The sequence below is a fragment of the Anabrus simplex genome, chromosome 2 (genome assembly GCF_040414725.1).
Source record: "Anabrus simplex isolate iqAnaSimp1 chromosome 2, ASM4041472v1, whole genome shotgun sequence".
Taxonomy (NCBI): domain Eukaryota; kingdom Metazoa; phylum Arthropoda; class Insecta; order Orthoptera; family Tettigoniidae; genus Anabrus; species Anabrus simplex.
In genome coordinates, this window is record NC_090266.1 from 204,714,996 (window position 1) to 204,787,084 (window position 72,089).

At 41.4% G+C, this 72,089-nt stretch overlaps 1 pseudogene; it reads left to right on the forward strand.

Annotated features, from left to right (window-relative positions):
- The first annotated feature begins 15,063 nt into the window (after positions 1-15,063).
- On the forward strand, positions 15,064-45,904 carry LOC136863487 (uncharacterized; annotated as a pseudogene).
- The last annotated feature ends 26,185 nt before the right edge of the window (positions 45,905-72,089 follow it).

Here is a 72,089-nt window from a genome sequence, read left to right on the forward strand (position 1 = left end):
TCTTGCTGCGGTCCCGTCTTTGAAACAATGAATCGTGAACTGAGAGGCATATAACCCTTAATAACGTCTTTATCAAACAGCTGATCCTCCTTTGAGCATTAAGTTATATGTCTACATATACTGCAGCCGTCCCTACACATAATGGCTCCGGCATGATATCTACAGGGCGTTAACGGGTTGGAATAAAACAAATAGGCGCTTAACTAGACTTAGCTTAAAGGCATACAGGGTAGGAGACGGATCATACCTAATTACAATGAGAACACATTCGGGTTAAAGTTTAGATTAATACAAGTGGTTTATTAGGCCTTAATGATGATGATGGTAATGACGCATTTATATACAAATGAATTACATGGATTATTATCAATTGTTGTGGTTTGTTATCGACTTTTAGTCGTATGTGATGGATCCGAGTATTATCTATCGCAGAGCGATCCATTATGACGAGATTCGAACGGAAAACACTTATCATAGACACTGAGGCTATGTGATATCATTGACCAATAGGATTAACATGCATGCAACGAGTCTGAGCAATCCCTATACTAAACACACAACTATTCCCCAACGAAGTACCAAGAAGGAACTCATAAAATTGTGGAACAAACGCCCGGGTTTGAACCGACCCTCACTTGTATACAATTCACCACCCCGATGGTCAGCACCATCGGCAACTCAATTATAATCACAACAAGATACAAAAACACTTAGAGAACACAAATTATATACAGTAAACACATGAGACATCCAGCCTTCGGTTGAGCATTGGGGTACCAATGCCGCTGTCGGGAACTGAACTGACACCCCTTTGGATGGAAGTGGGACTCTGAAAACCCTAAGCTACATTATCCTCAACTGAGTAATGACAGTAAACTAACAAGTACTGGTACCAATCGCCGTGTCATTTATTAGCGACTACATCATTCTGGCGTGTTGAATATTTCCATTATTAGGCGACTCTTCCGGGCCACGTTCTCTTTAACTCAAGGCTCCCCCTTATACGAGCGGACGAGCATACAAACAAAACAACACTTCTCCTCACTAGGTCAACTGCCCCACCCCCTGCACGGCGGGTGGTCAATGGCCTCGGCCTTCACAGGCATAACGCCCTTTCTTAACAAAACACCCCATCTCGGGGATCGTTCACTAATAAACTGAGCTTCATTGTTCATTAAGCAAAATTACATCGGCTCTCAATACTTCACTTCAATTCAACACACACATTCGTTTACAATATCATGATCCCGCGACGCGACACCGGTTTCTATGATACCAATACTTGCATGATTACCATAACTACAATTTATTATTATTATTATTGTTATTATTATTATTATTATTATTATTATTATTATTATCGGGTTCATCATTACACTATCTCCCTACACGACTTACCTGGAAATTAGACCATACTGCGTGATCATAATTAACTTCCTCGTAATAACGGTGTAATTAATCCATATCTAAATTGTGATTTCTGATAAAATCGTCACACGGTAATACAATTATGAATTAAATATTCCTCAATTTGCACTTAAATTGTGATAAGCCTGCCAATAAAAATTGTACAATTCCTATCTAAATATATGTCAGTGGAGGCCTGTGGTGTCAGTTCCGAAGTCATATCTCGTAGTTCTGGGTGCTCACGAAATAAAATTACACTATTTGCCAGCCATGCATTATCAACGCTGGACTAACTACAGCCTAACTTGAATTACTCTGAATTACTAAAATTTGGTTTCCTGGCGCATCAATAATTACAAGTTTCCCCAAATAAAATGATTAAGTCAATCTACTACTGCATGCAAACTTATCGTATTACACCTTTATTTACAATTGATTGCTCAGACGTGTTACTAATTAAATAAAGTAAATAGAAGCTACGTGTATCATGGTAGCACATCTACATTACTGAAGTTACAATCTCTAACATTATAGCGTCAGGTAATGATAACTGTTCCCCGCCCAATCTGATCACGTCATATTAAATATGATTAATACTCATCTCCATCACTTGATGACCCGTTGTCAGCTCAGGAAGGCCATTGCTGGTTTAGTGCTGACCCATAGGCACCAAAGCAGTTACTGGAGGCACCATTCTTCTTTCCAACCGGGAGTCCATTATTCTAGGTTGACGAAACCGCTGGCAGTATTCCTGAGGCACACAATACGTCACTATTTATTCCAAGATTTGTTTAGTTACATTCAGTGTGAACGTTCAGCCGCGATATCGGCCCTCACTCCGCAATCCGCGGTCCAGCACCGGATTCCGCGTACCTTTGTTACTACTCGACACAGTAGCGCCGTAGTAATAATAATAATATTATTACAAATTATATTAAATGTTCGCGACACGTCCCTGATCTTTAAAGTTTAGACACTAGCATCGCGTCTATCCAATCTCTGCAATATTTACGCACAGTACGCGATTTCACTTGTAAATTAAATTTAAATTCACTCAAACAAAAGATCGCTGGAAGCTCGACTGCACATAGCTTCGCCGTCTGTAAGCCACAAATCCCGACTGACTCTTGTCCCTTCCTGCAGTAGTTTTTACTAGGGAGCGATACCCCTTCCACTAATTTGCGTAGCGCCTATTCCCGGCGTACTCGAGGTAAAATAGTACGGGTGACCGGCGACCAATATCTAGTTGGTGCGATTGAGACATAACCACTCCATTATCCTTCGGTGAATCACTTTAAATTAATTAAAATATGTTCTGCTTCCCCTACCACACGGGGTGAAGTCCCTCCGTCGAGGACGTGTCATGAGACTAACCAGATGGCCTCAGTACTTTCCCACGCAGAAACAACACAGTATTCTTTCTTCGGCTGAAAGTTATCACGGAAGAGGACATTAAACACTCTAAATAAATGTCCCAGTAACATTTATCCCTTTTAAATCGGGAGATGAGCCCCTAATTCGAGTTTTATTAATTTTCTACCTCGTAGGTAATTAAGTTGGCCAGTCCGATGCCAAGATGGCTCCTATATTCCGTTTCGAAAAAGTTAGTTTCCCCTCATTCTGTGAGCCTTGAGGAGGGATGTCTTCTCTCGAGTGATGTCACAGGAAATCCCCATTCGTAACCCCTCCCGGGTCTGAGTTGGCTTGGCTTCATCTGCAGGGCCCCCGCTACACAAAGGATAATACTGCGCAATAAGTCGCAGACAAAGAAATCTTGTAGAATAATTTTAAAATACACAATTTATCTATCTCAATGGTATGAATATTAATTAGTTTCGGTATGACCTCTATTAATGATATGAATATTAATCATTTTCAGCGTTCTTTCCCTTTAATAGCATTGCGTGCGTAATTACGGAGATCGATATCAACCTAAGGTCCTTGGATCATGCCCCTGTCGGGTTCAATACTTACGTGTTTCTGGATATAGTGATCTTTTTTCCGGAGCAGTCTAACATAATGTCTCCTGTGCTTAAAGGTTACTCGATCGAATGCCGATATAATCGATTGACACGAAGTGCGTCTGAACGCGAAAGAACAGTGTCCGTATACTTCCTGGCTCAGCAAAGAGCCTACGTTCAGGAAAGTCTCGGCAAACGTATGTGGGATTTTTGACATGAAGAGTCGCCTATCATTGGTTCGGATTCTACGTAAAAGGAGAACGTTCCTTGACTGTGATCAAGGCATAAGCAGTCACGCAAATCTACAAAAGGGACTGCCTAGACAAGCTGGTAAAGGCGTGCTTATGTCCCCCGGAAGAAAGTGGGTTCGTTTCCCTGTCAGCATGCTGTAAAATTTAGAGACGATATTTCCACTTTTGAAGAGGAGTGGCCTTAAGGTTCACTCCATCTGCAAGGAAAATGAGTGCCGGTTTAATTCCTTGGGTCAGAAGTGGCCGGACATAGAACTAACCACTCTGTCCCACTTGGTGACGATAATACGGATAGTGGAAGCCCTTACCTTCCACTCCCTCAAGAGTACGTGGCCTGCATGATTATGGCTTTGCTTTTTTATGTAAAACTACGAGTTCGCTTTGCTTAGTTAATCTTGCATAAATTATTAATTTATTTGAAAGAAATAAAGTATAAATATAATCCATAAGGAACTGTAAGTGGTGGTTGCGATTATTGTTTTAAGAGTAATGTGATCACTAGCCACTTTAGATGTTATTCCTTTCAATGCATGTCATCAAAATCAAGAAATATGAGGCAAACTAGATGCATTAACACTTTGTCACTTTGCAGTTGTGACGGTAAGTCGCAGCTTTGAGCTTGTATCCGGGTGGTAGTCCTGAAGGTGGTTTTCCGTGGTTTCCCATTTTCACACCAGGCTGTACCTTAATTAAGGTCACGGCCGATTCCTTCCCACTCCTAGCCCTTTCCTATCCTATCGTCGCCATAAGACGTATCCGTGGCAGTGCGACGAAAAAAAATTATATCAAAAATGATCTTGTGGTATTGAGGTTGTATTTTAATTTTTAACTGTTTAACTTGCAGCTAACACGGATTGTTCACGGCGAGGTTGGAGGTGGGCCAGAGAAAAAAGTCGAAAGATTTGGCTACGTGGTACGAGTCATGCAGCTGTAAACATGCATTCGGAAGCCTGAAGGGGGTTTTCAATGGTGTCCCATTCGCATCATGCAAATGGTGTGGCTCTAACTTAATTAAGGCGCCGCCATTAACCTTCTCTTATTCTTATAAGGCCTACTCGTTCTACCTAATTCCAGCAGCTTCGAAAATCTTGTACGTATTAGTGTGGCACTAGACTGATGAGACTGGTGCAAAAAATACGGATTTAAACCTAATGTAAAATTGTTGGAACCAACGAAAACCTTCCCAGAAAATTATCTTATTTACTGAACATTTCTTTCTTTCCAACAGCACTTAGCAGGTTCGAACTGGCTTAGTCCGGTGTTATTTGAAGGTGCTCAAATACGTCAGCCTCGTGTCGGTAGATTTACTGGCACGTAAAATAACTCCTATGGGACGAAATTCCGCCACCGCGGCGTCTCAGAAAACCGTGAAAGTAGTTAGTGGGACGTAAATCCGATAAAATTATTATTATTTCCAACGGTACTTATTTATTTTGCTCCTGTATTTATGTTTGACTAACTGCTTTTGACGGTTTTCGGAGACCCCGAGGTGCCGGAATGTTGTAGCGCAGTAGTTCTTTTACGTGCCGTTATATCTGCCGACAAGAAGCTGGCGTATTCAATCGCATTCAAATATCACCAGGACTGAACCAGGATCGAACCTGCCAAATTGACGTCAGAAGGACAGAGCTTTACCGTCTGACTACTCAGCCCAACTTTCCCACAAATGAACTCGCTTAGGCTGATCTGAATGATATAAACGGAGTTCACATAAAATCTCGTAGTGATGAACGAGCAGACAGGAGAGATGGCCAGGTCAGCTGCACGATAGTAGCTTGCTTGTTGACCCTGGTTACGAACCTGCATTCAGTGTCGTACACAATACCCCGCCTCACAATGCTTGCCCATAAACATGAGAGATAATGCCAAGCTCTGAGGAATATGCTGGGTTAGAGGCCCGTGAATATAGTACATTCTCTATGTAGGAACTCTCTTCTGAGGAAAATATGGCCAGTAAAGAAGTGCCCTTTAGAAGGTGCTGTATCAGGAAAATCTTTAAGACCAACGGGAACGTAACACCATTTCTAAAGCAAAATGGAAGCTTGTGGCAAGATTAAATTTGTGTGCGCAAAAATCTAAAAAACAGATCCACCATTATACCTCCCTGATGGAGCATCTAATTTGAAAGGTATTTATCTGGAATTTATGGAACAATAGCGAACACTGCAAATCGTCGTTGCCGGGACAAAACCTCCTATGTGAAAATATTTTTGGAGATATACTGACCCGCAGCACATACATTATGAAGAGCGAGAATGTCTTGACAACATTCGCACAATATTGCACCTTACATGGCAGAACCTTACGGGCCAAAGTTCTAAGCTTAAATATTTCACATAGGAGGTTTTGACCCGGCAACGACGAAATACAACTGCGATGTGCTCTGAAGTTTCGTGCTGATAGCCACACACCAAATAGGTTCAAAGATATAATCTTGCGTCTTTATTTGCTAAACAACTGTTCTGAAGAATTGATTAAGAGCCCGATCCATTGGGAACCCCTGGTTGAGGGGCTATCAGTATGATGATATATACGCCTACTGTATGTAACGAGTGTCAGACTAGAGAAACTGTAGTTTTTCCAGAGATTGCAGGTACTGTGCGCACTGCTATTTGGATTAAAATATCCCTGCAGGATACTTGACTATCAGCTCAGAAAAAATTTATTTCACTCTGAAACATAAATAATTACAGCCCCCTCGCCTAAACCACGGCAATCACCAGTGGCATAGGACCTATGAATAGACGCTCGAAATATCACGTCGCTAGATGTTTATCGTAAGTTCATCTTTAATTAAGAGCTACGGCTATGGAGCCAAGCTCTGCATTCGGCAGACGAGTGGGTTCGAAATCCACTCTTGTCTGTCCTGAGAATGGTTATCTGTGGTTTCTCATTTTCACTTTTAGGCAAATGCCGGGACAGTTCCTATTCACAGGCTACAGCTGATTCCTTCCACTATCTTACCTAATTTCATCCAGCATCATTCAATTCATCTTCATTAGATCCATAATTGCGGTCGGCGTCATAAAGGGCATCCGGCCGTAAAAATATGACATACCGGTACCGTAATTCCATCACCTCAATCTCTTATCAGGAAACGGAATAAGGGGTTACTACTATTATTATTATTATTATTATTATTATTATTATTATTATTATTATCATTATTATTATTATTGTGATGATTATTATCATTCTCTATATGATCTATACTTTTAAAACTCTCAAGATCGATGTAAATATAATAAGCCTGTTCCAAGATGCCCAAGTGTGGATGTTTCTCTCAGGACGTCCTAACTTCATAATTGCAAATTGTGAGTCAAAGGTTATAAGTTTCTACATCGACTGTAATACCGTGTGGTACAGCTGCCCTTATTTCTTCCCCGAACATACTCAACGAACTAGAAATTAAATGTCCCTTAGTGTCATTTTTGCGCAATATCTTACAGCAATTTCATGTGCAGTTAGCCCGATATAGACTTCCCCGGAAAATGCTAAAACGGTACAATGGGCAGTAAGTGAGGCTCATCTCAAAAACACTGTGCCATTCTACGTAGAGCGCAGTCCAATATTCTAATCATCTTTACGAAATGTTACTTTACTGTATATACACTGACTGACAGAGCAAATGCAACACCAAGAAGGAGTGGTCAGAACTTTATGCCAATTGCAGGGTAGACTGACGTCACTGAGGTATGCTCATAATGTGAAATGCGCCGCTGTGCTGCGAACGTAGCGAACGATAAATGGGACACGGCGTTGGCGAATGGCCCACTTCGTACCGTGATTTCTCAGCCGACAGTCATTGTAGAACGTGTTGTCGTGTGCCACAGGACACGTGTATAGCTAAGAATGCCAGGCCGCCGTCAACGGAGGCATTTCCAGCAGACAGACGACTTTACGAGGGGTATGGTGATCGGGCTGAGAAGGGCAGGTTGGTCGCTTCGTCAAATCGCAGCCGATACCCATAGGGATGTGTCCACGGTGCAGCGCCTGTGGCGAAGATGGTTGGCGCAGGGACATGTGGCACGTGCGAGGGGTCCAGGCGCAGCCCGAGTGACGTCAGCACGCGAGGATCGGCGCATCCGCCGCCAAGCGGTGGCAGCCCCGCACGCCACGTCAACCGCCATTCTTCAGCATGTGCAAGACACCCTGGCTGTTCCAATATCGACCAGAACAATTTCCCGTCGATTGGTTGAAGGAGGCCTGCACTCCCGGCGTCCGCTCAGAAGACTACCATTGACTCCACAGCATAGACGTGCACGCCTGGCATGGTGCCGGGCTAGAGCGACTTGGATGAGGGAATGGTGGAACGTCGTGTTCTCCGATGAGTCACGCTTCTGTTCTGTCAGTGATAGTTACCGCAGACGAGTGTGGCGTCGGCGTGGAGAAAGGTCAAATCCGGCAGTAACTGTGGAGTGCCCTACCGCTAGACAACGCGGCATCATGGTTTGGGGCGCTATTGCGTATGATTCCACGTCACCTCTAGTGCGTATTCAAGGCACGTTAAATGCCCACCACTACGTGCAGCATGTGCTGCGGCCGGTGGCACTCCCGTACCTTCAGGGGCTGCCCAATGCTCTGTTTCAGCAGGATAATGCCCGCCCACACACTGCTCGCATCTCCCAACAGGCTCTACGAGGTGTACAGATGCTTCCGTGGCCAGCGTACTCTCCGGATCTCTCACCAATCGAACACGTGTGGGATCTCATTGGACGCCGTTTGCAAACTCTGCCCCAGCCTCGTACGGACGACCAACTGTGGCAAATGGTTGACAGAGAATGGAAAACCATCCCTCAGGACACCATCCGCACTCTTATTGACTCTGTACCTCGACGTGTTTCTGCGTGCATCGCCGCTCGCGGTGGTCCTACATCCTACTGAGTCGATGCCGTGCGCATTGTGTAACCTGCATATCGGTTTGAAATAAACATCAATTATTCGTTCGTGCCGTCTCTGTTTTTTCCCCAACTTTCATCCCTTTCGAACCACTCCTTCTTGGTGTTGCATTTGCTCTGTCAGTCAGTGTATTAACGAGATTGTTATGTGAATATGGTAAGCCTACTACTTTATGGGGAAGCAAGGCAGAATTCACGGGAAGCCAGACGCTCGTATCAGAACGATTTTCTGGACGAAGGCTACCAACTGCAGACACATTTCGAAATGTTGAAAGATGGTTGGGTGCAACTGGATCCTTTCATACATTACCCACCGTTCTGGATGCTCCAGTGACATCTGGTAATAACGAAGAAGCTGTCCAAAATGTAATTATGTACAACCCGCATACAAGGTCATGGGCCATTGGAAATGATCTGAACATCAGTTATGTGTCTGTATTGCGCGTATTGCACCGCCATAAATTCCACCCTTAACATCAAGAACTAAACCAGGAACTTCACGGAGATGACTTTTAAAAATGCATAGAATTTTCGCAATGGATATTGCAAAGATTTGAAGCTTATGCGGAATTCTTAACGGGCATTCACTCTAGTAATGGATCCAGCTTTCACAACAACGGAACTGTTAAACGTCACAACTTCCATTACCGGAGCCTTTAAAATCCTCATTGGATAAGGGGAGCTCGATTTATTCGATGCAAACCCTACAGGACGACGCTATCTACAGTTTCTTCGTGAATACCTTCCGCTTTTATTGGAGGATGTGTCCCTTATGATACGGTTAAGGATGTGGTTCAAGGAGGAAGGAGCTCCTCACATTAGTCCTTGGCAGTACTTGCATAGTGCACCTGTCCAGAGCTTCAGTGAATAATAATAATAATAATAATAATAATAATAATAATAATAATAATAATAATAATAATAATAATAATAATAATAATAATCATAATAATAATAATAATAATAATTCGTAAGTGTATTAGCTGAATGGAAAGTACATGATGAGATCTTCGAAGAACAGCCCTAGAATCGAAGTCTCATCACCCCTACTTCACAGTAACCGCGACTAGATTTTAGAGCAAACGGGCCGATGGTGCTTCCTTATAATGGGTACTAAACGAAAGATTTATAAGTAGGGGTTTCAAATATAAGAGGAATACAACGTCACTACTAAATTAGAGGAATGATATTTTTGAGGTTTTACAAATATCAATTTTATTAAACTGAGAGAATAACACATCACAAATACTTATATATAATGTGCCACAAAATTTAACATTAATTAGAAATATAGGGACTTAAATCGGTGAAATTAATGTTCATCTGTCCTTTCAGAATTTGTATTCTGCACCAAATAATCCCATAATATTTGAGAGGCATTTCCCTCATCATTACTTCAACTATTCACACACATTGTTAGAAACACTCATGAATTGCTTGGTGAATTCATTATACACAATAAAAGGCACAGTTATAATTACATGTTATGTAATCATCATGACTTCATATTTAGGAGTTGAAGTCCGCTGTAACTTGATCTTCTGTGATCATGTCATTATATGATCACGTGATTTAAGGCAATGATCAAACTATGACAAGCATATCCCATAATATCTGAAAGTCGTATTATAACTCCTACTAACTAACCCCATTATTATTTACAATCATGTAAATAATCGCATAGGCGTATTTCGCCGGGATTTCGACTAATACCATGGAATAGAATAATATAATACAAAAACAACGCTGACCATATGGACAACATATTGACGATAATACCATAATCTCACATGTAATAATACACTTATCTGAAAATAAACACACATAATATCACTTTTAATATATTCACAAATATATGGAAGAAGTGGTCCTTCCATCACCAAAATGACGGTGATAATATTCGTCGCCCTCAGATGGGATCGAACCCGTGGTCTTCTTGCAGCTGGACGCATGTTTTTAAATCCCTAAATCGAATCAAATAAATGAAATAAAAGTTGGGAGGAATTCTTCCGTTTCCTAATATGTTAATTCAATTACAACAATGACAATTAACTATTCTGTGTGTGAGTGTTCGTCGTATATTACCAGAAACGAACAATCAGTCAACATCCCAAAATTTGTGAAGCCTGCGGTCTGGTCATTCTCCTCAGAACCCTACCGTAATTCTTCGAAGTATATTCAGCTGGCACTTTCACTCAACGTAACGGTAATCTGCACTGTCTCCCTTTCAACTCAGTTAAGGAAGGATATCTCTCTTCCCTCAGCTGCCTCGATATTAAAATTCGGGCTAATGCATCCCCTTAAAGTACAAATCTAACATATTTTGTTGGTTTTATTCAACCTCATTTTGTCGTCATTAGTGTGGCATAACTCCTCACACTTTAACCTAAATTATCTCTGACACATCTCCATTTTGCTTCAAACTATCACTTGGCAGCGTATTATCCGACCATCGTTCTCACTTTGACATTCCAAACACACACATATTTGCATAAGAATTTATTCTTCGGAACATTTTAAAAATGTACATATTATATCCACGATCTAAAAATCATACTTGCATCCGGTATTGTATCTTTAATTTCTAAAATACTCTGTCTTATGCATGAAGTATAAAGTAGTGTACGTACTTTCTGAGGATAGGCAACGTCTCATCTCATGATAATTATAGAGATTATTTAAATGAATACTACTCCCTTTAATTATAATACTTCACAGAGAAAAAAATTATCAATACTAAAATCTTATAATTAACATGCATTAATCTTTCCAAGGGGTTAAACAAAATGCTGGTTTTTATACCAGTGAACAAATTCCTACTACATTAAACTAAGAAACCATAATCCCTTTGAAACAGCCTGCGATCATCATTTACATTTTACCTAATTAACATGTAAATTTTACTTATTTACAGGTGGACAATGACTTTCAACATAAATTTTTTTTGAAATGTACTTATCTACTGTGATCATTCTTCTCCGAGATGGGCACATCCACGTAGACTTAAACTATCATCTCGACGTATTCGATGTTGTGGAGTCTTGAGTTCGTCTCCATGATGAAATCCTCTATGTCGTAGATTTTGACCAGGGGTTGGATGGTCTTGAAATCTCCTCATTCACTATGACGAAGACTAGGTACACAACTCGTAGATTCTCCTCAAGATCGACGATCACCAGTTCATATATGCAATAAGGAAAAATATGATTATAGTTGCGTTAATTAGATGATACGCACCACAATCAGGTATGGTTAGAATTACTCATATACTTAAGTAAGCCAACCCGGTAATTATGGTGTTCCACAGTTTCATTACCCTGATCCTATAATTTGCATATACAGTTGTTAACACTTAAATGTTATTGAAAAAGCGCGTACGCACACTAGCACTGTGACTTGATGTTAAGGATCTGAATTTTGCCTAGTTTACAATACCTCAAAAATGTAAGACAACTCACTCATCACGTTTACATATTCGGCAGATGATACCCGTTTATTATTATTATTATTATTATTATTATTATTATTATTATTATTATTATTATTTTTATTATTATTATTATTATTATTATAGGTGAACCATTATTTTCTTAATAAATTCTCCTTTCATCTCTATAGTCGTAATGTTGACTGCGTGTTCACGACACTTCAGTGTATTCGACCAATTGTACTTCAATTGCGCCACACGCACAGTTCTTTACACATACATAAATGTAGCTGAGATACCACGCAGCTCACTGTAGGTAGATTATTCCTGGTACACTAACTTTGATGATTACCCTACAACATAGTACGGAATATCGTAAATATACAAACACTTCACAGTCTGTGGCATATGAGTAATTAATGTACTCAAAGTTACAATTTTCACGGTGTTTCACCACTTAGGCCTACATGTTACAAGCGAAACACTGCACCACAAATAAATATGTTGCACAACTTCACTTGACCGTGCGAACAACGATACGTCTGGATGGTCCGAGAACACAGTAGATAATAGCTAGATAGTCGTTAATCCAACTTCTTTTTTGCTGAAGAGGGTTAAAGTCGTGGGTGGGAGGTAACCACGCCTACTTCTCGGATATCGTTCCGGTAATAACCGTTTGTCGGAATTGATTCGCATATCATAAGATAGCTCTGACCGCCTATATCCTACTGATCGAATCTTATTCCTGTAGGATGGTAGGTTTAATCATAATCATCAAAGCGTCACCTAGCACTTTCCCAATGGTTGACACTACGCTTCGACAAAATCCAACATAGGCTCGCGCTGGCCAGACTCATAACGACTTCTCGTAATTCGCCGCACCCATACACATAGCTTAATTAATGATACATTAACTTATTGGAATATGTTTTGCTGTCATAATTACCTAAAAAATTATCTGATTATGACGAGCTCTTACTTATAAATATTCGGTCCGTATGTCAGGAGTCACGTGATTTATATTATTATTCTCACCGTTGAAATTTTGAAACCAGTGAAGGTTTTTGGCTGGCATCACTGAATACACCAACAAATATTTAGAGAATTACGTTTCCCTGGGTTAAGCCGACTTAATTAGGTACAGCCCACTGGCTGTCACGTGATATTTGCCTCTTCTAACTCACTCCCACAAGAGAAAGAAAATTTCCAATTGCTGGCTAGTGTATGACTCACTTTCGTCATTACGCGCAAAGAGTCTTTCGTCCCTTAAAACAGTGGCGAGTGGTTCGTGTCCCGTATAGTGTTAGAATCTGCTAGTTATGCGACTAATCATCACGGAATTACACGGAAAACGGCATATTATTATTACAGGGTGTCCCGATATGTTATCTACAGTATCGCGAACGGTCACAATAGGACCTATCCTGGACGATGGATTGGACGAGGGGGACCTGCCACATGGCTGGCTTACTCCTCTAGATTTTTCCACTGGGGTTATTTATAGGAAAAAGTCTATGAAAAGGAGCCAGAGAGCCAGAATCCTTTACGGCGGCTGATCATCGATACCTGCAGGCAGGATCCACCACATATGTTGCAGCAAGCAAAAATGTCTCTCCCTCACCGTGTTCAGACTACCATTAACGAAGGAGGTGGTCATCTTTTGCTTCATTAATCGAACAGCCATACACAAGCCCATTGCACCTCTGTCGCTAACGGCTTACTTTGCTGCACAGAGCTCTTTTAATAGATACTTAAAAACAAGTGTAACAGTGCACCTGCAATATTAGAATTGATCATGATTTAGATTTGTCTTCAACCACGTGACTCACTCGAACATTAACAAATAAATAAAGATATACTTCCTATATCAGACTCGAACCTCCAACTAACTAAAGCTAATTTCCTTCTCTAACTTTCAGAACGCTCGGCTGTAATGACTAGTAATTAATCTTACAGCTCTTAGGCCTATGTCAATAGTACTTCTAGTCATTAAGCCATCATATTCTCAGTACATGACGTTCCTGTGATACCGAATTTTCACGATTCTTTACCATCATTCGGTATTTTATAATTTCGTTGACACGAATATACGAACTATACATAGCGTAGTAAGACCAAATATTGCTGTGAGTATCCAAGGTCAATATTTTTAAGTTAGACTATAATCTGCGGGTTGCATAAGACTGAGTGATTAGGGGCAGCTGTACTGCCCTATATAATAATTCACGTATAGCTAAGTCTTCAGCTGTAAAAATAGGCGCTTCATTGGGTAGATAAGGAACCATATTATTTAATGATGATGATGATGACGATGCTTGTGCGGTTTGCATAAAACTGAGTGAATAGGTGCAGCTGTACTGCCCTGTATAATAATTCGGTAATTCAGCTGTAAAAATAGGCGCTTCATTTGGTAGATAAGGAACCATATTATTTGATGATGATGATGATGATGATGATGACGATGCTTGTTATTTAAAGGGGCCTAGCATCTAAAGTCATCGGCCCCAAATGGTACCAGATGGACGACATGAGATGATAATTAAAATTTTAAAATGTATCCACTGACTAGAGTTTAAAAGACACGGTGATGAAAAATGGTTATGAGATTAAAACAATTAGTGGATCTAACTCGCAATGCCTTATTTTCTAATAAAATTATAGAAAAATACAGGCGACAATCGAATAAGGCATTGCCTGGAAGTACAGATATACAAATCGTCGTTGCCGGGTCAAAACCTCCTATGTGATAATATTTTGGAGATATACTGACCCGCAGCACATATATTAAGAAAGCGAGAATGCCTTCACGATATTCACACAATATTGCACCTTAGATGACAGAACCTTACTGAAGTATTTCACATAGGATGTTTTGTCCCGGCAGCGACTGTTATATATATATATAATTCAAGTTAGAAGTTAAGAACACATTAAAATACGAAAACACGCACTATGATACTGTCAATGGGATAAAAGCCCAGTTAACAGAAATACACTAAGACAAAGGACAATATTACACACGAAAGAAAGACCACTATCCCTCATAAAACGATGACGAGGTCTGCTGTCTGATCATCATCGCGCAGGATGAGGGAGATGGTACTCGAGAGTTTTAGACCATGGCGCAGGTGGCCCAGGTCAACGCACTCCGTAACGATGTGCACCACGGTAAGATGATCGCTGTAAGTACACACCGGAGGGGTTTCTCCTTTCAGTAAATAGGAGTGCGTTATTATAACGTGTCCGATCCGAAGACGACATAATACCACTGCTTCCCTCCGAGAAGCCCGAAGGGAAGTCCTCCATATTGTGTAGAGATGAGAAGAATGCAAGAATGAGGAATGTTGCCTGCAAGCACGAACTTTCTGTTCTGCCCAGACAGATCGCCCTTATCTGCTCTTATCTGCTACACGAAAACATTGACTCACACTTTGTAGTTTGCTGGATTACAACTGACAAGAGCGAAAAGCTGCCGGTAGAAGATAATATAATGTCGCCTGGGTAGTAGTGGAGTTGCTATGGTAACCATTGCGTCACTGGCTCTGCTGGTGAAAACCCCTTCGCCCCGTACCTCACCGGGTATGTGCATTCTTCTGATCTCCCAACAATACCTTCGTTGTACCTTTTATCGCTCTCAGCTTATTTGTAAGTGGAGTGGCCTACCGCTCCATCTTCCAATGGGACATAACCAAATGTCTCAGCTGAGAACGTAGATCACTTGCTGGAACCTTGTAAGACAACGGGGGCAACCTTATCCGCTAACTCGTTTCCCTCTACACCCATGTGGCTTCGGAGCCACATAAACGTGATTGTGGTGCCGGCAACCGAACCACCGGCCAGCAGGTCCTGGGTCAACTGCACCAGCGGGTACCGAGGAAGACAGGTATCAATAGACTGTAGCGAGCTCAAAGAGTCAGTACACAGCAGAAAGTGTCGGCGCTCATCGGACAGTGCGTACCACAGAGCTTCACAAATAGCGTAGAGCTCTGCTGTATACACACGACATGTTTCCGGGAGAGAGAAAAGAAGCCTATCATTATCGGTACCTAACGAACGCACAGCCCACTTTCTTTCTGCCCTCGAACCATCCGAGTAAACGACGACTGAACCTGGATACCGGCCAACAACGGACAGGAAGAGCCTCCGATAAGTCGAAGGGTCCGTGTTTTCCTTCGGGCCAGTGTACCATATTATTTAGCTTGTGGTACATTGGTATGCAAGACGAACGAAGTTCTAAAATTTTACTCCATAAGTGTATTTGTAAGTGCAATCTGGCCATGTGGAGTCGACATGTCTCATCACATTTTGATACATTTTGATTTACCTTAGTTCCTTGCGGAAGGTAGTTATATTTCGCTTTTTGTCGCACCGACCCAAATAGGTCGTATGGCGACGATGGTATAGGAGGAGTGAGAAGGAAGCGACGTTGGCCTTAATCAGGGAACAGCTCCAACATTTGCTGAGTGTAGAAAGTGGGAAACCACGAGTAACCATCTTCAGGGCTACTGACAGTTGGTTTCAAACCCATTATCTCCCGAATGTAAGCTGATAATTACGTGACCCAAATCGTGCAGCCACTTGCCCGGTGCGGAAGGGAGTTAGGAAGAAGAAATGTAGGTGCCTTATACACTGAGCATTTAAATGTAAACTGATAGGTACGATGAGTGGTGCTTTCAAAGTCAGATCTCGAAACCATTCGAGCGGAAACACTGGTTTTCCTGACGTGCTATGCCAATTACCGTACAATGCTCTCCATATGCATTCCTATAAGACAGACACGCCGAGCGAGTTGGCCCTGCATTCGGGAGATAGTGGATTCGAACCTGTCGGCAGCCCTCAAGATGGTTTTCTGTGGTTTCCCATTTTCAAACCATGAACATGCTTGGCTGTAACTTAATTAAGGCCACGGCCATTTTCTTCCCATTCCTAGCCCTTTCTAACCATATCCTCGCCACTGGACCCATCTGTGCTGGTGCGACGTAAAGCCAAATGTAAAAAGAAAAGGGGAAGAAGAAGAGAGACAGACGAACATATAGTGAAAAAATATGGGCCAATCTGAATTGTAGGTGCAGGATGTTCTCTTCTCCTCCAGATGAAGATGGCATTTGATTATTCTGAATGGGAAAGTGAGAGTCCATACAGCATAGGCCGTCTTCAAGTTGTTCAGAAGCAATGTCTAATACCTGTAGTACAGACGTTGACAGGGTACTGGAGTACACTGATTTCAGGGAGTTTAATGACATCGTCACTCCCTTCACAAGAAAAATAAACCACTGATGGAATACCGGCCGTAACGTGTCGGGTTATTGAAGTAAGACTCACTGTGGTGTGTATTCCTGGTAAAACTGGAGGTCCTGCAGCTTTGATAATAACATGTAAGACTGCAGAGCTTGCTTGCTTTCTTTGCCAAAACCCTTTCGATTTAATCAACGACAGTTAAAGATTTATCTCGATAAGATTCCCTAATTTGGAGATAATTGCAAATATAGGTTAAAACGTCGCTGTTCGCGCAAAAGGTCATATCTCGCAATGCGCTTCTTATCTATTATTTTCCTTAAGACTGGTCACGCCTCCCAGCCACACATGCATATGCAGTCCACCAGAACAGTGTTCGTTGTGTTCATTTTTCTGTGGTAACGTGTGAAGGAAAACGAACCTTAACTGCATTACACTGTAGGAATGCGTGAATACTTCATGAATATATCGTCGCTGCACCGGCAAAACACCGTATACCACAATGCCCTTCTGCTTAAGACTGGTCACGCCTCCCTGCCACATAACAGATATGCAGTCCATCAGAACAATTGTCGTTGTATTCGTTTTCCTATGCTGACGGGTAAACGAAAATGAACTTTAAACGCATTATACTGTAGTAGTGCGTAAATACGTCATGCAAACATATAATCCTCCAGCGCGAAAATGAACACAACGAAAACTGTTCTGATGGACTGCACATCCATGTGTGGCTGGGAGGCGTAACAAATCCTACTGAAAATAATGGATAGGAAGAGAATTGTGACATACGAGGTATTGTTTCTTCACTACCGACATATTTAATAGACCATTTTAAGATTATTATATTCTACTGGCATAAACGAACCAAATCAAACAAACGTGAGGTGCAGCAGCCCATTGAGAGTCTTGGATTTTCAAGATGGCTGCTCCCTAGCCAGGTGGCCTGTGGATATGGTCCGAGTGACGAACCCCTCAGTCGTATCCCTTGGGTTTCGCGACCGGATCCACTTGTCTCTCATATTCGAAAATTCCTCTGTTGACTCACGAGGTTGAATAAACGCTATTTCAGCACTTAGTTCAAAATTAGAGTGCTTACATTTTCTAGGAATCGAACCCGGATCCTGCACGTTAGAGGCAGGCACACTACCCCCACGTTTACAGACTAAAATCAGAAACATATGCGTGTACCAGGTAACTTTTTCTTTCTTTCGATATATTTTGAGAGGTAAAATAATTTTGACCTCTTTTCCTCGGCTGGGAAAGTTATTCGACGTAACAGAAAAATCGCAATAGAAAATTCTTCTTCAATCTTGTTGATTTACCCAATCGCAAAATTGACAACACTTACATGTCAAATGACCACTGAATAGCACGAAATAATTTGCCACGAAGATCAATTATTATCTGCTCATCCCTGGCATTTTTCTCAATTTATTGTAGTCGACACTTCATGTAAATACAGCCTAGTTTTACGGCTGACACCTACTCTGGGAAGATATGTGCTCGCTATTGAGTGCTTCTGCGGTAGTTGTGCGGTAGTGGGTAATTTGCTGTGTTGTATGAAGATGAAGAGGTGTGTACTTTTTTTTTTTTTTTTTTTGCTAGTTGCTTTACGTCGCACCGACACGGATAGGTCTTATGGCGACGATGGGACAGGGAAGAGCTAGGAGTTAGAAGGAAGCAGCCGTGACCTTAATTAAGGTACAGCCCCAGCATTTCCCTGGTGTGAAAATGGGAAACCACGGAAAACCATCTTCAGGGCTGCCGACAGTGGGGTTCGAACCTACTATCTCCCGAATACTGGATACTGGCCACACTTAAGCGACTGCAGCTATCGAGCTCGATAGAGGTGTGTATCAAGATGAATAAAAACACCCAATCCTCGAGACAGAGGAATAAACCTTACACAGTTAAAAACCTGGCCTGGCCGGGAATAGAACCCGGAGCCCTTATACTGAAGGCCACTACGTTGTATCGTTGTGCCAAGGAGCGAGATATGGAATAATTATTTCGGCATTACGAACTAAGCTTATGAATGGCAACTGCGATATGGAATTCGCTTGTGTAGTGTTTTATGTACCCTAAAAGAAATCATACATGTGTTATTCAACTTAAAATTCTTCCACGTAATCACCAAGGTACGTAGCCCGCCTGTTGGCCATTATCGTTAAGGCGTTGAAGTCCAAACGGTCTGACACTGTGGTTATCCGGTTCGAGTCCCGTTGGTCGAAAAACATTTCACTATCAGAATGTTGGTCGGCAGGGTAGAGGAGGTGGTAGTATATAATTTCTAATCACTAGATTGCTTGCCGAAAGCGTGGATTAGGTTCCAAACCTCTCCGCAGTGTTCACATCGAGTGAGGGCATTTGACACTGTTGATAGTGATTCGTCCGTCGGATGGAGACGTTAAGACTTGAGCAGTCCCCTTGCTGCTGTTCGACAAGAGTAGGCTATGTGCCGGCACCGGGTTGCACCCTCCCCCTTCCTACTACCATAGTCTATATACAGCCATTCATTTCATCTCATTAACTATTTTAGTGAGGTTGACAGCAGAAAGGTCATCGGGTCATAAAAACCCGCCACGACAGATTCACCTCACCTCATACCTGACCCCGTAGGGAAACGGGGTAAGGGTTGGATGAACAAACAAACAAACAAACAAACAAACAAACAAACAAAAATAATCACCAAGGTACGCAGTATAAACAAGTTGGCCCTAATATATATCTAGTATCATAATGCAGTAGGAAAATGTTTCCTCACGCGTTGCAAATCCTAAATCTATTTTATCTGTTTATCTCATGCCACGTGTGTCACATTTCACTTTTGTGACCTACACCTAGATTGTTCCCTCCAATGGCTGATTCTAGTAAAAATATCAATTTTAAAACAAAAGTCATAACATACGGCAGTATCATGCGCAGCTAACGAATCACATCAAATATGCTGTCTACTTCCGTATAAATAACTAGTGATAAGCTGCCATTTGTGGCCATATATACATTGATCACATGGAAATAGCCGTTTCAAATCACTGCTCATACGTCACGCAATACCATTTGAATCTGAGATATTATCGATAAAAGGTTGTTTTTTTCGAATATCCTGATTTAAAACAAATGACTACGGAATTTCAAAATAGTTTGTTGTTTTAAAGCATTCATTGATTGAATTCTGAATGAATGAAGGTATATTTGTATGACCTGTGCATTCCACTCGCCTTAGCTGTTGTTTGGACCAGTTGGCTAAGTGCTCAAGCAAGGTCTATGGGATTGACTTCTAGCATTTCTCAATTATTGTATAGTAGTTTATAAATGTTATGCACTTGCAAGGTATGGGGCTGCCCTACCGAGGCGGAACAGCCATTCTCGGTTCACCCGGAAGGTCGTGTGTTCGATTTCCCGTCAGGAAGTAAAAACAAATTAAGAAACAAGATTTCCACTTCTGCAGCGACGCATGGCCCTGAGGTTCAGTCAGCCTGCACCAAAAATTAGTACCAGGCTAATTCATTGGTGCAAAGGAGATTGGAGTTATGGCTAACCACTCTAGCCCACTTAGTGCTGAACCTACGGAAAATTACGGCCGCTAAATCCCTCGCCTTCTCCACAAAAATCTCCTGTCCGTAGAGAGACCCACCTCTTACTTCAGGGGAGAAATGAAAGCAATTTAATGGTAGTGGTGTTTGCAAATTCAAATGCAGAGAACATTTCAAGTCCTACATTGGATAATCCGGTCGATATTTCAAAACAGTGTGCACAATACACATCGGAACACTTAAAGTGTAACAGAGGGTGTATATTTACCAATATTTCAAGAATATGTAGCAAGATGGGTGGCAACTCTGAACTTCACTGGAAGTGTACATGACGCTAATAGTCAGGTGTCTACAAAAGAACAAGAAGAACCAGCGTAGCAACCCTCCACCAACACAGTCAGCGAGCTCCTCACAATAGATCTTTACAAAGCTTGGCCAAATACCACAGCTCCTACATCTTCTTCAACTAACCACTGAAAAGTAATCTATTTTGGAAGAAACGCCTCGCATGTTCACAGTTCCATAAAATCTCGATGTTGTCAATTTCTTCAGAAGACAGGAAACATTTCAGTATATTTCGCTCGTTATTTCCAGCATTACATGTTTTTAACTCAATACTTCCTGGCCTTGTCCTGAGCAACACACCAGGTTTCTGAACATCACTATCGGCAGGGACAGAGGGCGAGGGAGGGAGATAGATGCCCCACTTTGGAATGCATTACGGCCTCATAAATTTTTAGTACTCTTTGTGTCTGTCAATTTGCAGTAACAGGGAGACAGAAAATATAATTAATTAACTAACTCGTAATATTATGGACAACAGAATAGTGTAAAATAATAAATAAGAATCTTTGTGTTTGGAATTAGCCTATGTTGAGTTTCTCCCCGTTAATAAAATTCCTGGTGACGTCCCTGTACGTAAACATATTACAATATATAAAACCGGCATACAAATTATAGGCTACGTATTTATTATTACTATGAATTAATAGAGCCGTCCCCGCGGCCTAGGATTAGCGCAACTGGCTCTTACCTGGAGGCCCTGCGTTCGATTCCCGACCAGGTCAGGAATTATTATCTGGATCTGAGGGCTGGTTCGAGGTTCACTCAACCCACGTGATTTCAATTTAGTGGCTATCCGACGGTGATATAGCACCTCGATCTAGAGAGCCAAGAATATCAGCCGAAAGAATATGTTGAGCTGACCACCTGACATTCCGGGCCTAGCAATCGCCGCTTAGTAGGCCAAGGTCCATCAGTGCTATTGTGCCATGGGATTTGGTTTGGCTTATGAATGAATTCAACACAGACAGTGTACTAGCCTTTTATAATTTCTCTATGGTCTCATCAAGAAAAATGCTGGGACTGTATCTTAATTAAGGCCACGATCACTTTATTCCCATTCCTAGCACTTTCTTATCACATCGTCGCCATAAGACCTATCTGTGTCGTTGCAACGTAAAGCATATTGTTATAAAACTTTATGTATGCAATGTTTTCGCGTTTGATTCTTGGTATATTTCAGAACAAAATGTAGCTTCCACCCAAGTTCCAGTCTCATTTACCGGTGTGCCAGTATGGAAACTCCTGAGGTTGACATTCAGAGCATAACCGGTGTGTCTGATGATTAATAAAGGTACTAAGCACAAGTCTTGTCGTGCTGCAACAGCACTTTCTGGTCCAGCAATGAAAGCAACGACAAACTACGTCACTCTTTGGAAATGAATAGTCTTACTGGGATTAGGACAATATATGGAAGATGGGTTAAAGGATGGAGGAAGTATAAGCATACAAGGTGATGGAATGTACTGGGATGAAAACCAATAATTTAGATAACAAAATTTAATTTAACAAAAGACAAATCTATAGCGAAGTTGAATTTAAAGTGTAATGACGTTGAAAAACATTAGACAAATTACAGATAAATAAAAGTAAAGGGGAGGTGAAGTTATACAATACAAAGGACCATTTAACTGAAAGGAAAAAGTTTTGAACAACAACAAATCATTTAAAATTCAAAATCTGTAAGCTGAAACTGTAGAAACTGTTTAGAAAAGCGAAAAATCGCTGTTCTCAGAATTTAATTGAAGTAAGTCTGGAATGTCCCTAATGCAGATCACACAAGTTCACTGAAAATAAATTTGAAGCTGAGTCCACCCACCAAGGCTTAGAAGAAATACTCGAGAGTTGAGGTTAATAAGTTCCCACTGAAATTTAGAAGAAATAGGTTTGAGTAAATTGTTATCACAGATGACAGTACTTAATTCACTGAAGTTTTATAATATTGAAAATGATGTTTAAAATTCCAGTACTGAAGGAGCTTTGAAAGTCCGGGTCTGGTTGATGTAGTCCGGATCCCAAGAGCGTTGAACTCGAGCTGCTGACTAGAAGATAAACAAGGTTTTAGGTGCTCCCGGTGGACTAAGAGAGCGAAAGGCAGCTTATGCCACTATCATTGTGGCTGGTGTGCTGGTCGTATGCATCAAATATGTCCATGAGGCAATTATTGACGGCTTGGTAACAAGCTGCTTGAGAGTGATCAGGCGTCCAAGTGATGTAGTGTGTTGACTAGCTTGCAGACTGCTGTAGAGTTAGGAGGAGACTTTTTTTAACTTTTGGGTGGGAGGGGCCCATATCCCATACCCTCTGCGTGGCGATAAACATAAGCCAGATCTCCCACACCATACTGTTAATTGTAAGAGAAAGAGACAGCAGAGAGTGTTGGGAAGTAGTGATACCAGGGAATTATCATGCCAGTCCCCATGTCAAACGTGTTACCAGGCAGATTAGGTATCGGGTTGTGTGGTTTGGTACTAGACTTTGGTAATAAGGGCCGGGAAAAAATCCCATAGGCAGAATAGAAGGATGCCTATAGGCACTGGCGTGCACTGAACCCCACCTACCCCAGCGCTGCTGGGGTAAAGAACTTCGCATTAACATCTTCTAATTATTCCTTAGAACGCTTTTTATAGTGTTTAAAAAATTGCGAAGATCTAAGCCAAGCCAAGTACAGCTGTCTCGACAACCCGCTCGCACTACCGCAGTTCAACTTCTCCAGCGAGTTGGGTTTCCTTACTGGCGCAAAAGAGAGCTAAACCAGCGAAATTTAAGGTCGCTTGGGTGACGCATGCAATTGAAGCTTCCTTGTCCTGGGAAATAGGCGGAGCTCTAGGCCTTTCCCGACAGCAATCTACGGCGACAGGCCAGCTAGCTTAGGTAAGGTAATGTCAGTTTTAATACTTGACACTCGAAGTCTTCAGCGCCACACACTAGAGACTGCAATAAAAATATCAACATCTTAACAGTATAGCCAATTACTCATCGTCTTGCTAATAAAGATATAGCCAGTTTATGAAATAAATTGTAATATAGAATATATTATATTTTTGGTTTCCGGCATGTATACAGTTTTTTCAAGATATTCATTGATGGGACGTGTGGAGTATGTGTTCCGATAGCCGCAGAAAAATATTTAGGTTGCCCAGCATCAACACAGAGTTAAGCGCGAAGAAAAAGGATTTTGTATTTGGTTGTCTGTGATATTGGTATATAGTGAATTTTTGTAGGGTTCCTCTTGGATTATAGGTGAAGGTTTCGCGAGATCTGTGGCATTCCTAACGAATATAACGTGTGTTATACGTAGTTACAAATATTTTTCCTCGTTTGCCCTTGATTCACGTACACTCAATACGCAAGTGAAACTATAAAACTTCAGTGACAGTAAAACACCTATTTAATTTTGCTGATTAGTTCAGATTAGGCTTTTTAAGTAAAAAACTTATCGTTAGTCCCAGTATATTTTTGTGAAAACCATGACTGTACCATCACAAAGCGTCACCGGATGAAACAGTAAGTACATTGTTCAAAATCTGTTATAGATTAAATTATGATGGTGTCGTCACTGCCGTGAATATCAATTTGGAAGTATATGCGAGCATGTGGTTGAAAATATTCTTGAAATATTTTTTCTCGGGTGCCGGCCCCGTGGTGTAGGGGTAGCGTGCTTGCCTCTTACCCGGTGGCCCCGGGTTCGATTCCCGGCCAGGTCAGGGATTTTTACCTGGGCCTGAGGGCTGGTTCGAGGTCCACTCAGCCTACGTGATTAGAATTGAGGAGCAATCTGACGGTGAGACAGCGACCCCGGTCTAGAAAGCCAAGAATAACGGCCAAGGGGATTCGTCGTGCTGACCACACGACACCTCGCAATCTGCAGGTCTTCGGGCTGGGCAGCGGTCGCTCGGTAGGCCAAGGCCCTGTAGTGCCATGGGGTTTGGGGGAGGGGGGTTCTCAGGTAGACCTTTCCACGAAAAACGCAGCCTCATAAAATGGTAATTTTGACTTTAGAGAGTGTAGTGGGGCTACGATTGTTTATAAATTTTTAAACCCTTTTTGCAGCTGGGGTAATTAATATGTTCACCACACGCCACTGCCTACAGATAAAACCTGCCATGGTCTACTTACACATGTGAAGGATGTGGTTTGGAAAAGGCCAGGTATGTTAGTTAAAAACAAGTATAATGTGCAAGTCATCAACCCGTTTCAAACCAGTTCGATTATTCAAAGAATCTGTCTGCCAGTCATTGCTCCGGCTAGTTCTGGCCGTGGTGAATACTAAGCCAAGCCATGTTGCTAGAAGTTCTAGGAGCTGCGATGACACCTGGTCTCCATGAGGTCCGTGAAACCTGGTCTCTGACCTCGGGGACCTATTGGAGGGGACTGGCACATGACGACGGGCCTCCTCCCTCTCCGATCGAGGCTCCGCACAGTTGGTACACACGGGCTCCTCCCCGGGTGACGTGCTAGCTATGTTGTGGTGGGCACCAGAACAGCGATTGCAACGTACCGAGAGTCGGCACGTAGGCTGCCGCTGGCCCCACCCACAGTAGAATCACTGCAAAAACTGTTCAGGAGGACGTCTGGGTCTCACCTGATTGCCGCTATCTGTTGAGGCCCTCTCCTGAATGATTCCTCGTTCGACGGCCTCTGTGGGAGCAGTCGTGAGTTGCGGCTAGGTGGCCCTCTCCTGGTGGGCCGGAATCGTCTTCATCTTCTTGATGCGGGGGTGGCTGCTTCTCCCTGATGACGGTCTCTTCTCGGTAGGGGCGGAGAGTTCGTTCAGGTAGCGCTCTGTCCTTCAAGAAACATATTCAGAAAACGGCTGCTAAGTTACGATCAAGGAACAACATCTTACAGAAGAAGTGTGGAACCACCTAGGGATCTTTAGCATCTACCCTATGGTCTTCAGATCTTGGTCTTGTGTACTCTGCTGCAGAATACTGCTCATCGATATGGCTCAACAGCAGTCACGCCAAATCAATTGACACTCAGCTGAATCACACTATGCGTATGATATCAGGGACAATTAGATCTACTCCCACTTACTGGCTACCTGTTCTATCCCATATTCCACCACCTCACCTCCGTAGGAAAAATGCTCTTCTACGAGATTATAAGATAATAACTAACAACAGTTAGTTGTCAATCCACGGGAACAAGAATAATGCTCTTATTAACAAGCTAAAATCTAGACACTCACGTATTAGAACAGCCAGAAACCTAGCAGACGATAATATTAATCTGCTTCAGGCCTGGAAGCAAGTATGGATATCCAGTGTTCCATCAGAATATCACAATCTACCATGGCTGAAAAACAAACCAGAGGGTTTTGATCTTCCACGGAAGACCTGGACAATCATCAACAGGATTCACACTGGCCATGGCAGATGTGCCGACTCCCTCCATAAATGGGGAATACTTAATTTGGCAGTGTGCAGCTGTGGTGCTGTGAAGCAAACAGTCGGCGCATTGTGGAGCAGTGTTCTCTCACCGCCTACCAGGGAAACCCTAGAGACTTTTTCTGCTCTCACCCTTGTGTGTTGACTATGTAAATAACTTGAACCTGTAAATACTTCAAACTGTAAATATTATGTATTACTGCTGTATTTATATGTAATGTGATGTGTTAGCCATACGCTAAATAAATAAATGGAGAAGATAGATAGACTAATGTCTTTATCGGCGTAGGCAATGCCATTAGGCCTTCTCTTACACTAAACCAAGGTAGGGCCGGACGACCTGCGTCGCGCGTCAGTCGTGGCATTCGTGAGCGTCACTGTCCCGCTCGATCCTTGCAACCCTGGGCTACAAGACAGCCGAGGGGTACGGCTCCGTGCCCACCAGCTTGTGCCTCAGCCTCCTGGCCGTCTGCGTGGTGGTCGTCGCCATCTAGGCCTGGTGGCAGATGGCGTCCTCGCTTCCACACCCACTCCAGAAAGTTGGTTTGTCTGCATGGGCCTGCCTGAACAAAAGAAATTGCCTTTGCCCGGCGGAATCTTGATCTTCTTCATCGCACAGAGGATGACTTCGTAGTACTTGATGTCGGCTGGATCATCGGAGGGTGGGGGGTTAGTACGCCATCTGGCGGAAATTTCTTGATATCCCGGGCGGGATCTGGGCAGCCTTCGTAGATGTGATAGTACAGTAAAACCCTGATTATGTTTACCTTAACGCAGTCCCATGCCGGCCTTAGCTGGCTCTGATTGTAACGCGTCAGTAGCAGCGGATGACCCAGGGCAACGTGACCAAGATGGAGCCTGAAGATCTTCACCTTCACTTCGGGCTTATTTTCTTCCTCCGTGACTTCGCTGTTATCTGCTATCCTCCCCGGTGAAACCTGTAATAATATCTCTAAGAAATATAGACATTGCAAGTGCTTAGAAAATGATCTTGGTGTGTACTTAAAAGTACACTATTGCAGACAAATGCTCTTCTTGGTTGTACTTAAAAGTACAGATACCTTGGTTGTACTGATAAGTACTCAGACAAGTAAATCCTGGAGAGGAGGGAGCCCAAGCGGAAGGCATGTACGTCCATCCGCTATCACGATCAGCTTGCTCCACGTTCACAGCACGGGCTTACGTAGTATGAAAAACGGGCGCGGCTATGATAACGAACTAAGATTTTGCAAGTTAGAGGATAACTGATAAAAATTAATCGAAAAAGTATAATCCATGATGAGAATTTTAATAAAAACACAGTGGTTACAAAGTACTTTCATATTATCAAGGACAGACTTCATATAGGTGTGACACGGAACGTCACAGGACCACGTAATGAACCAACAATAGGATTCAAATAAGCTAAAATTTTAGAAAACGAACAGTTACAAGACGAAACGAATGTTAGCATGGTATCAACCGCGCAAAGGTGCGGTCGCGGTCAAAGCGTAGAGCATAGAAAATGTTTTAACGTGGTTGTCTACCCTTACTTGTATCTTAAGGTTAGAGACACTTAGCTCACTAATCATAAGAGTGGTCTGTATTATCAAAATATCCTCGGAATACCCACACATTCCTAACACATTTCCTGAATTCAAAGTATGCTGTGATATTGTCTGTTATGGATCTTGTGTCCCTACGCTCCCGTGTGTACCGGTGAATAGACTTACTGCTTGAAGAATATAGTCGTAGCTGCTTTTACCAGTCTAGCACAGAAGTCAAGTAAACGCTTCCCATTCATATTAGCTTCCATATATTCCCCACATTTACACATAACCTATTCGTATCCTTTAGTTCTATTTACAAATCTCGCATTTAAACCACCCATTAGCACTATCCTGTCCTTGCTGTTGATCCTGACTACGATGTCCCTCAGTAATTAGTAGAACTTAACAACTTCATCCTTACCTGCACCTGAATAGAATCAGACAATTCCGTCTTAATTTTTCCAACTGATGTCAGTGATGCCATACACGATGCACCAGTTTAATACAGCTTATAGACCTTTGGAATAAAATCACTATGCCGCAAGTTTTAGGTCTGTACCATGCACCGTTACGCTATAATACCACAATGAAATCAATTATGTGGGTATGTGTTCATTTCGATTTACTTTCTGTATTTTTGAATTGCCTGAATATTAATTGTAAACTTACTAACTAAATTTGCTGCGGTTTTGAATTTAGATTCTTCTAGAAAAACAGCTTTATGTAAATATTCGTTAAGAAACATAAATGTAAAATTAAGTGTAGGTGGCTGTATGGTACAATCGCCAATTTCCAAAAAATAAATGAACAAACACCTGCCCACCGATCCCGTTTTTCGGTGAAGTATCTAATAGCCGGTGTTAATGTGAGGCCTGTTGCAGTTACGTCCTTTAGGAATTTGGGGCATCTTTACTCATCAGCACCGGTTCCTGTTGAGTGTTGAAACTTGTTGACAATTTTTGCTTGCGTACGAGTGTGTGGAATTGTAATTATTTGGGCGTAGGTTTGGGATAGGCACTCCGGAGCGTGAAATACGCCACTATCCCCAGTTTGCGGAGCATTAAGGGAGAAGGAACAAGGAAAAATCGTGTTGTCGTGTAGTAAGCAAATAAAGTTGCTACGTCTACGAAAGAATGCATGGGATAGGATGCCCAAATATAACAAGTGTATCAGGAGTATATCGTCGAAGCACATCTACACGTTTGGTTTCAAACAAATAATGGGCACGTTACACTAATAAATAAATAAATAACGTTTACCTATTGTCTGTGCTTCTAGACGAAAAGAGAAAACATTTGTAATGACATAACAAAGCATTACAACTTATCGCAGCTCTTGCAGTGCTCATTAAACGTGTGAGAATTAAAGTTGCCCTCCACGCTCAAACCGTGTAGCTCTTAATCCGTCAGAATGCACTCGAAACAAAAAAATGATCTGTCAACAAATCCGCATTAGTAATTTTACAACTAGGGGCATGTCTCCGAAATTATTTGAACACTTAATTCAACGTCCAGTGTTGTTGTTACTGTTTTGTTCCCCCACAGGAAATGCTCGACATTTCATCCGTTAGCTCGACGACAAGCTTCCCTCCGAAGACACACGAGAAACTCTCACCCGCCTCCGTTAGACTATACAGATATAATTACGGAAGTCAAGTTAATTAAGTTGCATTTGTAATTTGACATTATTACCGTAGTTATAACTTTGTGATTGTAATATATAATAATCACATTTTAATATTATGGTTAGGTGAAAGAGGGGGGCAGGAGCCCTAATTTCATCATTAATAAAGGCATTAATAATAACTCGGCGTCAGCCTTTATAGTGTCGACGGCATCGCAAGTACTGTAGTTTATAGAAGAGTTGCTTCCTCGACAGTTTCTACTTGGTTCTCAAGTTTTCTAGGTGTCCCCAAAAAATAAAGGTGCAGTGGCCAGATGACAGGACCATACCAATCAACCACCAATTCGGGAAACGGCGATCTACTAATCGACGAACGTCCCTACTGAACTGATGGGGAACCCCATCGTGCATGAACCAAATCTGTTGATGTGTCTGTACCGAAACATTATCCAGAGGGTTTGGCAAAAAACCGAGCAGAAAGTGGGCATAACTAGCACGAGTTAGTCGTGCAGCAGTTCTAATGGTCCTGGAAGCTGGTCATCCTTGATTCCTGCTCGAAGATTTATAGAAAACCTCTGTTGCCTTGGTGAATGATATGATGATTTTCTTCTGCACATGTATGGATATTATGAAAATTAATGATATCCACCAACCCCTGGTAAAAATATACTTCATCTCTAACCACAATGTCGTGCAAAATGTCTGCATTATATTCAATTTGTTTCAAAAACCGGGTAAAGAATTCTGCTCTCGGTGTGTAATCCGATTCTTGGTGATGGTGGCATATCTGGTTTGGGTTCAACAGACGCAATCTGCGGTGAAGAGCCTAGTTAGGTGTACTTACTTGTCTTACTAAGCTCTAACAGCTCATAGTCAGTCTCCCTTCAACAAGTCGTAAAATGTGTTCTATCCACTGTAGCTCTGCAGCATCACCAAGCGGTCTACGACTCTGTGCCTCGGAGCCATTGGCGTAGATCGACGAACGTTCGGCTTTTGGGAATACGCCGGTTTGTAAATCGTTGTCGATAAAGCTGTCTTATCGCATATGCAGATTCCTCAGCTCGTCCGTAAACGAGGCGAATATCACCTAATTCGGCACAAGTAAAGAAGTCTATTATGTAATAAATGGGCTACAGTGTTGTTGGTACTTCTGCTCTGGTTTGTAGAAAGAGGAATTAAAGACTGGAATAATTTACCAAAGATGATGTTCGATAAGTCTCCACCTTCTTCGAAATAACTTTTGAAAAGTTTAGATAAACGGTTGATTGAATCTGCCATCTGGGTTATATTCTTAAAGGCAGTTCAGTGGTGATTGATTGATTGATTGATTGATTGATTGATTGATTGATTGATTGATTGATTGATTGATTGATTGATTGATTGATTGATTGATTGATTGATTGATTGATTGATTGATTGATTGATTGATTGATTGATTGATTGATTGATTGATTGATTGATTGGGTTACGTCCTCTCTACTACATCAAGACATTTTTTTCTTACGGCCTGCTAACCTCCGTGTTCTACGGCTGCTATATTCTCACCATCTACATGCTCACTCAGCTGTTCACTAACAATGCTACTCCACTCCACTGCTGCTTCTCCGCTGTGACGTCACGCTCACGTATTCGATGTTCGAATAACTTCTGGACTCGCCTTTCTACCACCTATATAAGCGTGCACCTGCCTCCTTTCGCCGGTCAGACATCGAGTGTAATTATTCCTGAGTGGAGAGAGCAGCTTATTTCGCAGGCGGCTGGTCCGTTGCGATATTTTAAATTCTCATTCTGAAAATGCTGTATCGAAAATCTTCGTACAGACTGGGTGAGCAAATATTTTAATTTCTTAATGTTTGGTGTTTCTATCAAGACTTATAAACTGAACTATTGATCATTCAATCCCATTTTGGCTTTGATTCTAACTAAATCCTCCAGACGGAAATCTTTATTAACCTTTATTAATCCTCAACTTCACACGGTGGACCATACCTGGACAAATGTTAGGAGTGTTGCCACATCATGAACTCTTGCTTGGCAGCGCAGTGGTTGCGCTCACTGTTAACTGATAGGGTTTAAGCAACCTGGAAAAATCCCCCCTTTCCTTCCCTCGTCTGCTTGTCTCCACTGTGTTTACTCCTATTTTTCTACTTCTAATGTGCTCTAATTCTCTATTTTGCTTATCCCTTGTTGGGTTCGATAATAATTGTAAGTATGGCCTTTAATCTATCATGAAATTGTTATTAACACCCCCTTTTTCTTAAGTGTTGTGGTTAACTAAATAATAAATTGTGGTTCTGTATCAATCTCGAGTCTTGGGTTTTGCAGAGACTCGTTGGTGCTGTTTGTAAAAATTTCTGGTCAAGATCTATTCTGAACCCATTCAATTGTAAAAGGGCTGTGGCTGTTCTGAAATGCTTGTGATTGCATTTTTTTCTTGTTTGTTGTACTCTGCCTGTTCTACTCATTTATGGTAAAAATATAACCTACTTAAAATTGATTCCATTTCCTTTAAATCTTGCCTGATGTATGTTCCTTCCCCTCTGTTCTTTTCTTTTCTTACATTGTACTTACCACGGACGACCCTCTTGGTCGGTCCTGCAAAGCTTCACTGACTCTGCCGATAAGAAAAATAGAAGGTCATTTCAGATACATTAATTTTTGTGTCGCTATTATCTAATGAGATAATTGGTTCTTGTATCCGATACATGCCTTTCCGCGGTCTGAGAAGTTTCCTCCAGCAAAACGACACCCGCTTGCTCTACGTACGGAGTTGCTCTCCCTTGAGCCGTGGGTTGATCCCGTTATCAATACCTTTGTTGTTATTATACATCGTTTTGGTCATTTCAATAAAACATATGATTTTCTACAAAATATTCCTTACGCCACAATTGATTGATTGATTCATTGATTGATCGATCGATCCCCACATTTAAGCAGTCGAAAATTGCCAACGTTTGGCTAGCTGAAGTGATAAAGATGTGGTCGATTCACACGGAAGAATTTCAACTTATCTTCAGAAGGTTGAGAAATTCCGGAACAAAAATACCTCTTCTGGAGGAGCACATAGCCCTTGGATTAATTAGCTTATCGATGGATTTCTTTTAAAACCTCGTATGTCCCGATGCTCTTTCTCCCCATTATATTCCTTAAGACTGGCCACGCCTCTCGGCCACATATTTATATGAAGTCCATCAGAATAATTTTCGTTGTGTTCATTTTCCTATGCCGATGTGTAAAGAAAAATGAACCTTAAATACTCCATACTGTAGGAGTGCGTAACTTATCCATGCAAACAACAACCCTAACAATGCGGTATGGTAAGGTCTGTTTTCCTTTATACATCGGCATCGGAAAATGAACATAACGAAAATATTATTCTGATGGACTGCATATAAATATGTGGCTGGGAGGCATGTCCAGTCTTAAGGAATATAATTAGTAGGAAGAGAATTCAGACATACGAGGTTTTAAAAGAAAATCATCGTTATGTTACAGTGCAGTTAGGGTACTATCGTAGTTCGGCTCCTTGATTGAATGGTCAGGGTACTGGGTCGATTCTCGGCCGGGTCGGGAATGTTAATCCCGTTTGTTTAATTCCTCTAGTATCATTTTAACACATATCTTCACTCACAAACAACATATCGCGCTAGTAATCATCACAGAAACACGCAATGATGAATATATCAACATAAATTTGCTGTCAGGAAGGACATCAGGCCTTAAAATTGGGCTTGACGAACCTTAGTGCCGACCGCACATAACTGGGAAAGAAAAACGGGCATACTATCGTAAGTAAACATTTCCACCGTGATATCTCTCACGAGGGAATTACCCCGGCCCGAACGACTAAAACCGACAGAAAGTGGGCTTAAAATATACAGTTGTACCTATGTCAATAGCTGTCAAGGCCATTCAACTGTAAAAGTGCGTGTTCGGTCGCCAGCGCCATCTGACAGTCAGCGCACAGGCCGCGCTGCATTGGAGCTGTACACGCAATGCCTGTCAGTCAGTTGCAGTGTGTCGTAGTATAGTGCACACACAAACGTCCGACATGAGTATAGTACGCGCACCTTTTCTTGAGCCCTGGTTCCCATTCGTTACTATGTAGATTCGGGCTCAAGAAAAGGTGCGCGTACTATAGGTGGAAGCCAATCAACCCTGTGAATGTCTTGAAATTGCTGCACGAAAAGGTACGCTGACGCTACACAGTGGATAGTGAAGATGTAAGTGAAGTGGAGGATGAGCCATTTGCATGCATGTTATATGATATCATAACGCAAAAATACAATAGATCTGTAACAGAACTACATACCGACACACTGGAGAGTAATGGTGACTGTGAGGCGGACGGCACATGAGTATGAGGGTTCCAACCGTACCGACAATCCAGCAGCGGAAGGAACTACACGTGGCAGTGATTTCGCTCCTTCACCCCAAAACGTGTACGAACAAGTGTGATACGGAGTATTGATGACCGAACATTGGACAACATTTATGAGGATTATTATAATCGCAGTTACAATTCTTATCAGAAACTAATGAAGCGTTATAGTTGCATTAGGTCGAAATCAAACTGCAAGGTAATTTAACATTGTGTGACGTGCAAAAGGCAAGACCCAGGTGATCAAGGGAAACAAAACTTTAAAATTGGAGGCTTTAAAAGAGCCTGTAAAAGCACAACTTGACTGAGCTAGAGATAATGGATAAGTGGTCCACAATTGGCACATGCGCATTCAAGCGTGGGCTCTGGAGGCCGCTAGAGCAGTTTCTCTGGGCAATTTTAAAGCTTCGTTGCATTTTTGTCAGGGTCTTTAAAGACGACTATAATATTTCCCCCAGGCATATCACTATGTGCATGGCTCGCCAAGAGATTGAAGAGGAGCATGTTATTATACAAACAGCAGAAACATTTGTGGCAGACATGAACATGTTTATTCAAGACGGGAATATAATAAATTAATGCGTGTGGAATAGTGATCAGAGCCATTTTTTATGAACTAACGTCTTCTGCAACTCTTTCAAATAGAGGGGAAAATCAACAGTTGGTCTGGTACATGATGTGCATAGTTCTACGCATAGTTACACAATTGCTGTGGCTGTATCCATGAATGGCAAATTAGCGAACAAGCTTTCCGAAGTATTGGTCACATTAGCTTCGCTCTTTAAGCCTATACCCATGTACAGAACAGTACCCGTAGACCTAACGAGATGGCTAAGTTATTTGTCACCGGGCGAGTTGGCCGTGCGCGTAGAGGCGCGCGGCTGTGAGCTTGCATCCGGGAGATAGTAGCTTCGAATCCCACTATCGGCAGCCCTGAAGATGGTGTTCCGTGGTTTCCCATTTTCACACCAGGCAAATGCTGGGGCTGTACCTTAATTAAGGCCACGGCCGCTTCCTTCCAACTCCTAGGCCTTTCCTATCCCATCGTCGCCATAAGACCTATCTGTGTCGGTGCGACGTAAAAGCCCCTAGCAAAAAAAAAGTTATTTGTCTGCAGGAATAGGATGTGGAACGTTTCGTCCGCAGGTTGTAAGGAAACTGACAGCAATGTGTCCACGGAACGTCTATGTTGAAGCGACTAAACGTGGAAAAATGACTACAGCACATATGAAGAACTTCTTTAATTCGATCCTCGTTGAACATGTTGGTGAGACAGATCTATTACTTTGCGATTCCTGGTCAGGACACAAAGCTACAGCGTCACTGAAGAATGTTTTCCAAATAAAGATATTACATTAAATATATTGCCACCAAAGACAACCAAATACTGTCAACCTCTGGATGTATAATTTTTTTGGCAATACAAGCTATATGCCAGACGTCTTGTTGATTTTGTACGTTTGCAAATAGATACCACGCAGGCCACGTTACATGATCGATACTTCATCATCGGTCTTCAGTCCGTCATCTACAGATGCAGATACAGATACACATCTATGTTAACATACGCATGGCAAAGAGCAGGTTAGGATGTGGATAATCCTGTTGCTTCGTTTGATAATGAGATCACCGTGGCATTTGAGTGTGGACTATTGCAATAAGGGAACACTGTAAATAATGTAGTATGTCTACATGTTGTCCTCGTTAAATGTGCATACTGTTCCATTCCGCTGTGTTTTAATCACTTCATTGAAACTCCACATTTACACCTCGACGTCGAATAAAGGACAAGACAGTACCTTCTATTGTGTGAAAGATGGCTGTGTCAACACGGTGTTAAGAGTTCTTGTTGCAAGCACGTGTTCAACCTTTTGCCAGATGATACTGCACCACATCTGTTTATTGTTATTATAATGGTCCGAAGTGTCCGTTGCACGGTAGTTTCTGCTCCGAATTGTGCTTCTGCAATCTTTTTACGCCGTAATTTCCAAACATTGATTGTACATTACTGCGGGGTTTTACAGATAAATGCCAGAGATGGGTAGTAGAACAGACATATCTTCGTATGTTAAGCGCACTTCCAGTCGGTTTTAGCCGTTCGAGCTGGGGTACTTCCCTCGTCAGTTGCAATGTGCACTAAAACCCCGATAGTACGTGCACGCTAGATGAATACACTACCCCGCGTAATATACGTTTTTGTCTCTCAGATGTATATGGACTTTAAAATATATCCCTACAGAGCGCTCGAATTCCGCCTAATGACGCTTCGTTACTGGAATACTTCATTTAATATTCAGCCAAGTTTAGATGAAAAGGTACATTGCTATTACTTAATCGCACTAGACTCATTAATGTGTAAAATATTATATCCTGTACTTGCCGGATTTCCGAAGTATTGGTCACATTAGCTTCGCTCTTTAAGCCCATTCCCATGTACAGAACAGTACACGTAGACCTAACGAGATTGCTAAGTTATTTGGTTCACGTAGCTGTGAGCTTGCATCCGGGAGTTAGTGGATTCGAACCCCATTGTCGGCAGCTCTGAAGATATTTTTCGTAGCTTCCCATTTTCGCACCAGACAACGCTGGAATTGCTTCTTAATGAAGGCCACATTCGTTTCCAACCCTGTCCTATCCCATTGTCGCCGAAAGACCTGAGTCGGTCCGACGTAAACTGAATAGCAAAGTACTAAATACAGTAACTGCTCTTTTATTACACCTTCCCTCACCCACTCATACTTCGTTTATTCGTGAAAAATTATGCTTGCCAGTTACATGTTGCTTTTGGTGTATTGAAGTGTATGTATAATTAATGTGAGCGTTAAAAGAAAATTACGATCTTTGTAGGATAAATCGGAAATATTAAGGAAGCACCGTTCTTAATCAGATACAACTCGCTGATTCGAGAGGCATCCCATCGCCAGCGTTAACAACAATAATAAAGATTGGTTACTTAAGCACTTGTAATAAAACAATAACGATTGGCCTTCTCTTGGGCGTTAATTGTGACATAATATAAAAATTGTACTCACTCCGTCATTAAGCACCAATTTTAGCATTAAATTTATTCATTATACTTAATATTAATCCTAGCAGCACAACTGAATGTCATTATCACTTGGCGACTTCCAATGAAATGTCATTTAAAATAAGTGAATGGATAAATAAATGACGATGATGATAATAATAATAATAATAATAATAATAATAATAATAATAATAATAATAATAATAATAATAGGTAGGTAAGAAATCCAGGAGATTTGAATGTCAGATTGGGGATACAAAAACTGGAACAGGTAGATAGAAAAGAAATGGCGTGTGGCCTCTGAAGGGCCCTGGTGCAGGTTTTTCGAGCTGACGCCGTATAGGCACGTGGGTCGCCTATACGGCGTCAGCCAATGAGCCATTGGAATTAACCAATGAAGGTTACAAATTTTTTCCATTCTGTAGGCTATTCATCACATTCACTTGACTTTTTTTACCTGGATTTCCATGTCGATGATTTTACCCAAATTTACACAAGTAGGCTAAGTTGAAATGTCCCAGAAAAGGCTGTTTGATTATTATAACTAATAAAACTCATATAATTTTAACATATAAATGCTCAAAATATTTGACTTAATTAGAATACTACAGTATAACCCAGATATGGACATTACACCATTATGAATTAATTGTGGCATTGTAATAACATGATTGCCACCACATTTTCTTACACAATGATATAACAATGATATAACAATCTAGACAACCGTGTTTGTAACATGGTACAGGTTACACACTACAACTGCGTCGTTGGCAGGATGCAGCGGACGAAAGAAAAACTGCGGGGAGCACGAAGAATTGGAGAAGATCGTTGCTGAGTTGCTTCAATATTCCGGGAACCCAATAATACCTTGTACAGTATATCTGCTATACTGTACAGTTTATTCTCTTCCGCTTAATTCGCGGTACCGGATTATACATCGTCACTGCGTGATCATTTGAAGAGCGTTTAACAGGAGTTTTACTGTATTTGTTGTCCATCTCCGTAGCATGCTAGATTTTTGCTTAAGCCGTCCCGAGTTCTATTCCGCCCTAGTGGCTATTTTGACCTTTACTGTTTAATTCCTACCGAGCGAGTTGGCCGTGCGGTGTGAAGCGCGCAGCAACAAGTTTGCATTCTGGAGATAGGAGTTTGGAACCCCACTGTCGGAAACACTGAAGTTTGACTTCCGCGGTTTCCCATTTTCACACCAGGCAACTGCTGGGGCTGTACCTCAACTAAGGCTACGCCGATTTCTTCCAACTCCTAGCTATTTCCTATCCCATCGTCGCCATAAGACCTATCTGTAACGGTGCGACGTAAAGTAAATTCAAAGAAAGGTTCATTCCTCTCGCTCGAGAAATTGGTATATATTTGCCGTCTTCAACATTAGACTGCATCCTATGTAGGGACCCATCCGCATAGACACGCGGGTCGCTCAAGGGTGTCAGTTCGAAAGGCTTGCCCCAGGCATCTCCGAAGACCAAAAGCCATTATTTTTTCCGTATTATACTTTCAGTACTTACTTAATCTGCTTACCCTCCAGGGCTGGTTTTTTCCTCGAACTCAGCGAGGGATCCCACCTCCACCGCCTCAAGGGCAGTGTCCTGGAGCTGAGACGTTGGGTGGGGATACAACTGGGGAGAATGACCAGTACCTCGCCCAGGCGGTCTCATCTGCTATGAACAGGGGCCTTAGTGGGGGATGGGAAGATTGGAAGGGATAAACAAGGAAGAACGAAGGGAGCGGCCGTGACCTTAAGTTAGGTACCAACCCGACATTTGTCTGTAGGAGAAGCGGGAAACCACGGAAAACCACTTCCAGGATGGCTGAGGTGGGAATCGAACCCACCTCTGCTCATTTGACCTACCGAGGCTGAGTGGACCCCGTTCAGGCCCTCGTACCACTTTTCAAATTTCTTGGCAGAGCCGGGAATCGAGCCCGGGCCTCCGGGAATGCAGCTAATCACACTAACCACTATACCACAGAGGTGACTTTACAGTATTGTTTGGTAAAAAAAATCGCCTTCGTGGCTCAGACGGCAGCGTGCAGCCTCTCACCGCTGGGTTCCGTGATTTAAATCCCGGTCACTCCATGTGAGACTTGTGCTGGACAAAGCGGAGACGAGACAGGTTTTCTCCTGGTGCTATGGTTTTTTCTGTTACCTTTCATTCCTGTAACACTCTCCAGTATCATTTCATTTCATCTCTCGGTCATTAATCATTGCGCCAGAGGAGTGCGACAGGCTTCAGCAGCCGGCACAATTCCTATCCTCGCCGCTAGTTGCGGGGCTTCATTCATTCCATTCCTGGCCCGGTCGAATGACTGAAATCAGGCTGTGAATTTTCAATTGGTAACAACAACACATTATCCAATAGACATCAGCCATAATGCCAACCAGTCTTTAGTTCCTATCGGGGTCAGACGGAAGAGCGCCATCTGAGATTGAGTTGCCGAGTTCAATTGCAACTACTACGCAACACATCCACGTGCCCAACACCTTTAAAGTACTTAATGGAACATAAAACCATTAACATGATTTATATCTTTAGTACGTAGTTTGTAAATAGTGGAAGGCCTTACCTCCCACTCCTCCAGGTACCTTCACTGTGTGTACGGAGATGGGCAGTCTTTTTGGATTCTGAACTGATGACTGCTCCAAGCTGGGCTGAATAGTTCAGACGGCGAAACGCTGGCCTTCTGAAATCAAGTTGGTAGGTTCGATCCCTGTTCAGTCCGGTGGTATTTGAAGACACTCGAATACACTAGCTTAGTTTCGGTAGATTTACTTGCAAGTAAAGGAGCTCCTACGGGTCAAAATTCCAGCACCGGGGCGTCTCTGAAAACCATCAGCTTAGTACGTGAGACATAGGCTAAACTGAATTATTTGTATTATTATATGTGATTAAGCCCATTAGGACTACGCAAAGTACTTAGAGGCATACATTTACTCCTCTTTGTGCCCATATTTATTTCATTCTTTTACTGTGGACTTCCTTTCTGTCTTCTGACCCGGTAGTTCCAGACTTCTTTGGTCTTTCCTCTTGGTCAACATGCCATTTGTGAATTTTAGATCTGATGATTAAACTGTTTTGGATGTCTGCCCGTGTAATTCCCACCTGTTTCAAATCGATTTTGATTTTACCAATCCATTTCATTGTGTCTATTTTGGCTTTACTCCTGTTTACGCAGATTTCAACTATTTGCTTTGCAAAGCCAGTCTGGGTACATTATTTTAATACGCAAATTCATTATTTTTTTTTTTACCAAGACTCACTTCTGCAACCTTGAGGATAGGAGTTTGCGTATAACCAACTACGCTATATTACGCAGACTGCAAACTGTTACAAATCGTCACTGTAAGAAAGTAAATTAATTCTGTACCGGAGATACGCCCGCTCTGTACGTTAAAAACTAGCGTCTTGTAGAAGGTCCCCTAGATCAGGATACCTGAAACTCATTTCGGAAATAGTGTGAACATTTCTCAACAGATGTCGCGACTATAAACTTATGTCGTGCCCTCTGGGGTGAAGATGAACTATCAGAATTCAAAAGTAATTTTGTATATAAAGGTTTCCTAAACTGGAATGATTAGTTTTTGTTTTTTTATGTTCAAAAGTTATGAACACTTCTATATCTTCCCGCAAAACTAAGGCGTTGGCCAACCAGTAATTTTGTACATTTATTTATTCACCAATGACGAAATTTTGATATTTATTCGATTATCCAATGAGAATTGGGGTGTGTCAGGGCCTTAGCCCAGAGTTTTCTGGAACTTTCCCCTCAGCTATAAAAGCTGGCACGTTTTCGGACAAGGTTGTCTTGGTGATCGCTCCAGTCTAGAGTGCTCGTAACGGAGGCGGGGGCCGCCTCATCCACCTTCGGGAGGTCCACCAGCTCAAGGTAATGGCAGTTTCAGCTTAACTATAGTCTTTGAAAGCTAGCTCATTAGTAATGTAACTTTATTTTCTAAAATGTGAATTTCAATCTTTAAATGCACATTTTTATCAAGCCGAAACAACTTAACCGAAATCAGGGAATAGAGAGTGAGGTACCCTCTTGTATTCCCTCCCAACTTTCTCTTGAGGTGACCATGATTTTGTAACCTTTAAAATCTGTCTTGAAATGTCTGCAACTTAAATATGTTTTCTATCTAGTTACCTACGTAGTATAGGCATAGCCTCTCTAACGTCGGCCATAAGCCCAAATAGGGTTTTTGATGCATTAATATAAATTTTAAGGAGAGCAAGTGTTCGCCATTTTGATTGTTGGGCCAGTAACTTTAATCTTTCGTTTTCACCAAAGACCTTGTAGAATGGGTACTTGTTATCCTTGTTAAACTCTATTTCATTCTTTTTATGTTCAAGATACCAGATAGTTGAGCGTAGAAGACAGTGTACTGTATACTGTTTAATTTTGTTAAATGTAGGTTGTGTCTATGATAGACCTGGAAAGTGTAAATTTGTAGTGCAACGATGCTCTTAATAGAGGTGTAAAAGAAATTGGGAGATCCGTCTCCTTGACTGTTAATTGAAAGGAGCAGCAGTGCTCAAGTAACCCTTGTAATTTGGGAGCTTTAAGCTCAGACTGTTCACTGGCGATTTGTTGCGTATTCTGATTTTTCCAACATTGTCCCCGAGGTAACGAGCCAGTTCTCTACCTGAATTGTTGCATTCTTAGCAAAGTGTAAAATTTAAAATTTGAAAAGAAAAAAGAAGAGAGAGAAATATAGCTTTAATTTTAAAGTTTTGAATTCATCTTCTGACTGTCTTTTATCCACCCATTCACCCCCGCACCTTCTTTCACCTCTGCGTTCAACACAGTATCCGGAACAAATTCGAAGACCAGTCCAGAAAATGTAAGGTCACATCATCGGTAGAGAAAATAGATAGATCAGCGAGTCCTGCAGAATATTCCCCAGTACAGGGAAAACAAAAATTAGAAAAAATTGATGGTTTTCCTGCGTAAACTAAAACTTAGGTTATAGCATTACTAATTCATTATGAAGTACGCACTTCACGAGTGATCAATGGCCATTCAGGCATTGCCTGTTTATCGAGTAACTACAATGTTACATGCCACTTCAAGTCTACACGCTAATGTGCGTGGACATGCAGCATTTAAAGGAACTTTGCCGTAGGTTGGACATGAAATCTGATATCTGCTAGGGCTAGGCAATTATATTTTTTTGCTAGTGGCTTTACGTCGCACCGACACAGATAGGTCTTACGGCGACGATGGGATAGGAAAGACCTAGTAGTTGGAAGGAAGCGGCCGTGGCCTTAATTAAGGTACAGCCCCAGCATTTGCCTGGTATGAAAATGGGAAACCACGGTAAACCATTTTCAAGGCTGCCGACAGTGGGATTTTGAACCCACTATCTCCCGGATGCAAGCTCACAGCCGCGAGACACTAACCGCATGGCCAACTCGCCCGGCAGGCAATGAAAAATGTAAAGAACAGTTGTGATGGTCATTCCCCCGCACTGCTAACTCAATATTGATCAATAGGTTTAGGTTTTGTTTTAGGGAAACAATTTGTAGGCTGGAACTAATTATATACACCGGATCAAATGTAATAATAGTAATAATAATGATGTTATTGTCCTACTAACTACTTTTATTGTTTTGGGGAAACGTCGAGCTGCCGGAACTGTTTTCCGCGCGAGTTCTTTACCATGTCCATAAATCTATCGATACGAGGCTGACGTATTTCAGCACCTTTAAATACCACCGCACTGGGCCGGGATCGAACCCACCAACTTGAGCTCAAAAGGCGAGCGCTCTACCACCTGAGCTACCCAGCTCTGCTGATAATATGTAAATTTTCTAAAACTCAAGAGAAAATATTTGGTAGTCCGCAGAATTCTGAGTGACTTTTATTTTACAGTCATATTTACAAATACGTGTGCTTCTTCCTCGTGGTCTTGAGGTCGGCACTACACTGGATATGGCACATATCTATGGATGGAGACCCTTCCTACCGCCAAACCTATGTGGAGGGATGTGGTCCCTGTTATGTATCTCTGTTGTGGTTCATAGTGTGGTGCATTGTACCAATACTTTACTATGGGAATTCAGTCCATCAAGTCATTCACACACTCAATCAATCACTCGTGCGTTTAGGACTAAGTTATAACGACCGTCATTAAACTTGATGTGTCATATTCAGAATTCATAATAATAGCATAAACGTAGTAATGAGATAAATCTATTGAGATAAATCTATATTACGCTTCGGAAAACTTAACAATGACCCATATTTTATATTTTGTTGTCGTTGTTGTTGTTGTTGTTTGTTGTTGTTGTTGCTGTTGTGGTGGTGGTGGTGGTTGTGTTGGTTTTGGTCATCAGTTCATAGACTGATTTTATGCAGCGTTCAATTCCACCCTATCCTCTCCAAACCATTTTAATTTTGGTAACGTACTTAAGTAGCCTACAGTACGTATCAGGACGAGTTTGCAGCAAACTACCGCAATATGACTGTAGGAAATAACTGTCATCACGTGAGAAAATATTCATATATCTATGAATATCTCCGAAAAACTTTTCAAGAGCACAATTGAAAAGTAAATGAGATACCCCATCCCCTTGTCGCGCTCCTGTGTTTATTTGAAATTCCTGATTATATTCACCCATGAACTTTACCCTAGCTGTAGTTTCGGTAAGAGTTTCCTTGATAATATTTCTTGTTATTTGATCAATTCTGATAAAATATTAAGGAGTGATTTTCGATCTATATTGTTATAAGAATTTTGAAATTTTTGAAAACAACGAATATGATCACATAAGTTATGTTTGCTGTTGTACAGAAGTGTGTTATTACATTCTTTAAATTAACAATTTGCTCAGCGCACGACCTTCCTTTCCTAAATCCAGCTTGGTATTCACCTAATTCTTGGTCCAGTTCATGCTCTGCACGGTTCAGGGTGATGATTAAAAGGATAGGTAACCTGAAGAGAGAGATTCTCCGATAATTATTTGGATCAGTCTTACTTCCCTTTTTATGTATTGGGTGTATGATCGCTGTTTTCCAATCTGTAAAGATTTCTTGGGTTCGCCATATTGTCAGCATAATTTCATAAAGTTTCATGATAACATTTTCTCCTGCATATTCCCATAGTTTTGCCACTATTTGGCCTTGCCCTGAAGCCTTGATGTCTTTCAGTGATTTAAATACTTCCTTAATTTCTTGGACACTCGGTGGGGTTGAATCTGGGTTACTTTGGGTAAAGTTGAACATAAACTTTTCTTGGGGTGTTTCACAATTAAGTAATTTAGAAAGGTATGTTGGTAGGATTTCGCAACTAGCACTGTAAGTGTAGGCGATTTCTCCATTTTCATTGGCAAAATTGAGTGATGGTAGCGAATATTTGGTTAACTTCTGTTTAAAAGTTCTGTAATAATTTTGTGAATTGTGTTTCTAAAAGTCTTCTTCTATAGCTCGTAGTTTTATACCTTCACTTTGTTTTCGAATGTTTCTTATACAGTAGAGTTTGTTACTGCTTTCCTAACATTTTTAAGATTTTACATGCGGTTGGATTTTTGTTGCATGACCAATTATTCCAAGCTTGTTGTCTTAGTTGTATGAGCATGTCACATTCGTCTGTCCACCAAGCATGTTTCTTGGTCCTAGTTAGTGGTGCTATATTTTAAGTATAAATATAGCCATTTACTCACACAATCATACATCATTCACTAAGGTAGTTCTATAGTTTAGGAAATAATTTCAGCAAGTAGGTCTGAAGGTCTTCAAATTTGTAGATTTTCTAATGTTCATTGGAATAGTGTTCTGCGGTCTGACACCGGACACTTGGAACGACCGGTTGAGAATATTACTTTTGTTACTGGAAATGGGAATGGTATGTGAAGTTGAACGTGTATTACGATCATGAAAGGAGGTAAGAGGGTTAAACAAGGCCGCAAGGTAGTGGAGTTGTGATTCATTCACAGTCTGTACACTAGAAGTTTGCGTAGTTCGTCGAATTTAACCAACCTAGTCTTTCAAAATATGGTGTTACGTGAGCAGAGTAAATTAGTGAAATTATGAGTCTTACATATGAATTTAATGCTTTTGGTAGTGTTTCGTAGTCGGTTATATTTCTGTCTTTCATATTTTTAGAGCCTTATTTTATATAAGGCGATAGTGTGAGTGGTTGTAGCAAGATTGATAAGAAGTACAGTGGGATACTCCCACGAATTTTACTGTTGAATGGTCGGAAATTCCAGGCTGAACAGAACAAATACAAGTACAAAGTTAGTATCTGAAGTAATGTGAGTGGCGAATTGACTGTACTGAAGACTGCAAGTGTTACCCCAGATTCTCCAAGCGTAAATACTAATGTTGTTCTTGGGCGAAGAAACAGAACGTAAATTGTCGTAGGAAGTTCTTGGCTACTTCTAACTTACGTACATGACGATAACTTAACAATCCCCCAGTGTTCTGAGCCTGGATTGGCTGAAATCGTAATTAAATGCTCCACTGTATCAGAGCCCAAATTGGAACTAAGAGATCTTGCAGATAAACATGGAGGAGGATATGACACACGATGATTTTTAATGTTTGAACTGGTAGTACCTCCATTTCAAAACTGCTTTATTGTGAAACACAGCGAGCCAAAGGTCGAGGACCTAAGTAACGGCTCCGTCTTTTCCATCATTTTCTTAGCTACATTGGGAGTGCATTTGGCAGCATGAATACTTTATCTACGTTTAATATAGGGTGTAAAAGATTCGAGCAAATGCCTCAAGCTGACGTTTGGAGGAAGGTTTGAAATTGACAAGCAGATGGGCGTGACTTAGTATGCCGCAGAGGAGAAGAACCATGGCAGATACTAACCAATAACTTTAGTGACTCTGAAGACGATAGAGATAATGCCTTATTTCAACCTTAATTTTATAACCAGTGAAACTTTTAATATTTCCAGATAATCAAAACTGTATACAACGAACTAATTGTTAATATGTACAGAACAGTTTGCTGGAAATAATTCATATTTGATTTGTCAGTTCTTCTTAGAAATGTGTTGAAATTACAAATCGATTTTATGTTGAGTTAGTTCCTCCCCTCTCTCCGATTATTTGTTGATCCAGTATGCTAAATACGTAATATTTTTTCATATAACTGGCCTATAGCGTTATATTACTTGCGGTAAACAACGTGTCAACTTTTTTGTGTGTATTCAGATGTTGAAAAGTGATGTGTTTCAGTGTGATATTTTAATGATTTCTAAAGTACCTATTCATAATGTCTTCAGAGTATGAACTCTTGGAAATTGGTATTATTCTCAAAAATTTCAGAAGGACTGAATGTTAGGTCCCTCTGAGGTGGTGTCGGACCTGTCAAGATGGCTGCAGTGAGGTTAGCTGAGCCGACATTGTCAAAAAAAGTGAGGTTAGGGTCTGTCACGACCACATGCTTTTGTTTACAAACAATACTACGTGGCCGTGACGTCACGGTCAGGTGACCATGACGTCATGAGGTCAAAGACATTGCCAGGGGTCAATGACCTCGTGGGAAAATGATGATTCAGATCCCATCGCTTTAGAACCCGCCTTGCCCTACTATTGACACCAAGCCAATGCTCATCAATGTAGCGCCGGGCTATATGCAAACTAGTTCAGTGGATGATGAAAAAATTGAAAGAATATATGAAGAGATATAATATTTAATACAATATGTAAAAGGTGACGAGAATCTAATTGTGATGGGAGACTGGAATGCAGTGGTCGGTCAAGGAAGAGAAGGTAATACAGTAGGAAAATTCGGATTGGGACAAAGGAATGAAAGAGGAAGCTCGCTGGTTGAGTTCTGCACCGATCATAATTTAGTCCCTGTTGGCACTTGGTTCGAACACCACAAGTGATAGCTGTATACATGGACGAGACCTGGGGAGACTGGAAGGTATCAAATAGACTTCATTTTGATTAGGCACAGATTCAAAAACCAGGTGTTGGATTGCAAGACATTCCAGGGAGCAAACGTGGACTCCGACCAGAACCTGTTAGTCATGAAATGCCATCTGAACTTGAAGAAACTGAAGAAAGGAAGGAGATTATTATTATTATTATTATTATTATTATTATTATTATTATTAACAACAATACATCGCAAATGGGAAATATCCCGGTGGCAATGGTCACTTACAGTAGTGTAATAATAAAGTTAACATAATTACCGAACAACAACAATCAACAACAAGAATACAACAAGCAATCCCATGGAAAGAAAATATTACAAGAAATACTATTAGTTTAACATTCTAAATCTAGCATCATCGTATACAAATTCACACACAACTCAAGTATTTCCAGTGCTTAATACTACGGCTTACAATACTATGGGAAGGAATTCAAGGAGACGGGATCTCGACAAGTTGAAAGAAAAGAGTGTTGAGGATTGTTTCAGGGAGCATGTAATTCAAGGACTATATGTAAAGGCTGACGGAAACACAGTAGAGGAAGAACGGAAAAGACTGAAGGAAGAATGGACAGTCATGAAGCATGAGGTCTCTAGGGTTCCAAAAGAAAGTATGGGGAAAAAAGTACAGATCGACTAAGAATCAATGGAAAGCTCAGGAGATACTATACCCGATAGAAGAACGACGAAAGTACAAGAAAGCAAAAAATGAGGAGAGCAAAAATGAATACAGGCGATTAAAGAATGAAGTATGTTAGATAGAAAGTGCAGGACAGCTAAGGAAGAATGGCTGAAAGAGAAGTGCAAGGATGTTGAAGATGGTATGGTCCTAGGAAAGGTTGATGCTTCATTCAGGAATATCAAGGAAACCTTTGGAGAAAGGAAAAGTAGCTGTAGGAATATTCAGAGCTCAGATGGAAAACTACTGCTGGGGAAAGAAGGCAAGTCACAAATATGGCAGGAACGTATCCAACAGTTGTATCTAGGTAAGGAAGTAGAAGATAGTGTTCTGGAACAAGAAGAGGCTGTTGATGCTGATGACGTGGGAAACTCAATTTTAAGGTCAGGATTCGGCAAAGCTTCGAGAGACCTAAGTAGAAATCAGGCAATGCGAATTGATGACATACCCTCTGAATAACTGAAATAACTGACTGTCTACGAGAAACCAGCATGGCGAGGTTATTCCATTTAGTGTGTAAAAAGTATGATACAGTTGAAGCGCCATCTGAATTTCGGAATAATGATGTTATAATTATTTTCTAGAAAGCCGATGTTGACAAGTGTGAAAACTACCGCACCAATAGTTTAGTATCTCACGCCTGAAAAATTTTAACAGATAAGGAAATGAATTTAAAGAAGAGTGGAAAGACAACATGAAACAGAGTTGGGAGATCAATTTGCTTTCAGAAGAAATATGGGAACACGTGAAGCAATCTTGACTTTACGTCTGATCTAAGAGGACCGAATTATGAAAGACAAGCCCACAAACATGGCTTTCGTACATCCAGAAATGGGATTCGATAATGTTGATTGGACCAAGTTATTTGAGATCTGAAGGTGATCGGGATCAGATATATCGAGAAAGGATAAGTATCTACAATCTGTACAAAAGTCATTCCACAGTGATAAGAATCGAGGGCTCTGAAAAAGAAGCAGCAATCCAGAAAGGAGTGAGGCAATGCTGCAGTTTTCCCCTCTCCTCTTCAATATTTACATAGAAGAGGCGATAAAGGTAATCAAAGAAGAATTTTGAAATGGAATTAAAGTCCCAGGAGAGGAAATAAAAAACCTGAGATTTACCGATGATATTATTTTACCTCACTCTGCAAACGATCTGGAGAAATTGCTGAATGGTATGGACAGAGTCTTGGAGAAGGAATAAAAGAAGACAAGAAATATACCTAAGTCCAAAACAAAAGTAATGGAGTACGGTCGAACGAAGTCAGGTGATCCAGGAAATATTAGATAAGGAAATGAAGTCTTAAAAGGAAATAACAAGAGTACTGTTACATGGGTACTAAAATAACTAAGAATGGCAGAAGTAAGGAGGATATAAAAGTCACACTAGCACAAGCAAGGAAGTCCTTTCTTAAGAAAAGATATTTGTATTTTTCTTTTGCTATTTGCTTTACGCCGCACCGACATAGATAGATCTTATGGCGACGATGGGATAGGAAAGGGCTAGGTGTGGGTAGGAAGCGGCCGTGGCCTTAATTAAGGTACAGCCCCAGTATTTGCCTAATGTGAAAATGGGAAACCGCGGAAAACCATCTTCAGGGCTGCCGACAGTGGGGCTCAAACCCACTATCTCCCGGATGCAAACTCACGGCTGCGCGACTTTAACCACACGGCCAACTCTCCCGGTAAGAAATTTGTTCACCTCAAACATTTATATAGGCATTAGAAAGATGTTTTTGAAGACATTCTTCTGGAGCGTGGCATTGTATTGAAGTGAAACGTGGACGATAACTAGCTCAGAAAGAAGGAGAATTGAAGGTTTTGAAATGTGGTGTTACAGAAAAATGCTGAAGGTGCGATGGGTAGATATAATCACGAATGAAGTGGTACTGAATAGAATTGGTGAGAGGATATCGATTTGGCTAAATTTGGCCAGAAGAAGGGATAGAACGATAGGACACATCATAAGACACTCGGGACTTGTGCAGCTGCTTTTTGAAGGAAGTGTAGGTGGTAGGAACGGTAGCGGTAGACCAAGGTACGAACATGTCAAGCGGATTAAAGCAGATGTAGGATGTAGTGGTTATGTAGAAATGAAAAGGTAAGCGCAGGATACAGTGTTATACACAGCTGGATCAAACCAGTTTATGGATTGATAACTCAAACAAAAACAACAACAATGAACTTATCATCAACATAACGAACAACTGCGAATAGATCTCGCTTTGAATGGAAGTATCTCCGTAAGCTTTCTGTCTGATCGTGGCATATTACCTGAGGCGGAGTATTATTATTATTATTATTATTATTATTATTATTATTATTATTATTATTATTATTATTATTATTATTACCTTCACGATATGGTAGATCATCACGATCGACAATATTCGAGGGATAAAGGTCGAGGAATGTTCACCTTCGGTATAGTTTTACAAGAATTGCGGAAACCCAATGACTTATCGTTACATAAAACGCAATATTCTTTTAGTCACTGCAGTAGTTTCCATAAGGAAAAGTATCCGTCACCCTGACAATGTGACACGCGAGACTGTATGGTCACTCGTATGCTGCTTGTGATAAACGTTGCTGTACACCGATTTAAGTATGTGTCGTGCTCTATCAGCAGGCAGCAGCTAGAGCTGAGAGAGTGTTGGTGACTTATCGACCTTTAGCGGCCCTTTCTTGTTATTGTTCCATGTAGGCTATAGGGCTTATTGTACACCTCACACGGAATATCTGAAAGCCTGAATACAGTCAAAAGCTTAAGTTCAAAGCTGATTTCTGATCTGGCTATGTCAGACATCACAGGTGTGGTAAGATGTTTTGAAAAATATCGGTTTCTCTTAGTTTGCAGGTGCGAGTGGAAGAAATAGCAGAGCTTCTGGACTCGGACTAGCGGCTTTAAGTCGACCTTTCAATTTTGCCATGCCCATTGGGTCGGGGACAGGCTCCTTGTTCTGTCCCCAACATCACTGCAACTCACACACCACACTAACCACCATCACAATAACACACAATTTTCCATACACGGAAGATGTCACCCACCCTCGTCAGAGGATGCTTTACAAGACCACACCAGGCTAGCAATAACCACATGGTATATTATTATTATTATTATTATTATTATTATTATTATTATTATTATTATTATTATTATTATTATTATTGTTGTGGTTATTATTATTATTATTATTATTATTATTATTATTATTATTATTATTATTATTATTATTATTATTATTATTATTATTATTATTATTATTACCTGCCGGGCTGAGTGGCTCAGACGGTTGAGGCGCTAGCCTTCTGACCCCAACTTGGCAGGTTCGATCCTGGCTCAGTCCGGTGTTATTTGAAGGTGCTCAAATACGTCAGCCTCGTGTCGGTATATTTAGTGGCACGTAAAAGAACTCCTGCGGGACTAAATTCCTGCACCTCGGCGTCTCCGAAAACCGTAAAAGAGCAGTTAGTGGGACGTAAAGAAAATAGCATTATTATTATTATTATTATTATTATTGTTATTATTATTATTATTATTATTATTATTATTATTATTATTATTATTATTGTACCGGGAGGTACACCCCTATCCCGCGCATTCTAATTCTGCGCCTAATAGTACTCGCCTACTGATGAAAATGTGCAACTGATAATGGAATAAATTTGAACTTTCGTCCCAAGGTGTCACTACTAAAACCTAGGATCCTGCACCCTGGTGCGAAGTGAATGAACTCTTGATTTGAGGAAGTTTTGTATCTCTAGATTTCTGGTAACTAAGTGATGTTCATTTATTTCTGGGTTGGCAATATTTCCCCCCTTTTCGCCAGTTTTGAATGTAGCCAATCCCGATTTTTGGTAATTAATTTCTAACCTATACTGTGTTTCTTCTCCATTTTGTATCAGCCAATAAAATATATGTGGGCCTGTTCTGAGGATTCATGAAAGATCTCGAATCTTCCCTGGGGGTTTAAAAACTGCGGATTTTCACATCTCTTGGCCATTTCATCGTCGTCTTTCTGAGAGTGAGGGTGTAAAGCAGGAGGCGGGAGGCGCCTCTTTCATCAGGCAGCAGTACACCGTCAAGGTAATGGCCACATAACATCTTTATTTGTGGCTAGCTCCGCAGTTTAACCTGAGGGAAAGATCCGAGTCATTAGCTATGTAAACTGGTTTCCTAAAGATGTAACTTTCTGCCGACTTATTGTAATAACTTCATAAATCTTTAAATGTAATTCGGGGATAGAGTGTGATGCACCCTCTCGAGCTCCCTTTCATTTTGGTTTTGAGGTGACTACGTCTTTTCAACTTTTCTTCTTTCACCGGGCGAGTTGGCCGTGCGCGTAGAGGCGTGCGGCTGTGAGCTTGCATCCGGGAGATAGTAGGTTCGAATCCCACTATCGGCAGCCCTGAAAATGGTTTTCCGTGGTTTCCCATTTTCACACCAGGCAAATGCTGGGGCTGTACCTTAATTAAGGCCACGGCCGCTTCCTTCCAACTCCTAGGCCTTTCCCGTCCCATCGTCGCCATAAGACCTATCTGTGTCGGTGCGACGTAAAGCCCCTAGCAAAAAAAAAAAAATCTTCTTTCTGTAATGTGGTAAAGTAATTCCTATACGAGTCACCTCAGTAGGTTGGGAATAGCCCCTGTTTCATAGGCCTAGAGCCTCCGTGATTGTTTAAATGTTCATATTAGGGAGTGCAAGCATACCCCTCCCTTCATGTTGTGTTCGGGCCATTTAATTACTTAGCCTGTTCTTTCTGTAAAGGCCCTGTAGGTTGGGTATGAGATACCCCTGTTTCAAAGTGTGAGATTGGGCCATATAAGGCCAGGGTGTGTGTAAGTTTTTTTTTTTTTTTTTTTTTTTTTGCCTTAAGGTACCCCAGAGCCTATTAGCCCTTTTTCGAGTTTTGTAATAGTAAAGTGGGTCTTGGAAGGTTAAATATTGTAATTTGGAGCAAGTGCTCCTTGAATGAAGGGGTTTTCTGCCCTTGAAAGTATTGTACTTGGTATATTCGAGCTAGGAGCTAAAAGGAATTGTAAAGCGAGGGGCGTAAGGCCCAGAATTGTTCTGAATCTTGGCTTTTCCTGGTCTTGTACCTGATTGTCGGTTATTTGTTGACTTGTTATTTGTTAAATTTTGAAATTCTATGTGAAAATTGTTAAGTTTTGTCATTTTCGAAAATATAACCTTTAATGAAATTTTAATTCTTATCTCGGCTTTGTAGTTAGACCCATTCACCCCGGCACCTTCTTTCACCTCTGCTGATCCACCAAACCACGGTAACAATTATTATTATTATTATTATTATTATTATTATTATTATTATTATTATTATTATTATTATTACCGAGCGAGTTGGCCGTGCGGTTAGGAGCGCGTACCTGTGAGCTCGCATCCGGGAGATAGTGGATTCGAACCCCACTATCGCCAGCCCTGAAGATAGTTTTCCGTGGATTCCCATTTTCACACCAGGCAAATGCTGGGGCTGTACCTTAATTAAGGCCACTGCCGCTCCCTTCCCATTCCTAAGCCTTACCTCCCCATCGTCGCCATAAGACCTATCTGCGTCGGTGCGACATAAAGGAGGTAGCAAAATTATTATTATTATTGTTATTATTATTATTATTATTATTATTATTATTATTATTATTATTATTATTATTATCGTGTTTTGGTGGATCGCAGAGAGGTGAAAGAAGGTGCTGGGGTGAATGGGTCTATCTACAATATCAAAATTAATTTAAAACTTGAACTGAAGGTTGTATGCAATTCTCCCCTAGTACGTCGGCACTGCATTGTGCTTATCACATGTATGGCTTGCAGTGGTGTCGCTACCGGCGTGCTAGCCGGCCAGTGTCTTGGAAAAGGTGCGGTATCCAACTGATGAGCCCATGCCGCACTCTGGGCGAAACAATGGTAACTTTTGACCATTGAGTTTCCTGAATTTTATTTCTAACAAACTTAACAAATTTTCACTTAGTGAAATAACAATGTCACATTGGGGATTAAAAATAGATAACCCCAGAATAGGGAATTAAACAACTTTGGGCAACAAGCCCCAGATTTACAAGTTCTGAGCTACCAGCTCAAGTTTACACAATTTACAATTTTATAAATGAGGTATAATTTAGGCAAGGGCAGAAATCCCCCAATCCAAGAGCACTTGCTCCAAAAGTTACAATCTCTAGCCTTCCACAGGCACCCTTCAAAATTACAGAAAACTTAGAAAAGAGCTTACATGCTCTCCAACATTAACAAATTTCTAACAGCCAACTTAAGGCAACATTACGTTAAAAATCTTACACTCTCTAGGCACGATTTACAAAATAAGTTACTTTTACACAGGGGTATCTATTACCCAACCTACTGGGCCTTTATGGAAAAAGAACAGGTTAGATTACTGGCCCGAACACAAAATGAATGGAGGCGTATACTTGCACTCCTAGATAATCTACATAAATAAAATTGTAGGGGGTCCGCTGTCTGTAATTTCTTTTGTTTTGCCAATTTTTCAGATATTTATCCGTTTTAGGTCAACTCAAGACCGAATCGGTGGTTTTTACGTTTCGTGTCTGTTTGTCTGTTTGTCTCTTTGTCTGTCTGTTTGTCTGTTTGTCTGTTCCATCACCATCCCGGGGATGGTTTCGATATGCATATCATTTTAAAATCTTTCATTACTCGGGGGGTTTATAGGAAAACCAGAATGGTTTTTCCACCATCACGTTGAAACGGCTGGATAGATCTCAACTAAACTTCATATCTAGAGTATACTCATCTTGGGGAAGGTTTCGATATGCATATTATTTTTAAATCTTTGAATAGACCGGGGGTTTATAGGAAAACCAGAATGGTTTTTCCACCATCACGTTGAAACGGCTGGATATATCTCAACCAAACTTCATATTTAGAGTATACTCATGCATATCATTTTAAAATCTTTGAATAGACGGGGGTTTATAGGAAAACCTGAATGGTTTTTCCACCATCACTTCAAAACGGCTGTATAGATCTCAACCAAACTTCATATTTAGAGTATACTCATCTCGGGGAAGGTTTCTATATGCATATTATTTTAAAATCATTGAATAGACGGGTGGTTTATAGGAAAACCAGAATGGTTTTCCTCCATTTTCTCTTATACTATTGATGTTTTGTAAACTTCGTTTAACGTACGTGAAACGTCTCTTCATTATAAACAACTTTCGTTATGTTCATAATTTACCTTACTCTTCACATGACGGAGAAATTTACAATTTTCCGCTGGTATCATGCTCTGCATTCAGTGACCGACAGACCGACAACGAACCTACAGGTTACCATGGCAACGTCTCTGACTGCATGCCAGCAGGGAAGTAACGTATTGCCATTTTCCTCATCATGCTTTTAAATTCGTGGTTGTTCCTTGGGTAGAAGGCAAGAGAGGCGTCAATCGGCCTATCTGCGGGCAATTGGCCGAATATCGTTGGATATTATAACCGCCCTCGAATAGATTAAGTAATAACACCATTAGTCATCTTCTTATTATGTGTTTACCTAAGAATCACTGACCTAAATTTCTCTTCTGTTACCGCTTTATTATATCCATTACTCACACTAGCATAATTTATTGAGGGGCATTTGATTTTCCAATACATTCACTTGCCATTTACATATTTGTCGTTATCCGGCTGTCCTCAGTTATAATCCATTTTCTATTACTTTCAACTTTCTTAACTGTATTATTTCTTCCTTAATTACGCCGTGTGTACGCGAGTGCTACAAACTACTGGATGTATTTCCACCAAGACTCATATTTAGAATACACCTGTCCTTGATAGGTTTTAGGGCAAATATTGTTTCTAAATCCCTGAATTGACTGGGGGTTTATACGAAACCGAAACAGTGATTTTGCACTTTCACAAAATATACACAACCAAACTTAATGGAAATCTACCTACCTTGGTAGATAATAATTTCTAAACCTTTTTTCTCATGTGCATCATTTCGATACGAGGATTAATATGGGAGATATCATTAACGGACCGTTTTTCTGTACAAGTCCCATCGGACTTAACTCCCGAGCGGGTGCGTGTAAAGCGTACTCCTTACAATTTGAAAACTACTGAAGACATTCGAACCAAAATTTATATTTAGCATCCACCTGTCCAAAGGTAGGTTTTAAACGTAAATAACATTTCATGTTCCGGAATGGACTGGCGGTTTATAGGGAACCGAAATGGTGATTTTACTCTTCCACAACATATACAGAACAAGACCAACCTGACTGGAAATCGACCAAACGTGATGGAATTCCACCTCTAAACCTTTTTTTCATGTGCATTCTTTCGTCAGGAGGATTACTAAGGGAGATATCATGAATGGTCACTTTTGCAGGTTAAGTCCAGCGGACATAGCCCAAAAGGTGTTTTACATGGAGCAGATTCCTTATCTATATAAATCAAATCGTAACGACTGTGTACCTCTACACTGACTATTTTGGCGAAATTTTCGTACAGCTTTCCGTTTAAGGGGTAATAATGACCATCTCCATAATTTTTGGTTTAGTTTCCTGAAGGTACTAATTTTTACCCGCCTCGCCCAAAATCAAAATTGCGCCATAATCTGCCAGAAGAAAAAGAAGATAATTGAAATTTGACAAAATTATACGTTTTAGCCTGTAACGAACGGAAAACATCCTAGATCATTAAATTTTTCACTTTTTATCCCCGAAGAATATCGAAATATGCAGGCAATTTTAATGATGGTGCAGACCTTCGGAAATTCCTATCACATAACGGATTGCACAATCTCCGTTCAATTTGGAATGATCTGCAACCGTGGTCGTATGACTTTTTGCCGTATCTGTATCCCTTTTACGTTTGATTTTTCTCTTTAATCGATGTTAAGTCAATTTGGAATTTTCACATGCATAATTCATACTTTCAATTACTTATATGAAATACAGGATCATTAAACTCTTCACGAAAATTGGCCCACCCAGTAGCCATATGTGAGCCAAATGCTATGTATGTATCCGAAAAGTAATGTAATGTGAGATAATCTTACAAAACCTTTACCCTGTTCCACGTTTCTAACTCAATCTGACCCAAGAATAGATGACATATCAAAGGACCAGCCATTTAGGCCACTAAATCCGGCGTGTCTTATGGTATAATCCTTTGTCGATATGACGTACGTTTAATAGCAGTTAATCAGTAAATGAAGGTCTTCAATATTGTAAACACGCATATACTTTCGTATGTCGATCTATATATATTCACTGATGTCGATTTTTAGCGATCGAGAAAGGGTGGGTCTGCTATTGTTATCAGTACTCCCCACACCGACTTTGACTGGCAGTAGGAAAGGGTTCCTTCTCCAACTCCTGTGTAACTGTCATTAGTAAGGAAAGCCTACAATTGTAATGAATAGTTCCCTTCTCGATTTGACTTGCAGAAGGCAAGTGAGCATGCAGTTTTGTTTAAAACTCCCCTACCCGATTGTGTTTGGCAGTAGGCAAGGGTACCCACCATTATAAAGAAATGTCCTCATCTAAAATGTGACTGGCATTAGGCATAGTGGCCTGCTATTTTGATGGAAACTCACCAACTTGGTGTGACTGGCAGTAAGCTGGCTGGCAGTAGGAAAATGGGCCTGGCATTTTAATGATAACTGCACAACTCAATTTCGAGTGATAGTAGGGTAATTGCCTGCCATTATAATAGAAACTCCTCAACTGTAATCTGTCTGGAAGTAGGAAAGGGGGCTGCCATATTAACGAAAACTCCCCAAATCGATTCTGTCCGCGTAGTAGGCAATGGGGCCTGCAATTATAACGTAATCATCCCAACTCGATTGTGAATGGCAGTAGGCAAGTGAGCCTGCCGTTATATCACAAATCCGTAACAAACACTTTACATTGGAAACAACGTACGGGGAACTCCCCATGCTCTTTCTCGGATAACGCTAAGAGACATGCAATTTTAAAACAATCTTATTTACTGCATGTACAATATTTACTTCGATAACCGAATACAATGTAGAATACCGTAGCGAAGCACGGGTACATTCGCTAGTCTATATAAATAAAATTGTAGGGGGTCCGCTGTCTGTAATTTCTTTTGTTTTGCCAATTTTTCAGATATTTATCCGTTTTAGGTCAACTCAAGACCGAATCGGTGGTTTTTACGTTTCGTGTCTGTTTGTTTGTCTGTTTGTCTGTTTGTCTGTCTGTTTGTCTGTTTGTCTGTTCCACCATCACGTCGAAACGGCTGGATAGATCTCAACCAAACTTCATATTTAGAGTATACTCATCCCGGGGAAGGTTTCGATATGTATATCATTTTAAAATCTTTGAATACACGGGGGTTTATAGGAAAATCAGAATGGTTTTTCCACCATCACGTCGAAACGTCTGGATAGACTTCAACCAAACTTCATATTTACAGTATACTCATCCCGGGGAAGGTTTCGATATGCATATCATTTTAAAATCTTTGAATAGACGGGGGGTATATAGGAAAGCCAGGATGGTGTTTTCACCATCACGTCGAAACGGCTGGATAGATCTCAACCAAACTTCATATTTAGAGTATACTCATCCCGGGGAAGGTTTCTATGTGCATATCATTTTAAAATATTTCAATAGATGGGGGGTTTATAGGAAAACCAGAATGGTTTTCCTCCATTTTCTCTTATACTATTGATTTTCTGTAAACTTCGTTTACCGTACGTGAAATGTCTCTTCATTATAAACAACTTTCGTTATGTTCATAATTTACCTTACTCTTCACATGACGGAGAAATTTACAATTTTCTGCTGGTACCATGCTCTGCATTGAGTGACCGACAGACCGACAACGAACCTACAGTTACCATGGCAACGTCTCTGACTGCATGCCAGCAGGGAAGTAATGTATTGCCATTGTCCTCATCATGCCTTTAAATTCGTGGTTGTTCCTTGGGTAGAAGGCAAGAGAGGTGTCAATCGGCCATTCTGCGGGATAATGGCGGAATATCGTTGGAGGTTATAACCGTCCTCGAATAGCTTCAGTAATAACACCATTAGTCATCTTATCTGTTTACCTAAGAATCCCTGCGCCTAATTTGCTCCTCTGTTACGGCTTTCTTATATCCATAACTCACACCAGCATAATTTATTGAGGGGCATAAGTAAGAGCAATACATTCACTTGGTATTTACATATTTGTCGTCATCCGGCTCTCCTCAGTTATTATAATCTATTTTCCATTAATCTCAGATTTCTTAACTATTATTTTCTTCCTTAATTACTCCGTATGTATGTTGATTGTTTGATTGATTGATTGATTGATTGATTGATTGATTGATTGATTGATTGATTGATTGATTGATTGATTGATTGATTGATTGATTGATTGATTGATTGATTGATTGATTGATTGATTGATTGATTGATTGATTGATTGATTGATTGATTGATTGATTGATTGATTGATTGATTGATTGATTGATTGATTGATTGATTGATTGATTGATTGATTGATTGATTGATTGAATCCCAGCAGAAAGGCGTAATTGTTCAATACAATCCTCCACATTCGGTTGGCCTCAGGAACGGCATACGATCTTAAAATTGGGCCAACTCCCGAGATCTCTCAAACATAAGAACACAAGTCGGATGAGAGAAGAGAGTGGTGATGGTGCTGATTTTTGTTTCAAGAGGAACTACAACTGGGCAACCATCCTATATTAACAGTAATCAGTGACAAAAATGGAAGGAATCCGACTCTTCCGAAATTAAGTTATCCGCGAAGGGCGTGGAAATGAGGCCTCGAATGTTCTAATGCCGTCGGGGTCTGCAAAGAACAAGAATAGACCACGGAAGTTCGGATAATATAGCTAAAGTGAGGAGCGTGGCATAAGTAAGTGCACCTAAGGGTCCGTGGTCGCGAGCCCACCCTGCCAAGTTAAGGACCCCTGGGGCTTTTTCAGTCACCTGTTACGACAGGCAGGGAATAACCCGGATGTATTCCTCCCCCCCTCCCACCTTCACCACGCAACAGGCGGTTCACAGAAACGAACTACGATGCACACGCTACGCAAAATACAGTAGGCCACTATATACACCAACAGCAATATAAGGAAAGAAATTACGTACAGATGTTACATGGAAATCTTTCCTTTAGAAGAGAGACAGCTATAAACAAAGAAATAAGATACACGTGCGGTTGTGTGCTACACAGTCACGGTGCTCCTGTGGGGAAAACCAACATCTACTGCGCAACCAATCTGGGCCACCCGTGAGTCACAGGCAACAGCTACTTCGGTCAGCTTCAGCAGTCTATTATCATCCATGTCGATAAGCGTAACCGAAATCAATATGGCTCCGAGCAAAAGGAACTTGACTGCTTAATGGTACTCACACTGGTGGCGCTTAGTTCTTCTCTGTATTACATTGTTACTTTCTAACTGAGATTGTTAACATATCTATGTGAGTGTTCATGTCAGTTGTTGCGTTTAAAAATATCTGAAATATTGTTTCCTGTTTCAGAAGCGTTGCGACGGTACGTTAATTTATTTCCACTTTAGAAATTTTCGGATACTCTAATTTCATTGGGAACCGCTGCATCTAAAATTCTCTTCTGGGCGGGGTTTGTGGTTGTTATTTGGAAGCATTTTGCGGCCTTTCCCTTTCTTTTGCCGATATCTTCATTCTTCGAAGTATCGGATCTCTTTCAATTTCGTTCTGATTAGTGATAAGGCAGGATTGTTGAGGAGTTGTCCTTCCTTTTGAAACAATCACCAATACGGCCATTTCAATTCTGTTGCTGATTGCGATTTTTAACCCCTTTGTGGACTTTATCTTCCTTTTCCGATATCTTCATTCTTCGAAGTATCGCATCTCTTCATATTTCGTTCTGATTAGTGTTAACAGAAGATTGTTGCGCATTTGTACTACCTCTCGAAACAATAATCACAACTACCTCTATTTTGTTGACTATTACCCCTTATTACTTCCTGCCTTCCCAGTTTCTGCTCTGGGAGGGGTTTCTGTTTTTGTTATTTTCGAGCTCATTGCGGCCCTTCCCTTTATTTTGCCGATAACTTCATTCTTCGAAGTATCGGATCTCTTTCAGTTTTCTTCTGATTAGTGTTAATAGAGGATAGTTGCCCCGTTGTACGTCCTGTTAAAACAATAATCACCAGCACCACCGTCACCAACAGAAAATAATCACCACCACATGCACTTTGCTGCCCATTACAGAGTTACTGATTGGGTTTCGACACTTTTGTGACTGTTCCTTTGACCATGCTTGCTAGGAAGCGAATTAACATTGGACGGTCCTTATCAAAAGCTAAAAAAGTGAAGATATTGAGGGCTTCCGAGACTGCTTCAGACCGCGAGGCCAGATTCAATGCAGACAGACTGAGGAAGAGCACTCACCGTGATTCGGAGACTGCTTCTGAGCGCGAGGCCAGGCTTAGCTCACAGAGAGCACGCCAGTCCACATCTAGGGCGTCTGAGAGTGCTTCAGACCTCGAAGCCAGACTCAATGCAGACAGACTGAGGAAGAGCACTGACCGTGATTCGGAGACTGCTTCTGAGCGCGAGGCCAGACTCAATGCAGACAGACTGAGGAAGATCACTCACCGTGATTCGGAGACTGCTTCTGAGCGCGAGGCCAGGCTTAGCTCACAGAGAACACGCCAGTCCACATCTAGGGCGTCTGAGAGTGCTTCAGACCGCGAGGTCAGACTCAGTGCAGACAGACTGAGGAAGAGCACTCACCGTGATTCGGAGAGTGCTTCTGAGCGCGAGGCCCGGCTTAGCTCACAGAGAACACGCCAATCCACATCTAGGGCGTCTGAGACTGCTTCAGACCTCGAAGCCAGACTCAATGCAGACAGACTGAGGAAGAGCACTGACCGTGATTCGGAGACTGCTTCTGAGCGCGAGTCCAGGCTTCGCTCACAGAGAGCACGCCAGTCCACATCTAGGGCTTCTGAGACTGCTTCAGACCGCGAGGCAAGACTCAGATCGCAAAGATTTAGACAGATGCGTTTAAGAGAAACAGAATCAGAGGATCAGCGGATGGCTCGAATGGAGCATGACAGAGAGCACCATTCCCTCATACGCGAAAACCTAACTGCGGAGGAATATTCTCAGGCGTTAACACAACGACGAAGTACCTACGCATCGTTAAACGAAATGCAAAATGTCCAGCAGGAAGAGAAAAGACAACGTGCAGCAGAAAGACGTACATCAGAGACCACTGATGAATATCTCAGACGGTTAGATGAAGATAGAGTGAGACATGCCAATGTTAGAGAATTACATTCAACGTCAATTGAATCTAGGTGTCCTAATATGATTCCATGGCATGAAAAGCAGCGAAGTGAATATGCTTATAACCCTCTTATCGACTACCATCCAAGAGCCCATATAGGGTCTTTGAGTAAAGTGTGCCCTTTCTGTAGGGCTCTCAAATGGAAGCAAGAGCCAGAGGGAATGTGCTGCTCCTCCGGAAAAATTAAATTAAATCATCTAACTCCTCTACCGTAACTTCTTATTTCTCTGTTAAATGGGACGCATACTGACTCTCGCCATTTCCTTCAGTTTGTGCGAGCCTACAACAGCGCATTCCAAATGACAAGCTTCGGAGCTACTAAAGTAGTGGAAGGAAATTTTATGCCAACATTCAAAATTCAAGGACAAGTATACCACTTAATAGGTTCACTTCTCCCTGCAAACAATGAAAATTCTAAACATCTTCAAATATATTTCATTGCAGACCACAAAGCACAGGTAGATCAAAGAACAGCAATAATACCAAATTTAAAAACCCATTTAGTTAATGATTTGCAGGGCATGTTACATGATGTGAACCCATATGTCAAGGAACTGAAGACAACTCTAGAGACAATGCCGGACGGTGACACCCACAAGATTGTGATCCACGCCGACCGAGTTCCTGCTGGTGAGCACAGAGGCTGTTATAATCAGCCGACAACAAACGAGATAGCTGTCATATTGGTTGGACACGAATGTGATAAGCGAGACATCGTGCTTCGGACAAGAGACCAGGGCCTGAGACGAATATCTGAAACCCACCGATCATACGACGCTCTTCAATATCCCCTGATGTTCCCTCGTGGAGATGATGACTACCACTTCCTACTGTACCACGTAGACCCACGAACCGGAGAACTAAAGACCCCTCTCAAGAAAACATCTTCTCTTCAGTTTTATTCTTATCGTATAATGATAAGACAAGGCGAGGTAAACTACTTACATTGTTACCGTCAACTGTCCAATCAGTTCTGGGTAGACATGTATGCTAAAATAGAGACTGAAAGGTTAGTCTATATCAGAACACACCAAAGGGAATTAAGGGCTGAGAGCTACATTCACCTTAAAGACGCCCTGAGGAAGGACGAGGGTAACATGGCAGATTTGGGACGGTTAGTCATTTTACCGTCCACTTTCACTGGAGGACCCCGATATATGCACGAGCGATCTCAAGATGCACTCTGTTTTGTGCGAAAATACTCATGTCCAGATCTTTTTATTACAGCTACAACTAATCCAAAATGGGAAGAAATTGGTAATGCCGTATATAATGGTCAGTCAGCGAATGATCGTCACGACATTATTACACGTGTATTTCACATGAAATTAAAATCTCTCATGGACTTACTAACCAGAGAACAAATATTTGGGCCAACTCTTTGTTTTATGTACTCTGTTGAATGGCAAAAGCGTGGCTTGCCTCACGCCCACATATTATTATGGCTTGAGGACAAGATATGACCCGTCGATATTGATAAGGTTATTAGTGCTGAATTTCCAGATCCTGATAAAGATCCACAGCTTTTTAACATAGTTAAATGTCACATGGTCCATGGACCATGCGGATCTTTCAACGTAGGCTCACCATGTATGAAAGGTGGACGATGCTCAAAACGATACCCACGAGCATTCGTCAATGAAACTGTCACAGGGAACGATGGGTACCCATCCTACAAGCGCAGGATTCCTTCTATGGGTGGCTTCACTGCACGCCTTATGATAAATGGACAGGATATGGAAGTGGATAATAGATGGATAGTGCCATACTGTCCTGTTTTGTCTAGGGTATTCAAAACACACATCAATGTTGAATACTGTAGCAGTGTTAAGTCCATCAAATACATCTGTAAGTACATCAACAAAGGAAGCGATCAGGCAGTCTTAGGTTTGCAAGACAAAAATGATGAAGTGTGCCAGTATCAGAGCGGAAGGTACATATCCAGCCCAGAAGCAGTTTGGCGAATTCTTTCATTTCCTATCCATGAAAGGTATCCTCCAGTAATGCAGTTAGATGTTCATCTACAAAATTTTCAAAGAATTGTCTTTACTGCAGAAATGGCTCATGACATAGTAGAAAATCCACGTAACACCACCTTAATGGCATTCTTTAACTTATGTCAGACAGATGATTTTGCTAAGACACTGTTGTATGAAGACGTTCCCTCTTACTATACGTATAACAAACAGCAAGGTACCTTTGTAAGAAGAAAGAAAGGAGTACCTGTGGTAGCATTTTCGGGCGTTAGAAAGCAGCACGTAATTAGCCGAGTGTATGCAGTCCATCCTAATAATTCCGAGTGCTTCTATTTACGCATGCTTCTGTTCACTGTCAGGGGACCAACATCCTTCACTGACCTTCGCACCGTCAATGGCATACTTCACCCTACATATCGGAGTGCATGCAAAGCCCATGGATTACTCCTGGATGACTCTCAATGGGAAGAGACACTGAAGGAGGCGATAGTTTCACAAAGCCCAGCAAAACTTCGCCGGCTTTTTGGCATATTGTTAGTCTTTTGCAGTCTCTCTGATCCGTTGGATCTGTGGAACAAATATAAGGAGGGCCTAGATTTCTTACGACAACTTTCCCGCTGTAACGACGGTACTGCTCATGAAATGATCGCCCGTGTGGAAGACAGATGTCTTCAAGACCTCGAAGAATACGTTCTATCGATTGGCGGTCAGCCTTTGAACATTTACGGCCTTCCTTCCCCTCAGATCTTACAAACGTTAAATGCCGACTATCTCAGGGAAACAAATTACGATAAAGAAGCGTTAAGGTCTTTTGTTCTATTAAATGAACCAAAACTTGCAGATGAACAGACTGTAGTATATCGGGAAATATTAAACTGTGTTAGAAATAAGGAAAGTAGAATGTTTTTCTTAGACGCTCCGGGCGGAACTGGAAAAACATTCCTGATTAACTTACTGTTGTCTAAGATCAGACAGGATAGTAAGATTGCTGTAGCAGTAGCCTCTTCGGGGATCGCAGCCACTCTTTTACCCGGTGGCAAAACTGCTCACTCGATGTTTAAAGTGCCTATAGATCTTGACTGCACAGAGTCACCAATATGTAACATCACAAAACAAAGTAACATATCCAAGGTTCTGCAAGACTGCAGTCTTATAATTTGGGATGAATGCACTACGGCTCACAGAAAGGCGATTGAAGCAGTTGACCGAACGCTGCGGGACATCCGAAACAGTGATAACTTCTTTGGAGGTGTCCCTATCCTCTTTTCTGGTGATTTTCGTCAAACGTTACCGGTTGTTCCAAGAGGGAGCAGAGCAGATGAAGTGAACGCTTCATTAAGGAGATCATCACTTTGGCCAAATATCAAAAAACTGTCTCTGACACAGAATATGAGGGTACATCTAGGTGGTGATGAAAACATACATACATTCACTGAAATATTGTTGTCGATTGGGAACGACTCACTGGGAGACAGTAACGGGATCATTACTCTTTCTGATGAATTTTGTTTGTCGCTTTCTAACCTTGAAGCTCTCATTTCATCGGTGTACCCGGACGTAGAAAATATTAGGAGCAAACCCATCTCATGGCTCTGCTGCAGAGCGATCTTAACTCCAACTAATGAACAAGCGGCGTACATTAATTCGACTATCCTCACAATGTTCCACGGCAAGGAGACAGTTTATACGTCTGTCAATCAAGTAATCAACTCTGACGACGCAGTTCACTATCCTCCTGAGTTCCTGAATTCTATAACGGCTCCGGGGCTTCCATCGCACAAAATTACCTTAAAGATCGGCGCACCAATCATACTCATGCGCAATCTCAGCCCACCTAATTTGTGCAATGGGACAAGACTTCAGGTAAACGCCCTCCACAAACATGTGATAGAGGCAACTATCATGACTGGATGCGGTGAAGGAGAGTCAGTTCTTATCCCGCGGATACCACTAATCCCAACCAACTACCCGTTTGAGTTCAAGCGTCTGCAGTTTCCAGTCAGCCTCTGCTTTGCGATGACTATTAATAAATCCCAAGGCCAGACGTTGAGTATTGCTGGACTTGACCTCAGATCACCCTGCTTTTCCAACGGGCAACTGTACGTCGCATGTTCCCGAGTCAGCAGCAGCATGTCCCTGTTTATATGTGCACCAGAAAATAAAACACGAAATATTGTTTATCAAGAGGTTCTTCAATGACTCTGTTCTTCCTTCGCTTCAGTACGTGTACTGGTGACAAATTAAATGAAATTGATCCCATAAACGAATAGACTCCGAATTATGGGAAGATCATCAGTGTTACTTAATTTTTCCAAGCACACTATTGATTATCTGGAAGTAGAAATGGGGGCATGCCAACATAATGAAAACTGGCCAGATCGACACTGACTGGGAATAGGGAAGAAGACCTAACGTTAAAATGGGAATTCTCCGAACTGACTGCGATTGGCCCTAGGTAAGGGGGTCTGCCCTTAAAATGAAAACTCCCGAGCTTGATTGACACTGGTGGTAGGCAAGGGGGAGTGCTATTATAATTAAAACTCCTCAACTCGATTGTGAATTGCAGTAGGTAAGGGGCTTGCTATTATAAAAATCCTTCCCAATTCGACTATGACTGGAAATAGGAAAGGAGATCGGCCGTTATAATAGCAACTTCAAACTCGACTGTGACTAGCACTGGTAAACTCTACCAGCATTGATGATGAAAACTCCCCATTTTGAATGTGACTGGTAGTAGGCAAGGGGAACTGCTACTATAATTAAAACTCCTCAACTCGATTGTGACTCGCAGTAGGCAAGCGGGACTACCATTATAACCAAACCTCGCCAATTACCCTATGACTGAATATAGGAAAGAGGGCTGTGGCTACCGATAGGCAAGTGGGCCGGCCATTATAATGAAACCTGCGCAAGTCCATTGTGACAGGCAATAAGAGAAAGTATGCCTGTCATCATAACTAAAGGGTGTATTCTGTCCGAAGGCAGGTCCGAACCTCCGCAGAGGTGTGCCTGAGCCGGAGTTTACGTACGGTAGGGTGGCCAGTCCCTTTCCGCTCCTCCATTCCCTTAACCCCCACCAACAGCGCGTGGCAACCCATCCAAATCTTCACCACGTCCAATGTTGCTTAACTTCGGAGATCTCACGGGATCCGGTGCTTCAACACGGCTACGGCCGTTGGCTGTCATCATAACCAAAGCTGCTCAAATCTACTGTCTGTGGCGGTAGGGAACCTTCCACCTCGACTGTGACTGGCAATAGGCAAGAGGATCTGCCACTGTAATGAAAATACCCCACGTCGGTTGTGACTGGCAGAAGGTAAGGGGGCCTGCCAATATAATTTTAACTCCTCAACTCAATGTTTTTCGCAGTAGACAAACTGGAATAATATTACAATGAAAACTGTCCAACTTCGTTGTGACTGCCAATACGCAATATAATCAAAACACGATAACCGGAAATAGGAAAGAAGATCTGCCGTTATCATGGGAACCCCCAAATTGACTGGGTTTGGCAGTAGCAAGGGGACCTACTTTTATAACCCACACGCCCGAACACATTTTTGATTGGTAATAGGCAAGAAGGCTTGACATTGTCATGAAAAGTCGCCAACTTGATACTAACTGGCCGTAGGCAAGCGGAAATGCCATTTCAATGAAAACTTCGCAAATCAACAGTGACTGGGGATAGCAAAGACGACCTATAACGATAATGGAAACCTTGAAATTCGATTGTGACCGCCTGCCCACCAGTGGGCCTGCCATTATATTGAAGAACCCTAAATACATTTCGCTAACAGTAGACAAATGGGCCTTCTTTTCTAACCAAAACTTTCCAACTCATCTGACTGGGAATAGCAAAAATGATCTACCGTAATAACGGAAACCCTCCACCTCGACTGTGACCGGCACTAAGTAAGCAACCGAGCTCGATAGCTGCAGTCGCTTAGGTGCGGCCAGTATCCAGTAATCGGGGGATAGTGGGTTCGAGCCTCACTGTCGGCAGCCCTGAAGATGGTTTTCCGTGGTTTCCCATTTTCACACCAGGCAAAAGCCGGGGCTATACCTTAATTAAGGCCACGGCCGCTTCCTTTCACTTCCTAGGCCTTTCCTATCCCTTCATCGCCATAAGACATATCTGTGTCAGTGCGACCTAAAGCAAATAGCAAAAAAATAAGTAAGCAGAACTGTCATTATAAATAAAACTCCCAACTCGACTCTGACTTCTACTCGAACTCCCCAATTGGACTAATACTGTCGGTAGACATGTCCGCTTGCCATTATAGTTAAAACTCCCCAACTGATTATCATTGGAAAAAGGAAACAAGATATCCCATTGTAATGGGAACTCTCCAACTCGACAGCGACTGGAAGTACACACGGTGGCGTGGCATTAAAACGGAAAAACTCCATCACGTTTTTGATTGCTAACACCGAAGGCCACCTGCGATTTCATGATACTTCCCCAACTACACTATGACTGGAAATAGGGAAGGTATTTTCATTATAATGGCACGTTCCCTTTACTACTGTCAGTCGCAGTCGAATTCGAGTGCTATCATGATGCCGTGTCATAAGAGGCGACTACAAGCCACCTCAGGGGCTGTTACTTAGGGAGTATGGGTTGGCGATCGCGAGGCCTTAGCTGAGTCCTGACATTGCTTCTGTTTCCTTGTGCTAGGCTTCTCACTTTCATCTATCCTTTTCGACCTCCCTTGGTCAACTTTCGTTCTATTTCAACTCGCACGGTATTACGTGTGGAGGCCTTTCATTTTCACGCCCTTTGTGGCGAAGGGGGGAGTGATATATACAAATAATCGAAAATAGTGTCGAATCCATAGATTACGGGGTCGCTGACATGAATACTGACACTTCGGATTTTTTAAAGTTCAACTTCAGCCCCCTTTGCGGTGGGGGCGTACAAATATAACCTACTATGTGGAAAAAGTACTGTGGGAGCAAGACGCCCCTAGAACCCCTCGGTAGGGGGGTGAAATATAATATATATCTATTAATAAATTGAAGTCGCTTTGGAGCGATCTATACACACTGTAATACATATATGTAAAAATCTATATAAATAAAATTGTAGGGGGTCCGCTGTCTGTAATTTCTTCTGTTTTGGCAATTTTTCAGATATTTATCCGTTTTAGGTCAACTCAAGACCGAATCGGTAGTTTTTACGTTTCGTGTCTGTTTGTCTGTTTGTCTGTCTGTTTGTCTGTTTGTCTGTTCCACCATCACGTCGAAACGGCTGGATAGATCTCAACCAAACTTCATATTTAGAGTATACTCATCCCGGGGAAGGTTTCGATGTGCATATCGTTTTAAAATCTTTGAATACACGGGGGGTTTATAGGAAAACCAGAATGGTTTTTCCACCATCACGTCGAAACGGCTGGATAGATCTCAACCAAACTTCATATTTAGAGTATACTCATCCCGGGAAAGGTTTCGATATGCATGTCATTTCAAAATCTTTGAATACACGGGGGATTATAAGAAAACCAGAATGGTTTTTCCACCATCACGTCGAAACGGCTGGATAGATCCCGACCAAACTTCATATTTGGACTACACTCATCCCAGGGAAGGTTTCGATATGCATATCATTTTAAAATCTTTGAATAGACGGGGGGTATATAGGAAAACCTGAATGGTTTTTCCACCGTCACTTCGAAACGGCTGGATAGATCTCAACCAAACTTCATATTTAGAGTATACTCATCCCGGGGAAGGTTTTGATATGCATATTATTTTAAAATCCTTGAATAGACGGGGGGTTTATAGGAAAACCAGAATGGTTTTCCTCCATTTGCTCTTATACTAATGATTTTCTGTGAACTTAGTTTACCGTACGTGAAACGTCTCTTCATTATAAACAACTTTCGTTATGTTCATAATTTACCTTACTCTTCACATGACGGAGAAATTTACAATTTTCCACTGGTATCATGCTCTGCATTCAGTGACCGACAGACCGACAACGAACCTACAGGTTACCATGGCAACGTCTCTGACTGCATGCCAGCAGGGAAGTAACGTATTGCCATTTTCCTCATCATGCTTTTAAATTCGTGGTTGTTCCTTGGGTAGAAGGCAAGAGAGGCGTCAATCGGCCTATCTGCGGGATATTGGCGGAATATCGTTGGATGTTATAACCGCCCTCGAATAGATTAAGTAATAACACCATTAGTCATCTTCTTATTATTTGTTTACCTAAGAATCACTGGACCTAAATTTCTCCTCTGTTACCGCTTTATTATATCCATTACTCACACTAGCATAATTTATTGAGGGGCATTTGATTTTCCAATACATTCACTTTCCATTTACATATTTGTCGTTATCCGGCTGTCCTCAGTTATAATCCATTTTCTATTACTTTCAACTTTCTTAACTGTATTATTTGCTTCCTTAATTACGCCGTATGTACGCGTGTGCTACAAACTACTGGATGTATTTCCACCAAGACTCACATTTAGAATACACCTGTCCTTGATAGGTTTTGGGCAAATATTGTTTCTAAATCTCTGAACCGACTGGGGGTTTATACGAAACCGAAACAGTGATTTTGCACTTCCACAAAATATACACAACCAAACTTAATGGAAATCTACCTACCTTGGTAGAAATTAATTTCTAAACCTTTTTCCTCATGTGCATCATTTCGATACGAGGATTAATAAGGGAGATATCATTAACGGACCGTTTTTCTGTACAAGTCCCATCGGACTTAACTCACGAGCGGGTGCGTGTAAAGCGTATTCCTTACAACTTGGAAACTACTGAAGACATTCGAACCAAACTTTGTATTTAGCATCCACCTGTCCAAAGGTAGGTTTTAAACTTAAATAACATTTCATGTTCCGGAATGGACTGGCGGTTTATAGGGAACCGAAATGGTTATTTTACTCTTCCACAATATATACAGAACAAGACCAACCTGACGAAATCGACCAAACGTGATAGAATTCCACCTCTAAACCCTTTTTTTTTATGTGCATTTTTTCGTCAGTAGGATTAATAAGGGAGATATCATGAATGGTCACTTTTGCATGTTAAGTCCAGCGCACATAGCCCGAAGGGTGTTTTACATGGAGCAGATTCCTTATCTATATAAATCAAATCGTAACGACTGTGTGCCTCTACACTGACTATTTTGGCGAAATTTTCGTACAGCTTTCCGTTTAAGGGGTAATAATGACCATCTCCATAATTTTTGGTTTAGTTACCTGGAAGTCCTAATTTTTACCCGCCTCGCCCAAAATCCAGATTGTGGCATAATCTGCCAGAAGAAAAAGAAGATAATTGAAATTTGACAAAATTATACGTTTTAGCCTGTAACGAACGGAAAACATCCTAGATCATTAAATTTTTCACTTTTTATCCCCGAAGAATATCGAAATATGCAGGCAATTTTAATGATGGTGCAGACCTTCGGAAATTCCTATCACATAACGGATTGCACAATCTCCGTTCAATTTGGAATGATCTACAACCTTGGTCTTATGACTTTTTGCCGTATCTCTGTCCCTTTTACGTTTGATTTTTCTCTATTAATCGATGTTAAGTCAATTTGGAATTTTCACATGCATAATTCATTCTTTCAATTACTTATATCAAATACAGAATCATCAAACTCTTGGCCCACTCAGTAGCCATATGTGAGCCAAATACTATGTATGTAGCTGTCACATAATTATCCGAAAAGTATTGTAATGTGAGATAATCTTATAAAACCTTTACCCTGTTCCACGTTTCTAACTCAATCTGACCCAAGAATAGATGACATATCATAGGACCAGCCATTTAGGCCACTAAATCCGGCGTGTCTTATGGTATAATCCTTTGTCGATATGACGTACGTTTAGTAGCAGTTAATCTGTAAATGAAGGTCTTCAATATTGTAAACACGCATATACTTTCGTATGTCGATCTATATATATTCACTGATGTCGATTTTTAGCGATCGAGAAAGGGTGGGTCTGCTATTGTAATCAGTACTGCCCACACCGACTTTGACTGGCAGTAGGAAGGGGTTCCTTCTCCAACTCCCGTGTAAGGAAGGCCTACAATTGTAATGAATAGTTCCCTTCTCGATGTGACTTGCAGAAGGCAAGTGAGCATGCAGTTTTGTTTAAAACTCCTTTACCCGATTGTGTTTGGCAGTAGGCAAGGGTGTCCGCCATTATA